This window comes from Juglans regia, chromosome 5 (assembly GCF_001411555.2).
Source record: "Juglans regia cultivar Chandler chromosome 5, Walnut 2.0, whole genome shotgun sequence".
NCBI lineage: Eukaryota > Viridiplantae > Streptophyta > Magnoliopsida > Fagales > Juglandaceae > Juglans > Juglans regia.
In genome coordinates this window covers 19684231-19745798 of record NC_049905.1, presented here as the reverse complement: position 1 = coordinate 19745798, position 61568 = coordinate 19684231, and the positions used below count along the sequence as shown (strand labels likewise).

The 61568-nt window shown below is 36.5% G+C and overlaps 2 protein-coding genes across 8 annotated transcripts; both read right to left on the bottom strand.

Annotated features, from left to right (window-relative positions):
• Positions 1-6849: 6849 nt before the first annotated feature.
• On the bottom strand, positions 6850-8871 carry LOC109007346. Its single transcript, XM_018986987.2, has 3 exons — positions 8651-8871; positions 7439-8139; positions 6850-7279 (listed from the first exon to the last, which is right to left on the bottom strand). Exons 2-3 carry the CDS (start codon positions 8031-8033, stop codon positions 7149-7151), a joined length of 726 nt encoding a protein of 241 aa, XP_018842532.1. The 5' UTR covers positions 8034-8139; positions 8651-8871; the 3' UTR covers positions 6850-7148.
• Positions 8872-13893: 5022 nt separating this feature from the next.
• LOC109007342 (rho GTPase-activating protein 7-like) lies at positions 13894-61024 on the bottom strand. 7 transcript variants are annotated; one of them, XM_018986977.2, is made up of 23 exons: positions 60887-61024; positions 60605-60810; positions 53302-53338; positions 51605-51681; positions 47952-48022; positions 47795-47873; positions 47506-47650; positions 47171-47290; positions 45007-45084; positions 44782-44837; positions 44630-44699; positions 43071-43158; positions 38539-38782; positions 37903-38124; positions 25919-26287; positions 25285-25334; positions 19377-19437; positions 19210-19293; positions 18204-18317; positions 17947-18116; positions 16088-16166; positions 14700-14906; positions 13894-14437 (listed from the first exon to the last, which is right to left on the bottom strand). In XM_018986977.2, exons 2-23 carry the CDS (start codon positions 60710-60712, stop codon positions 14255-14257), a joined length of 2712 nt encoding a protein of 903 aa, XP_018842522.1. In that variant the 5' UTR covers positions 60713-60810; positions 60887-61024; the 3' UTR covers positions 13894-14254. The 7 variants fall into 7 exon arrangements, with proteins under 7 accessions (XP_018842522.1, XP_035546101.1, XP_018842523.1 ...); XM_035690208.1 differs by having other exon boundaries at positions 16097-16166; XM_018986978.2 differs by having other exon boundaries at positions 60911-61024.
• Positions 61025-61568: the final 544 nt, after the last annotated feature.

The following is a 61568-nucleotide window of genomic DNA, read 5'->3' as shown; positions in this document are numbered from 1 at the left end:
TTAAATTTCTACACAAAATATAATAAACAATTCAACTTTTTTAAATCTCAAAACAATAATAATATTAAAAAAAATATTTTAATAATATCTAAACAAGCCTAAATCTCCTGCCACCAACGCCCTCTTTCCTTATATTTCTCATATTTTTCACTTTATGTGTGATTATATGAACCTAATGACTGCTTAAAATCTATCAGTTGTGAGTTAACTTCGACAAAAAAAAAAAAGAAGAGAGATATGAAAAACACAACAAATGTTCTTTGGGAGTATGAATATTCAACCAAATGTTACCAAATTCAAACCAACCTCGTACTCATTCATCCCCAACTTTCCCTATGAACTCAAACCAACCCTTTCTAATTTTTTTTTTTTTCCTTTTCTATGATTGATTTAGATTGAATCCAATGATTTTGCAAATTGATCTATTAGCAAGCTCGTGTGAATAGTCTCAAAATGGGTATCCTGCATCAATTGACAGTAGTCATCAACAAATCACCACATTCTTTATAGAAACATCAATTTCTTCCAATAAAAAGTCTAATAAAAAGAGTGAGGTAACTCTTTATAAATATCAGAATGAGTTTACTTCTAAGTCATGTGAGACTTCTTAATATGCCCCCTCACGTGTCGGCCGGTATTTCCAGTACTATCATCATGGATAGGTCGCAAGAGCTCATAATCTGTCATAGGTTAGCCTACTCTAATATCATATAGAAATATTAATTTCTCCCCATTAAAGACATAATATGAGGAGTGAGATAATTCTTTATAAAAATTAAGATAAGTTTATTCTTAAACTATGTAAAACTTTTCAATATTCTTGAAATAAGTAATTAAAGGGGACCATAAAAAGTTAAAAACTAGACTTGTGAGATAGAGATTATAAAATGATGAACCTGACTTTCGAGTAATTCGCGCCTTCCATGCCAGAAATCTGGTCCCTTAACTGAAAGAAACACCGTTGAGAGTAATAATATTATTTATGATAGTCTGCATCCAAAGGCCGACAATTAATATGCACTTTCTATCCGAGGGAAGGCGCTCTCTCTTTTATAATATGAGAATTATTTTCTAAAGCACATGAAAGTATAGCAAAAAAGTGAACTCCGTCAGTTGACCAAGAAAGAAATTGATTTGCACGCGCTTGAATTAAAATTAATAGGTCGCAAAGGGGGAAAATAGGGCATTCTTTTCATTTTGTATTTTTGTGATATATTTTTCTTATGAGCATTCTTTTGATTTATATGTTATGTCTTGTTTTGTTTATATCTTTTTGTATTTTTATTTTATTTTATACATATGTTATGTCATATTCGAAACTAAATTGGTTTCTAAATAGGAAAAAAATAATAATAATGTGGATATTGCACGCTCCATACAAGGAGAGTGTGTGTACTTGGCTGTGAAAATATGTTTGGGTTGGCTCCCGGAGCTACCGCTGGTTTTAATATGTGTTTTTTTATGTATTTTTTTTACAATTATTCTTTATAAATTTTTTTTTAATACTTTTAAATATTTTAAAAAAATAAAATAAATTTATAATATTATTAAAAAACACTTCCTTAATCATAAAGTAAAAAAAATTATTAAAAAATACTTCCTTAATCATGAAGTAAAAAAAAAATTACTTCATGATGAAAGAAGTATTTTTTAATAATATTATAATTTTTTTATTTTTTTTAAATATTTAAAATTTTAAAAAAATCTATATAGAAATAATTGTAAAAAAAACACATTAAAAAACACATGATATAGCCAGCGGTGACTCCCAGCGGGAGCCACCAGAGGTGGCTCTATCATTTTCCTTGATTCAGACGTGCAAACCGGCACTTTCTCCATTGGCGACTGTTCATAATCCATGGGATGCGATCACACCGTCCAAACAAATTATTTCATTTTAGATTGAAAAAATAATAATTCGATCGGACCAGATTGAACTATTTAGACTGGTACTCGATTTCGTCTGGTCCGATCTGGTATCGATTCTATTTTTTTTATAATCGATCAAAATTGATATGATTTCAAATTTTTTTTAAACACCAAACCAGTTTATATATATATATATATATATTAATTTTTTTTACTATAAAAAATATTTTTATATTATATATAATTTTTATATATAATATATATAATTATATATAAAATAATTTTGTCTTATATGATAAATTATTAATTAATATAATTTTAAATTTTAAAATCTTATATAAATAACTATATATTATCACTATAGTCTATTGTATTAGTAGTTATACTAATACAATATCACTATAATCTATAATATACTATAATATATTATATATTATAAGATATCACTATAATCTATAATACAATTATAATATATATTATAATATACTATAATATCGAAAAAAATCAAACTGAATCGGATCAAAACCTATAAAGTCAGATCGAATTGGACTGATTATACTCCTAGTTTTGGACAGTTAAGACTTTCTAGTTAAGAGGTTGTTGTAATCTTTGCAATCAACAGCATTTTCTAGGTCCTTAATTAAACAACCTCTTGACTTCTATCAAGTGGTATAGCCAAAATGTTATTTATTATCTTCTTAATCATCATCCTATCAATATCCTTTGAAATGATATCAAATAATTGATCTTATCTCAACATCATCAATACGAGCTGCTTGAGTTATTAAATTTTGATTTCACAATATGAACCAAACAAAATAAATAATAATATGTTTCCAATAGGTGCCATTTGCAAAGATCACCTATATCAGTCTGTGGCAAGAGAAACTATCAATAAGTCTAGCCCACCTTATTGACAAAACCTAAGAAGCAACGCACAAATACCCTCCAAGGACATGATAACCACCTACTTTGGTATGTAGACATTGTATGGGTGCAAGAGAGTGAGTTTCTTCCCCTACCTACTTTTCTTCAACTTGTAATAAAAGAGAGAAAAAGAGAGCTTAAGAGTGTTGTTTTTTTTATTAGTACTGGGTGTCTAAAAATAGCGTTCTAAGTAAATTCCAGAGGTATATAGGCCTTCGACAATGAGTTTTTCACAAGTGCACATCAGATAATTCAAAGAAAAATCTCTAGTCCGATGGATCTTAGAGATTGTTTGCCACCAAGAAGATTCAAACCTTAAACTTTGTAATAGTACATTTTCATAGTAGATTATCTTTTCCAAACTTTTGCGAACTTAAATTTTGGTGTCGAATTATACAAATGCTTATGTTATTTATTTAACTTTGATGCCTTACATTTTTAGTCGTCGTCAAGTATCGTTTGTTGCATGCATATATTATTCAACTACCATTGGCGACCATTGTTGAAAAATGACATCTACGATCAAGTCTTCCACTCTACATATGACTGTCGTTAGTCAATATGTCCAAAATAGATAACATTTAAGTAGTCACAACAAATGTTCTTTGGGAGTGAAACAATATGAGTATTCAACCTAATGTTACCAAATTCAGACCAACCTCGTACTCATTCATCCCCAACTTTTCCTTTTCTATGATTGATTTAGATTGAATCCAATGATTTTGCAAATTGATTGAGTAGCAAGCTCTTGTGAATAGTCTCAAAATAGGTATCTTATATCAATTGATAGTATCCATCAGCAAATCAGCACATTCTTTATAAAAACACTCATTTCTCTCCATAAAAGACCTAATAGAAGAGTGAGGTAACTTCTTATAAAGATCAAGATGAATTTACTCCTAAGCTATGTGAGACTTCTCAATACGCCCCTTCACGTGTGGGCCAGTATTTCCGGTACCATCATCGTGGATAGGTCGCAAGAGTCAATCATCGATCATAGATTAGCATGCTCGATACCATATAGAAACACTCATTTCTCTCTATAAAAGACTTAATAAGAAGAGTGAAGTAACTCCTTATAAAAATTGAGATGAATTTATTTCTAAATCATATGAGACTTCTCAATATTTTTGAAATAAGTAATTAAAGGGGACCTAAAAACTATACTTATGAGATAGAGATTATAAAATGATTAACCTCACTTTCGAGTAACTCGCGCCTTCCATGCATGAAATCCGATCCCTCGTCTGAAAAAATAACTATTGTGAATAATAATATTATTTATGATAGTCAACATCCTAAGGCCGACAATTAATACGCAGTTTCTATCTAAGGGAAGGCGCTCTCTTTCTTTTATAATATGGTAATTATTTTCTAAAGCACATGAAAGTATAGCAAAAAAGTGAACTCCGCTAGCTTTTAAAAAACTAAGAAATTCAAAATCATTGCAATGACTAAGAAACATCTCTTCCCTAAACCATTGCTAGCTGAAATTTTTGGAGCTCTTAAAACAATACAGTTTGGACTGGAGCTTGGTCTAACATAGGTAATTATTGAAGGGAATTCTTTACAAGTCATCAACAATCTGAGAAGGGATAAAGAAGACTGTAATAATATAAGTACGTTTATATGTGAAGCAAAATAATTCCTAAAAAATTTTGTTAAGAAATGACAACTCTATAGCTCACTTGTTAGTAAAAGATGCTCTTTCTAATTATGATTAAATTATAACGTTAGAAGACCTCTCTCCTTGTATTCCTTTGGTTTGATGGAATGGAAATGAGTTATTAAAAAATAAAAAAAAGAAAAGAAAGAAAGAAATTGATTAACGTGGAAATTGCACGCTCCATACAAGGGAAGTGTGTGTGTACTTGTCTTTGAGAATATGTTTGGGTCCACGCAATTGATTCAGACATGCAGTGTTGAAACCGTAATCTGTGGCGCTTACTGCATTGGCGACTGGTCGTAATCTGTGGGCTGCGATCACACCCGTCCAAATAAACTATTTAGTTTTGGACGGTTAAAAGGGATATTTTGGATAGTAGAATATTTTCACTAAGAAAATATTTTAATCACAAATAGATTGCATAAAAATAAACTTACAAACTGATATGATTTGATATGGTACGTCAAATTATAAAGTTACTTTTATTATAAAATAAATCTAATAGATTTCATGAAGTCATATTAATACGTGGGTTAACTTTATATAATATCTTTATATCTGTAACGGTTCTCTTCTTAAAATACTTTACTACTATTTACTATTATTTAATATTCTATCATTATTTTTTTATTATTTTTTTATTACTATTCACATAATATTTGATATCACCTCACTACCCAAACACAACCTAAGACTTTCTAGTTAAGAGGTTGTTGTAATCTTTGCAATCAACAATATTTTCAAGGTCCTTAATTTATGAGGTCTGCTACTCACCATCCTCACACATCACACACTATTTTTTTTTATTTTTTTATTTTCTTAAACTAATTGAATTCTTTTATTCATCATCTATATACCACATATTTGATAAGAGAAAAAAAAAATATGGTTTGTAATGTATAAGATGATTAATATAATTTTTTTAATTTATTGCCTGACTAAAAAAAAGTCAATATTATTATTATTTTTATATAATGATAATAGTTTTCTTAATTTTGGTAAGAGGCAGTTATGAGAGTTTCCTAACCCATGAAGAGGGCAAGGCCCTAGTTAGAATTAATTTTCAAACTGGCCATCGGAAAAAATTGTGATTTTTTTTTTTTTATAATTATAAAAATTGTCTCCGGCTCTTAAAAATAAATTAATTTTCCTTTATAATTTTATCATATTCAATCACACTGTACGACACTTTATAAATGATTTCATGTATCAATCACTTAAATAAATAAAGTAATAATAATAATTAAAATATGAATTTCTACAATATTTTCCTGTTGAGTTTAATTATGGCATGCTTCTTGGTTGGAGTTTCTTATAGTTCTCATTTCTTTTTTTCTAATCAGTTCATTTCAGGATACATAATTCCAGTAGTAGATCAAAATCTTCGAACGATTGGCTCAAGTGATAAAGCCATTGGTCTTATTGGTATACTCCCTATTGATTTAAAGTTCAAATTATCTTGAATGCAAATAATTTTTAAGGACTATTGGATTGGAGAAACTTTTCCTTAAATTTTTCGATATGCACTTATAGGAAACTCCTTGGTTCTCGACATCCTTGAGATTAGTGGAGAATTTATTCTCGAATTAAAAAATCTATTCATCATCCTAACTCTCATCATCCTCTTATCATCCTATAATGTGACATTAAATGATAGGTTTATAAGTAAAATGTAATAAATAAGTTTCGATCATTTAATGCTACATCATAAAATGATAGAATGATGATGAACGTTGAGATGATGAATACCATTACTCTTCTCGAATACTCAATAAAAAAAAATCCAAATCAAAATCCAAATCCCAGACCAAAATGTCTACGGGACATGGGAAAGTCCCATTAGACCAAAAAGGCCCATAGGTAGTCGATTGAAAGGGTTTTTCTATTAAGTAATGTTACATACAGTCGTGAAATGTATAAATACCATGCAGTTGTTTTGAAACATAATGAAATTTACTATTAAAAAATTAATTTCTTTTCATGTGGATCCTATATTTATTCATTTTTTTTAAAACGACTATACGACACTTGCACACTCATGATTACAAATATCATTTCTCTATATATAATAGAAAAGGACACTGCTACGTCCACTTACAGAAACCACCGAAATGTTATACCGTCAGTGTTAAACTGTTTTGTCTTTTTTTATTTTTATTTTACAATATTTTTGTGTATTCTTTTTTAAAAATACAAAAGAACAGAATACACAATACCCAAAAATAAACAAACACAAATGCTTAAAAAAAAAAACACATTTCGGTAAGGAAAATCGGTAGACTCTCTCGGTGAGGCTATCATTTTCTTATATATAAAGAGCCATCACACCAGAGATCTATTGCAGCAGTAATTCAGGATGGTAAACAGATCATATCAAAGCGCACAAAAAATGCACAAGCACCAAGTAAAGTTCATATCTGTACATTTCAACATAGATTACGTATATTACAATTATACTATACTGCCTTAAGGGCTAAAGGGGGTTCAAATTTACAAACTTTAGATGCACAATTATCTTAAGTTGCTCCAGAGCTCTCAAGGAGAGAAACTTCAAAGCAAGTAAATGGCTAGATAATGAGAATAATTATCCTCTTTTTTTTTTTTTTTTTTTATTGACCATTTCTTTAGATTCAATATCAGATGCACTGTGAAATTGTATAGCTCACTATGTCTCAGAACACAAGATTTATCTTGAACTCTTCTGAAAACTCCAACTTCTCCATTTTACGTTGCTTATCCATCCAAAATCAATCAAAGGTTGCCCAGACTGCAGCTTAACAAGGTGGCTTCTGTAAGGTAGTAGTATATTCTTGAGACCTGCCATTCATGGAGAGACAACTATTAGAATAATAGCAATAAGTGATCAAAACCCAAAAAGAGAAAGAACATAATGCAAAGTCATGTATTTTTTGAACAATAATGCAAGGGAAAGGATTTACTAAAGAGCAGGATTGTGATGCAATGAATACAGAATACCTGTAATGCACATCGTCTTATAAAGAACTGCAATCTGAGGATCTCCTTTTGTACTCATATTTGGTCTCTCCAAACACTCGAGAAACGCCAAGTCGGCCTTAAGTAGCTTGGCCTGATCATGAGTGTCATAACCAATATCATGGCAGTAGCAGCAGAAGTCCAACCAATCAATTGGCCGCTTGTCCCAAATTGGAGATCCATGATCTTTTCCACTGGACCAATTAGGTCCACAATAATGCCCATATCGCGGAAATAATTGAGAAAGAAATGCTCTTACACCTGTATGCCATGGAACCTTTGAAACATATGGTTTAAAGCGCAAACCCACAACCTTGCCACCATTTTCAACAGCCCCAGGAGGTCGCGCTCGCCTCTTTAATCCTCTATTAACAGTGGCCGGTGTTTGAATTCTATCTCTAGCATTGATTGCCCAGGGAAACAATGAAAGCAAGGACCATCCCCACAACTTGATACCAAAGCAATCTTTCTGTTTATATTGTTGGACAAGGCCACTCGTGGAATTCAGAGTGATCACCAAATCATTGCGAGGTTGGCCCCTAAACCATGGGAAAGCACCAAGGAACCATAAATTCATGGTTGAGAAGTTCAAGAAGTCATCAAATTGAACAATCAAGCCAACAGGAATCACAGATACGCCGGTCTTCCACCAAAATCACAAAGCCATATCAAGCAAATACCACCTACACGTAAAAGGGTCAACCAATCAGCATAAACCCGCAATTTCTAGGCATTATCAGGCTTAGAAATACGAATTGGTTGTAAAATAGAATCATTTCACCATTTAACTCGCAAACTAATGAAACAAAGATCAAGTCTCTGTCATTCTAACGGAAACACAAGTTTCTTGAACAGAATATTCCTCAAAACCGTGTTTCTTTGCTGAGAAAACGGAGGTAAAATGGGTCAAAAAAAGAAATAAGAATTCAAAAAGACTTCAACTATCCACTTTTCACTTTTCAGAACGGGAAATTAAATTTTATTAAAAGAAAACATAATTCGAAATTCGTTTAGTTTTAGCTTCCAGCGTTTTCTCAGCGATCGAAAAACAGAGCCAAACGCAATATAGGAGTATCATGTATACGGAAATAGTGCACGAAAACACACAAACTTTGAGCTATATTTTTAACTACGGAATTTCGGAGAAAAAAATAGCAAGAATCACAAACCCAAAATCGTTAGGGGAAAACTTACTTGCTGTAATCTATGGACTAATGACTGTGCCACAAGCTCACAAACTATGGGTTGAAAGAAGAGATGGAAAATGCAGAGAGAAAGGAAGAAGAAGTCTCTCGTAAATTTTTTTTTTTTTGTTTTTCAATTCCCTGGGGCTGGGGATGAAGTGGATTACGCGGACCCACTTACCTCCGCCCAAAGAAAAGCAAAAATAGAAATATGTGGTTCAAGCCAAAGATGCCATAAAATTAAGGAAAATGCTCTAGTCACCGATATAATGGCCCGATAATTTCTACCGATTTCCTTTTTGTTTTTTGTTTCGTTTTTTTTTTTTTAATTTAATAATTAAGTAAGTTTTTATTTTTATGTTTCTTAAATGTTTGAAGGGTCTAAAAATATGTTTAAAAAACAAAATTTCTTTAAGCATCCTCGATGCGATGTTGGTAGTTGTAGCATGACTCTAAAATTAAACTTGACATGGTTTTAATAACCTATTAGATCTGACTTTTTTTTAAAAAAAAAAAAAAAAAACTATTTACAAGTCTAATTTTTAAGTCATCCAATATATTATTGATGTGGAAGTCTTTTGCGTTAATAACATCTAAAAATTATTGGTATGATTTATTATATTGCCAAGTCCGTCTGTAAAGCATAATATCTAAAATTGTAAGATTTGTTTTATGATATTCAAATTTTAAAATTTATCTTTCAAATAAAATTATGTCAGGTAAGCCCTTTATTAAGTGTACTCTATATACTTCCTTGTGAATACAATTTTTCAAAAGTAAAAAATATATAATTTAATGGATTCACATCAATTTGTAACTTTTATTTTTGTGAAATCTTTTACAAGAACCTAACACTTCTCTAATAAAAATTTAATTATAATCCAAGTTTAATAATAAGTTAGTTTTAAGCTTAATTACTTGGTTCCTAGATTTTTTTTTGGTAGATAAGTCTTCAAGTTTTAAGTTTTAACAATACTTAAATTTACTCTATTTTCTTAAAAATAAATGTTTAATCTACATAAAAATCTTACACAAAAAAGTCAATGTGATTTAAAAGATTATAAAACTTTTCTTTATTATTATAAATTAGATTTGATGTATTACATTAACAATTTAACTGTGTTGGTGTATAAATTTTTTTTTAACAAAATTTATGTAAATTTCTCTTTAATTATGAATGGAAATGGTCACTTCTTTACGTGACCTTAGATATTCGTCAACTAACCACCAATCATCTTTTGACACATGGAATTAATGAGCTTACGCAAGCATGGAAGATTTTTGTCTCTGTGTTATGATGCAATTCCGGAGGCTGATACCAATGCAGAAACTGCTCCTTGAATCGTGGGTGATGTAGGCTTATCTAATTGTTAAAATTCTTATCTATTTATTTTGAAATATTGTTGCTTAGTTGGTAATTCTTTCCTCAGTTTATTTCCTAAGTTGTAGCATTCTATGTATTCCTTTAAAAGACGATCAAATGGAAGTAAGAGATGAATTCGAATTTTGGAGAGATTCCATTTACAGAGACATTATGTTTTTTTACTCTTTCTTTCCCTTCTAGATGTCAACGTGACATTGGCCTTGGAAGGTTTACACCAATTTTGGCATTAGAGAAAAGTTTCCTTCCTCAAGGAATTTGATGTCTCATGCCTGCAATCTGTAGTGGTAATTCTTATAATATGCCGAATAACCAAAACCCAAACACTTACTTACCCCATCTGCAAGAACAAATCACCCAACTCGCATCTGTCCTGGAGCAGATTACTCATAGGTTGGATGCAATGAACGAACGTCAAACTCATGATGAGTTGCGACCTCACAATAGGAGGGTGCATGGGCCTTTTCAGGAGGATGTATTGAGCGATAGTGAAGGGGAATGAGAGGATGAAGAATATAGGGAGATGGACAAGGGATTTGGTGATCATGGAGTTCGTTTTGGGCGTAACGAACGAGAATTTCCTAGAGGACGAGGAGGGCGTGACGTTGATTATCATCCTCTTGATGAACTAACTAAGAGGATTTAGATGATAGAAAAGTTTGTTATGTCTGAAGGAAGTTAAAAGGGCATGCATGAGCTTGGTGGGGATATTGTGGAAGAACAATTACGGCGTACTCGACATGCGCCAACTTCTAATTGGAAAGAGATGAAGGAATAGTTGAAGGAAAAATATTTGTTTATTAATTACAAGTAAATGATGTTCGAAGAGATGCTACAGTTGAGCCAAGGATCATTGACTGTTGATCAGTATACAGACTGTTTCCATGAGCTGACTGCCCGTAATAAGATTGTGAAAAATGAGCAACAAACTCTCGCTCGATACCGCACACGTTTGCATAGTGAATTGTGCCAATAGATGTTGATTGCGCTGCACGACTCATCAACATTAAAGAAGCTTATCAACTGGTCTTGCATGTCGAGAAGCAAATAGTACTTTTGAGTGGGAGGCGAGTAGTATCAATGGATCCTAAGCAGGAGCACTTACCAACCTACTCGTTCCAAAAACCACCCTTGCCAAATGACCAAGCTAGAAATGTCGTGATGGGAGATCAAAAGGGGAAGGCCAAAGTTATGGGTGAAGGGCCACATTGTTATAAATGTAAGGGATTTGGATACTTTGTTGTTGTGTGTCCTATGAGGGATAAAAAACTAGTCTTTGTTTGTGAAAGAGAACTAAGAGTGTTCCATGCAGTTGAAGAGATTGAGGAAGAGGAAGCCAATGAAGGTGGTGATGATGAAGTAGAACATTTGGGTGCAACTAACCTGCTCAGTTGCGTGATCCACCAAGTTCTAACTAGCACTAAGAAGGAGATCCAAGCTGACTCCGATTGGCGGCACACCAATATTTTTCACACCCATATGGAACATGGAGGTTGTGCTCTGAATGTCATCATTGACAACGGCAGCAACATGAATGTAATTTCTGGAGATACAGCGGAGTGTCTGGGCTTGAGAGTTGAAAAACACCCTACTCCTTATCGAGTCAGTTGGGTTAATGAAGAAAATCTCATCCTAGTGAAGCATCGTTGCCTAGTGACGTTCTCATTAGGAAGAAATTATGTGGATGAGGCATGGTGTGATGTGGTTCCTATGATCGTTTGTCACTTGCTGCTGGGATGACCATGGCTCCACAACAGGAAGGTGTTATATGACGAGTACACCAATTCTTACTCCTTTAAATTTAAAGGTAAGAAGTTTGTTTTAGACCCTTTGCAGATCTCTTAATTTGAAGCACAACCAAAACAAAAAGAAGTTTTCCCAATACTGACTAACCTGTTAGATCCTATTTACAAGTCTAATTTTTAAGTCATCCAATATATTATTGATGTGGATGTCTTTTGCGTTAATAACATTTAAAAATTATTGGTATGGTCTATTATACTATCAAGCTAGTCTGTAAAACACATCATCCAAAATGGTAAGATTTGTTTTGTAATATTCAAATTTTAAAATTTATCTTCTAAATGAAATTATGTCAAATAAATATTTTACTTAGTATACTCTATACACTTCCTTGTGAATACAATTTTTTCAATATATATATATATATATATAATTTAATAGATCAAGTCACGTCAATTTGTGACTTTTAGATTTAATGTATTACATTAACTGTGTCGGTGTATAAAAATTTTTGTAAAAAATTTATGTAAATTTCTTTTTATTATTTATGGAAATGGTCACTTCTTTGCATGACCTTAGCTATTCGCCGGCTAGCCACCATTCATGTTTTGACACATCGAATTAGGGTTGGTTTACTTATATAAAGTCAAACTATCTCATCTCATATAATTATTATAATTTTTTTAAAATTTCACACAAAATATAATAAACAATTCAACATCTTCAAATCCTAAAATAAAAATAATATTAAAAAATAATATTCTAATAGTATTTTATTTAACTTTTAATTTTTCATCTCATCTCATCTGTGTAACCAAAAGAGATCAATGAGCTCACGCAAGTATACAAGATTTTCGTCTTTGTGTGTCATTAAAAAAGTTGTTGACATGTTAATTCAATTCATGCCTTGTACAATTGTCTTATGTTTGGAAATAATTTTCATTTCATTTCATCTTATTATATCTCATTTTCTTTCTAAGCATCACTCAAATATAAATACTTTTAAACTAATCATTACAATTTTTTCAAACTAATTATTACCACTTATCCAAACTTTCAAACAAAAAATAAAAAATAATTCAACTTTTTCAAATCTTAAAATAAAATAATATTTTAACAATATTTTAACTTTATAATATTTTCTTATTCAATTTTTTTTTCCTCTCATTTCTCAAAATCTCAAACTATCTCACTACTATTCACAAACCATCTTACTATTATTCACAAAATTCTCATATCATCTTATTCTCCAAACATTCCTATTAGGGTCTGTTTGGATACAGAGGTTCATCTCATCTCATATCATTTCATCTTACTATCCAAACAAGTCATAGTGAAGGAAAATGTTACAACTTTAACACAATAGATATTATTATTTTTTCACTTTAATTCAGACATACAATCCAACGGTCATGTGAAATTAAAACGGACGAAGTTATGTAAAATTTAAAATTTAATCAATAAAACCTTAATATATTTTTATAAAATGATACTATCAGATTGTGAAGTAGTCTTAGAAATAACATTATTTTGGTATGACTTGGGTCTTTGTATCGTATCCAAAGTGATCAGTGAAGGTGAAATGTTTCCCACAAGGAAGAGATTCAACGAATTGGAATGGCCGCTTACGACATCAAAACTTGAAGTTACTGTACGGGGAGATGCGTTAAAATGGTAAATTTTCTTCTGGGTCATGTCATGGCGTACCTACAAAGGTAGAGTTATGTGAGGTTTTGGTGTTCGATTTGGCATGCAAGTACAGCAATAGACTAACCTACTAACAGGAATGCCGTGGTTGATGATGCTGATGCTCTAAAAATTGTTGGCTACATTCATGTTATAGCTTATCTCGACCCGGCAATGGTGAAACCATCTCAAACCATCCCTCCACGTCAATGATGATTTGGTTAGCTTGAGGCACCAGAGTTGCAGGGTCGTTGCTAAAGGAGGCGAGAGAGTGAGGACCACGACACGACGGAGAGATGGTTATCTGTGTTCGGATGCAACAACAAAGGCATGCATACATGTAGGTTTGGTGCAAGATGCTAATGCCAGATGATCCATTGGCAGGTTAAAGAGAAGGGTTTCATGTCAATTCAAGACTGCATGCTTTTAAAAACTGCCTTGTACAGGAAAGTTTTTATCATACACGGGAAAATTAGTTCCCTATAATGGCGTTTGTTCAATAACATACCTCCACTTGCTATTCCAAAAAAACAGAATGTTACATCGTTTATGACCCAAAAAAATAATAATAATAAAGAAAGAAAGAAGTAGAAGAACAGAAGGAGAATAGTCTTCCAAAAATCCCAATCACATTCTCTCTGAGAAGTGAAGAAAAGAAGCTTTAAATATGAAACAGTGGACATTAAACAATACAACATCCAACTACAGATCAAAGTTATACACGTTATAGTGTAGAAGAATATACAACAAGATGTCAGGCAATCTTCTTCCCAGCGCAGTTAATGAAGCATCATCTTCAGTCAGTCAATTCCATGATGGGGATAATGTTCTAAAGACGAAGTCTTGCGAAGACGTTGTGCTGTAGTTCAAATCAAGGTTGTGGAGCTGTTCCATGAGCTGAGAACGTCTTTCTTTGAAGAAATCAAGACGTGTTGTCAATTCAACCAATGTAGAAGATGCTGCAGATGGATGTCTTGGATACTCCATCTGAAACCAGGTTACAGAGTCAATATCAAGGTATAATTTGGAAGGTAGATATCAATCAAGGAAATACTTGATGGAAATCTGAAAACAGTGCAGATGGAAAAATTGGAAATAATTTCCAACGCAGAGTTGTAAAAATTGATGGCTTTCTTCGTAGTTAGTGTTGGATTTCACAAGATAACTTCTCAAATCAAATCAAGTCAATGAAAATAATTAAACGGCTTTATTAAGAAGTGTCAAAGATTTATCACGAAGGAATGCTTGCCTCCACTGCTCTGGAAATGGAAGGCATGGTGGCAGAATCAACAGCACAAAGTTCATCCATCGGCATTCCGATGGATGTCTCAGTACTTTTAGAATCACCCAGGCTTGTTGAATCAATAATTTGCTTTCGAGAAGGCTGCTTGATATTGCTGCCAGATGCTAACACCTGTCCTTTAATACCCCTCCAGTCTGTTCCTAACAAGCTCTCCTAAACCAACATGGTTGAATCATTCAATTTCTTTGAAACAAGAGTTTTGTAGGGAGAAGGAGAGAGAGATCTTGGAGACAATGAATGATGTAAAAGAACAAGCAGGATCTTAGAAAGGAGATAGGTTAAATGACAAGCGTTGATTAGAAATTCAAAAAGCAAATGAGATAGATAGGAAAGGACTGATGGCTTTTGGCATGGTATTAGAGCCTTGTTTGTCTAGAAGTTCTAGTCAAATCCTCAGAACTAATCCCCGCTGTTAAAGCAACCAAGTTTTCAAATGCATGTATGTCATTCTCAATGAATCATTTCTTTTATAAGTCATTCTCGATGAATCATAAACCCAAGATACACCAATATGGGAAGGCAAAAACTTGTGGATTGTTGAGAACCATCAGAGAAGCAAGGAGCAAACCAATTCTAAACTACTATAGCCCATTTCAGGGAGAATAATCTAGATAAATTTTAATCACGTGGCTTTTGAGGGTGCATTTCTAATATTACTGAGGAATATGCTATGAGAAGGATGGATGCTATGCTGCATGTGATAGCTTTAATCAATGTGTCAAAGCTGTACAGGGTACAGGATCTTCCTGGTTCTAGGACGTGGCTTAGTTAACCTAAATGACAAGAAAAATTCAAACAGATCATGTAAATTTACAAAAGAAAGAAAAAACCTCCAGGATACATATTTTAAGTTAAAAAATAATTGTTTATAAGTGATGAGGTCATTTTCTGGATGGGTCTCAAACCGCCCTTTAGATTAATGAGAAATTTTATTTTATTGGCACCGGGTGTCCAGGAACTGCGTCCCAACTAATCCCAGGGCACAGATCCTAGGCAAGGAGTTTCCCGCAAGTGCACCTCAAGTAATTCAAGGGAAAAATCCCCCAATCCAATGGACCCTAGAGATTGTTTGCACCCAAGGAATTTGAACCTTAGACCTGGGGGAAGCATACCCCCAAGCCCAAGGCTTTCACCACTTAAGCCACCCGTAGGGGTTCTAGATTAATGAGAAATAAAGAGAGTAAAGAAAGAAAATAGTCAAACAAATCCGAGAGAGACAGAAGCAAAAGAAACTAAAAATAAGATGATGAACTATGAAATTGTTAGCATCTCTTCTCATGAAATCCAATCTAAAAAAACTATGATCATATCAATTGTGATAAATGAAAACTTACAAAACATACCTCGGTCCTCTGTTTCCGGTCATGATTATAATATGCAAGGGTTGTATCAAAATCTTGCTGAAGAAATCTCCTGCAGTTATCAAACATGCATATAGAGTAAGAACGCAAGTTGAAAAAGTTTTGAGACACTACATTGCAGCATCTTCTATGGTCACCTGAAAGAATTTTTACATCCCTATTTTTTTTATTTATACACTGGAATTTAACAAAATGGAAACAGAGACATATATATCAATGTAGATAAAAGGACACAATACAATTGATACGTCTCCCATTGATGATCAACATGTAGACTTCACTATAATACTTTTAAGTCAAACTCAAAAACGTGCACACCTTCATAATTTGAAAAATGTTATGTTCAAGGAATCCTTGATTTGAAAAAGAGACATTAAGGCCTCGTTTGTTTTTTGAAATGAGATGAGTTGAGATAAAAGTTGAAAGTTGAATAAAATATTGTTAGAATATATTCTTTTAATATTATTTTTGTTTTGAGATTTGAAAAAGTTGAATTGTTTATTTTATTTTGTATGAAAATTTGAGCAAGTTATAATGATCAGATGAGATTAGGGGTGAAAGCCGATCAGTTTGGAGCAAAGAAACCGACCGGACCAAAGCTTGGACCGGTCAATCTCGGTCCAAGGATTTCTCAACTTTTGGTCTTTGGTCCGGTCCCGGGGTGGGGTTTCCTCAGACCAGACCGACCGAATTGGGAAAATATATTTTTAATTTTTAAATATATTTTATATATATTATTTTATATAATAATTGTATAATTAATTATGTAATTTTCATCTAATTTATTATCATTGAACATATAAAATATTTTTTTTAATAAGTTAGTTATATAATCCACATTAATAATTCACTTAATTTTAATTTAGTAATCTAAATAAAAAAAATTTATTAATTTATTTGAAAAAAAAAGGAGAAAAAAAATTGGACCGGACAAATAACTACCATTCTGGTCCCTATAGATGTTTGGTCTGGTCCGGTCCGGGAAAAATGATGGACATTTACACCCCTAGATGAGATGAGATGAACTATGAAAACAAACGAGGCCTAAAGTTAGGTGCAGGCTATATACCCGACCTGGGTTGGGTCAGTCAGTTGTCCAGTTTAGGGTGTCAAATTACTGACAGCCCCAGCCAGAGTATTCCCTCTTTACATACTCCTGTTTCTCAGAGTTTCGTGACTTCCACTGCAGCCTTAACCACATCTCATTCAAACTTACATCTCTCGCAATCTCTTCTTGTCTTCTACCTCCATCACTGTCATTGAATACTGACTCACGCAATGCAAGCACAAACATTCCATAACTCTCCATTCCAGATTTATTCAATTCTTGAAACACCCTTTATTGACTGAGAATATAACTACTGCAACTTATAAATCTGAAAATTCCCAAAAAATGCTTCTTCCTTGTTCTTGTTGCTCCCACATCACCATAAGATGAGCAAGTTCAGAACACACGTGAAAAGACTATAGTTTATGTAAACCACATAATTAAATGCACATTGCCATGATATCTCTAGAATAAGGAGTTAAAACTGGAAATAATAGCTTTGACGGGTAGCAATCAACCTTCATGATGCATAAAAAGTTCTTCTTGTTCAGCACGCCAACTAGTAGTATACAATCTCTCTCTCACTCTTTATGAACTTTAACATAGGGATAATATCAAAATATTTGGCAAAATGAAATGTTAAACCGATGTCACAATGTGGTGAGATATCATACTTGGAAGCTTGAGAACAGACGCATTGGCATCAAGGAATTAAGAATGCTACTAATACATGAATATCATAAGCTGATTATTAAAAATAGAATGCATGATTTCACAAACTCACTGTTGGGAATTATGATTTTGGACATGTCCATAACGGTCGCACGCATCAGAGAGTGAACCATAGTGATGCTGCCTTTGCTGATTAAGTTGATGGTGGAGTTCTGCAACTTTCTGCTTCAGCCTGGCCACATCTGCTTCAGCAAGAGCAATCTCCTCTAGCTCAGCCCTCGTCTTCACATCAGTTTAAAGTCATAAGAATATCTATTAAAGCATTTGAGAAGAACATGAAGAGCAAAGACCTCAAAGATCTACACAAACCTTAGAATCCATGTCACGCGAACTGGAAAACTGTCCAGAAGACATGCTCAAACCGACTTCCAGTGCGGCTCTAAGGTCTCTTTCAGCTTGCAACTGCTCTTGCAATCTTGAAACCTATACAGTCAATAACGAGTTAGAAGACACATGAAAACAGTGCTATAAACCTGAGGTTTTAGGTATTTCCCACATAAAAATAGGCAAGGTTGGTAAGGCAGTGTATATTAGCAAGTGTGATAAAAACATGCGAAAAGTAAAAATAAGTTTCTTAGATATTTCACCCTCGCAAAAGACGTCAGTTATTGTTGTCAAATTGAACAGTGAACCTAAGAATACCATGTTTGGCTACAAAAAATGTTGGAAATATTTGAGAACTTGTTTGAGATTAGATTTTGGGAAAGGAGAGAAAATTTTGAATAAAAATATTTTTAAAATAAGTATTGTATTGGAATTTGTGAAAGTGGATAGATAAAGTTGAAAAGTTGTTTGAATAAATTTTTTTAAGATTATTTTTTGTTTTGAAGTTTGTAAAAGTTGTATTGAATTTTGTGCTTGTGTAATAATTAGATAATAATTAGATGAAAATTTGAAAATTTGAAATAGAAAAGTTTTTTGATATTAAAGATGTTTGGTTTGATTTGGAAAAAAATTTGAAAAATTTTGGAAATTTCTAATAAACCAAATATGGCTGTTAGTCCCCTGTTCAAGCCCTGCTCTGATTTGGTCTTTCTTTTTATCTTTCTCTATAAACTGTTGAACCTAAGTGCAGGTGCACAGATAACAACTTTCTGTAGAAAGGTTGAGAATGATTAGATGGGTACACAGAAACTAACAAGAACAAATAATGTAATATACTTTTAGTCTCTATGGCAATAAGAAACAATAATATATTTAGCATCTAAATCGGTGATGTCAACGCGATATGTGGAACATCTGACTCTAACAAACTTAGAACATGCAACGCCATGTAAATTTTAGGCCATAAATTGAATGGGTAGGAAGAGAATACATCTTGTTCAAGTGCCAGGCGCCGCTCATGCAAAGCTTGCTTCCTTCTCTCCAAGCTTGCTTGTAAAATTGCATTTCCTTTAGCCTATTAATAAACAATGCTCAATCTTGTTAGTAACAAAAAAATCACATTTTAGCATATAGTGGCTTCAGCAAAAGTAATATTACCTCCTTTGCAATCCTGTGTTGTAAGTCATTTTTGGCAATCTCAAGCCTCTGAATGGCAAGCCTAAAAGCAATAAACCAAATCATTTTGTATACATATGAGGTTACTTGGGCAGTAATGACACTAAAAAGAGCTTGTTTATTTCAGATAGTGGCTAGAGCTTAAAAAAAATTAATCAAAATTTTATTGATCATAAAATAGACAGAGACTGTACGAGACATATACAAGAGCATTGCCTACACATGCTAGTTTAGTGATGAAAGGAACTCATGAAAAGTCATGCCATTAAAATCAATTACAATAGACCAATGGGCTATAGCACTGAAAAATATGTTTCTAAGCTCATCCATTGACCGCTCTCGATCTTCAAAGGTTCTTTCATTCCTCTCCCTCCAAATACACCACCATAGACAAATTGGAACCATCTTCCATACTGTTACAACCAATGGAGGTCGTACCAATCTCACAATGAAGTAATAGATGATCAACGCACTATCCACTCTTTTTGCACATACAACACCAATCCATGACTATGATGTGGTGTTTCTGTAGGTTGTCTATTGTGAGGATCTTCCCCAAGGAAGCCATCCAAACAAAAAACAATTGCTTTCAAGGTGCCTTTGTCTTCCAAATACTCCTCGATGGGATTGGATTTGTATTATGCGTGTCCATGGCTTGATAGTAGAGGAGCAGACTGTGAACTGCCCTTTCTTAGAGGGTGCTAACAAATCTTGTCTTCAACTCCCCTCATCATACGGGTAAAGTACACTAGATCATAGAACTTCGAAAAAGCATCCACTTCCCAATCTCATGCATCTCTAAAAGATGTAACATTCCATTGGGGAGTACCATTGGATAGGATTAAGAGGTCTGCAATTGAGTCTTCTTTCATTCTTGCTATGCCAAAGAATTTTGGATAAGCTTCCTTGAGTGTGGTAACGCCACACCACACATTGTGCCAAAATTGATTTTGGACCCATCATCCACTTCAAAATGGATATTTCTTGAATATCTGTCCCATCTTCTTCTTATATATTTCCATTGCTCCAACCCATATGGCCCACTTAAATCATTTGAACACCATCCTCCCCATGGTTCACCATACTTCGATTCCATGACTATCCACAATGCTCCCTATTCATTGTGGTATCTCCATAGCCATTTGCCAAGCAAAGCTTTGTTTAAAGTTTGCAAATTTTGATTACCCAATCCTCCTTCCGGGATGGGGGCACACACCGTGGCCCCTTTTACTAGGTGGAATTTAAACTTCATTCCCCCCCAAACAAAAAAAAGAAAAGAAAAAAATAGAAATCCCGTTGGAGTTTCTCCATGCAATAAGCTACCTTGGTGGGAATCGGAAATAGTGATGGGAATTAGGTTGGCAAGTTGGAAAGGGTACTTTGATTAAAGTGCCCCTACCGCCTCTGGATAACTAGCCAATTTCCGGTCCATTTTTTCCAGTACATAATTTCAAGATAGGAGTAAATGGAATCTAAACCAGTACCAGACTTCTCCATTTGTCTGACATCTCCTTCAGCGAATAATATAATTAACAGAGAATTTACCACATCTACAGTTAGTTACTAAGAACAACGTTTCCTTCCATTAAAGCAACAACTTGGAAAAGGCCACCGCTAGTTGACCATTAAGCCAACCCACAAATGCCATTTAGCAATTAATGCGACTATTATAAGGAAATCTTCACAGTTTTGTCCTTCAACTGTTTGTGATATGAAACAAATACTTCAATAAGGAAACGAAGACAGAGAAAGGATGTGGACAGCTTCTCCAAAAAGAGAAACAAGTGACTAACTGAAGGGAAGGCAATTATGCTTAACACGGAAAAACTATGGATGTAAAAGTACCTATTTTCCATGCAGCAAATGACTCAATAACTATGGACCTCTAGCCTTGAGTTAAAATCCAAGCAGATGTCCAACACCAACTAACTTTTTATTATAAGTAAAAGAATAATATACAATTTAACAAAAATTATACATATAAAAAGAACAAAACAATCCCAACTAACTTGCTTGTAAAGATGCCATAACTGAAATTTTTTTTGAATAACGCAAAAGCTTAGCCCAAGTACACCAGATGTATCATGTATACAAGAGAAACACCTAATTATAAACACAAAAAATTTTTTTTTTTTGATAAGTAATAAGATATTTTATTTATCAAAGAGTAGGCATAGCCCAGGTACACTGGAAGTATACATGTGAATACACCTATTTAGGAACTAAAAACAGTTACAAGGAAGTCATGGAAGCTAAGACCATGCATATCTAAAGCATTGGCCCACATAAATAAAGTCTTCCACATAAAATTCCTAAACTCTTCTAAGGAACGTTCATGATCCTCAAAAAGCCTATCATTTCTTTCACTCCAAATGCACCAAAGAATACACAAAGGAGCCATCTTCCACATTGCTGCTATCTCTAGTGTCCCAGTAATCCCTCTCCAACTTGCTAGTAGTTTCACCACTCTTCCCAGCATTACCCATGCAATTCCCATTTTACTAAAGAAATAATTCCAAATTTCTCTTGCAAACTCACAATGTAAGAGTAGATGGTCCACCGATTCGCCACTATTTCTACACATACAACACCAATCTGTGATAATTAAACCACGTCTTCTAAGATTATCAATAGTCAGAATCTTCCCTAAGGCTGCTGTCCAAACAAAGACAGCCACCTTTGTAGGTGCCTTACTCCTCCAAATGTTCTTCCAAGGAAAATTCTGCCTCTGTTGAATGGTAGTTGATTCATAGTAGGAGCGTACAGAAAAAATCCCTTTCCTAGAAGGTCTCCATACCATCTCATCTTCATTTGTGACAGCCATATCAGCAGTATACAGCAAGTTAAGAAACTCCACCAGCTCCGCCACTTCCCAATCATGAGTATCACGAGTAAGGCTAATGTTCCATTCTTGTATGCCATTAGTAATAACCCTCAAGTCAGCCACCATAGCTTCTTTGTCCCTTGTAATTCTGAAAATAGGGGGATAAGCCTCCTTCAATGCCGTGTCTCCCATCCACACATCATGCCAAAAGCTAATCCGATTGCCATTCCCCAAACATAGCCGAGTATGACGAACAAAGGAGCACCAACCTTTCCGTATGAACTTCCATAGCCCCACACCATATGCCCCCCTCCCCTCTCTAGAGCACCCCCCCCCCCGAGTACTTCCATACTTCATGTCTATCACCCCTTTCCACAAAGCTTCCCTCTCCTTATTATAACGCCACAACCATTTGCCCATTAGAGCCTTATTAAAAGCCCTCATATTCCGAACGCCCAATCCTCCATCTCTCAAAGGGGTACAAACCTTATCCCATCCTACTAAATGAAATTTAAACTCGTCTCCTATTCCACCCCATAAGAAGTCCCGATGAAGTTTCTCTATTCTATTTGCAATGCTGATGGGGAGGGGAAAAAGAGACAAAAAGTATGTGGGGAGATTAGATAGAGTACTCTTGATAAGAGTGATACGCCCACCTTTGGTTAAATACAATCTTTTCCACCCAGCCAACCTACGCTCTATTTTCTCCACCACCTCCTCCCAAATTGTTTTAGCCTTAAAAGGAGCCCCCAACGGAAGACCGAGATACCTCAATGGCAACGAAGAAACCACACATCCCAGAATGTTCGCCAACCCCCTAATGTTGCTTACCTCCCCCACCGCAACCATCTCCGTCTTCGCAAGGTTAATCTTCAACCCGGATACCGCTTCGAAACAAAGTAAGATAGCCTTCAAAGCTTGAACATGTCCTACATTTGCCTCACAAAACAGCAATGTGTCATCCGCAAACAAAAGGTGGGAAATACTGATGGACCCATGATCATTATCTCCCACTGAAAATCCTGAAAAAAATCCTCCATCTACCACAGCCGACACCATTCTACTTAGAGCCTCCATGATGAGAACAAATAAAAGGGGTGATAATGGATTCCCTTGTCTTAGGCCCCTCGAACTATTGAAGAAACCCACAGGGTCACCATTTACCAATACCGAAAAACGGGCCGTTGACACACAATGCTTCATCCACATCCTCCATCTTTCCCCAAACCCACATCTATTCAACATATAGAGCAAGAAATCCCAGTTAACATGATCATAGGCCTTCTCCATATCTAATTTGCATAAGATGCCTGGTTCTCCCGACTTGATTCTGCTATCCAAACACAAAAATATACAAGGAAATCATGAAGACTCAGCCTCTTAAAATCTATAGCAGATCTCCAAAGAAACAGAGTATTGAAGAAGGTTTTGAGCTTTTCCATCATCACCTCATGGTCGACAAAATTTCTATCTTTTATTTCCCACCAAATTCACCACACAAAGCAGATAGGAGACATCTTCCACACTGCTGCAATTTGGTAGCTGCCATATAACCCTCTCCAGTTTGCAAAGAGGTCTACTATCCTTCTAGGCATAAACCAAGACAACTCAATTCTATCAAAGAAGTTGTTCCATAAGGCTCTGGAAACCTAACAAGGGAGTAAAAAATGGTCTACAGATTCCCCTCTTTCTGCAGATACAGCACCAATCAACCACAATGATATGACGTTTCCCTAGGTTATCCCTGATGAGAATCTTCATTAAAGAAGCTGTCCATGTGAAAAAACTGCTCTTAGAGGTGCTTTGGTTCATCAAATACTCCTTTTTTATATATATACATAAATAAAAGTTTATTGATATCAGTAGGTGTAGCCAATGGTTAATCAAATACCCTTCCAAGGAAAAGAGCTACTGTACTGAGGTGCCAAAACTGAAGCTACAAGCCAATGATTGTCTATGTTTCAGTTATACCAACCCAGTCACCCAGTTATAAAGGTTCCAGCCAAAGAAAAATTCAGTCAGAAGTATGTAGTGTCAAGAACAATGTATTTGTATCAAAAGAACTATTCAAATGAAATATATGTGGTGCTTGGCAAATTCACTAATTAAATGACCTGGATTATTTAGTCACATTCCCCTATGCATACGCAATTTATTTGATTAAGAATCCATACAGTTCATGCATCTTCTAACCAACACAAACTCGTAAAATACTTCTTAAAACAACCTGCACAACCATTGTCTGGATATCAGATGGTTGGTGCATTGGCACAAAAAAAGTCAAAGCTTTACCAGAATCTTTTCAATGTCTACCATTCAGATGCAAAATGCCAAGTATTTCTATTCGAGCCTTCTTCATTCTACATTTTTTCATATCATCTGAAAAATCAAACTTTGCCTAGACCTGAATCTGGAAATTATTTTAACCCATCATTTCAACTGCCGGCCCCAGAGTACAGCCGTTTTTTCCAGTTTGGATTTGGCATAAAGTAAGCAGTATACCTCTAAACAAAAACATACCTAGTTTTTTATGGAACTTATGCATGACACGCTTACACACTTATGTACAGAAATACACACTTACATGCTTATGTCCAAAAAATATCCTTGCCGAGGGCTAGTGCACCCCTAGGATTAGTTGGGACGCTGTTCTGGACACTCGGTGCCAATCAAAAAAAGCCATTCAATGGCTCAGTGGTACAGAACACTTGACTTGTACTGGTATTTATAAAAAAAAATATAATAGAGACAGGCCAGACCAAAACCAAGGAAGAGACCAGTTCATACATGTATCTGCTTTGATAAGTTGAACATCAAAGAAATTTATTGCCAATATCACATGGATATTTTTTTTCCTTGCATGACAGTAGGATCCGAACAAAACAAGGATATCTACTCTTTTTTTTTTTTTTTTGAGGGAGGGGGGATATGTTAAGAAGATACATTAGAAAGCATCAATATTGACCAACACGAATTATGAGATTTTCAAAGCCAAATCAGAGATACTGAAGACTGTCAAGAAAACACACTAAAGCAATGGGCTAATGAATATTACAAGTATCTTACTCTTCTTCTTGGGAAGAATCAACTGATTCAGTTGAGGGTGTGTTTCTGGCCTGTATAAAAACCAATGAGTATATTCAGATGCCTGACAATGCACTTCAAGATGAGAAACTCTTAAAATTAGAGGACATCGCCTGTTTGTTTCATGCCTCAGTCAAAACAAAGCATCTGCCTGTCTACCCAAACACTCAGTGCTAAATTTAATTTCTCACATGCAGCTATGATTTTAAATGCGTACTAATATGTCAGACTGCTATGGACAAACAATCCACAAAATCTTGAACAAAACTTATAATCTTAAAAACAATTCTCATTAAACATAGGGGAAGAAATGGTAGCAGCAGCAGCAGCAGCAGTAGAGGTGCCAATGATGAAAGCAAAAAGGACCATTAGTAGTTGTAGCAATAGTAGTAACAACTAGAAAGACAACTTATGAGGCTTTGGATACCACCAGAAGGACTCTTTGGACCATTGTTTTCTTCTTTCATAAAATTAAGTTGACTAGACATTTTAAAGAACCTAAAAATGCCTTTCTCAAAAAGATGTATCATATCATCCGCTGCTTTTAAATTGAGAGCTCCTGATAGTACATTTAAAATTAAAGAAATTAAAGAAGCGTCAACAAATGACAACTCACATTGTCCCTTCCCCAGAATGTTGATCGCTTTGCATCATTTGATCCTGTAACTTTATTGAAGACATTCAACTGAGACATTGTCTTTCCAGGACCCTGTTCAATTCCAGGCATAGGCAATGGATACACTGGATCTATTGAAGACAGAATCTCCCCCACTGATTGGTAGGGCTCGCCAGCAGGTGACACACTTGGAGGGTCCACCTCATTAATTGATTTGTCATTTACCTTCTTCTGCTTGCCTCGTTCCTCAGACAGTTCACCATTTGGATCCCTCATTTGTTGATGATCAACACATAAATTAGAACTTTCAGTCGAGGCTTGATTTTTTTTACTAGGTGATCCAACATCTGAATTATCACCCCCAAATGCCTGTTAAAAAGCGTACAAAATGATATTAAATGTAAAGAAATTACAATACCTGCACACATAACCCGAAACAATCACAAATAATGACATCACTTTCTATAAAAAGTTACTTAATATAGAACTAAATTGGATGTCAGGAAAATTGTATTTCTATTTCTTTTCCAAACACGTGTTAGCAATTATGGCTTACACCAGACACCATGGTTGGACCACCCCCATGGTTGTGTAGGTGGCCAAACACAATCAATTTTTTCTTTTGCAAGCAAGAAGTTTTTTTTTAATAAGCACAATGGTGCAACCCGAGTACACATGAGAGACACTTAACTAGTAGAAGAAAAAGATTCTAGAAAATCATGTAGACCAAGACCATTAGAGTTTTTAAATACAGTCCAAGAGAGAAGAGTCTGAATAAAAAAATCTTGAGCTCCTTCGTCGTCCTCCTCAAAGGTTCTATCATTTCGTTCAGTCCATACATGCCAAATGAGGCATATAGGGACCATCTTCCACACTGCTGCAATTTGTGGGCTACCATCTAGCCTTCTCCAAGCATAAAAAAGATCCACAACTCTTCTAGTCATTACCCATGTCATTCCAACCTGACTTAAGAAGTCACTCAACAATGCACTCGTGATCTCACAACGAAGTATAAAATGATTGTGACTCCCCACTCCTCTCCCGAGTGTGGCTGTCCAATCAAAGAATGCAACTCTCATGGGTTCCTTTGTCTGCCATTTGCTCTTCCATGGGAAAGGTTAACATCACGAGAGCGTCGAATGTTACAAAAAGAGTGTAAACATCCCATTCTTTGACGGAATCCAATGAATCTTATCCTCATTTCCCCTTCTCATTCTAGTGGAATATGACAGGTTAAAAAACTCACTAAAATCATCCATCTCCCAATCTTGTGCCTCTCTAATGACGCTAATATTTCATTGAGTAGCATTACTCAAAATCACCTAAGTCCTGAAGGGCCCTATCCCCACACCACCAATCAAGCCAAAATCTCATTTTAGATCCATCTCCCACCCCAAATATTACTAGTCATAGAACTTCCCCAAACCTCTCCTACTATTCTTCCATAGACCTCCTCCATATAGCCCTTGTGCCTCATTTGTACTCCATCCACCCCACATGCATCTATACTTGGAATCCACTATCTTCGTCCATAAAGCATCCCTCTCTTTTTGATATCGCCACAACTATTTCCCCAATAGAGAATGGTTGAACAACAACAAATTACAAACCCCCAAACCTCCCTCCTCAATTATCCCAATTAACCAAATGGACTTTTTTCTTCTTCCCCTAATCTGCCCCACAGGAAGTCTCACCGTAATTTCTCGATGCAATTAGCAACACTAGAACTCTAGAAAGAAGTGAAAAAAAAAAAAAGACATGAAGCGTGTAGGTAGATTGGAAAGAGTGCTCTTGATCATGGTGACCCTACTGCTTTTGAATGCATTCTCTTTCAACCAGCTAGGCAACGTTCAATCTTCTGAATATCTCATTCCATACATTTTTTGCCTTAAATGCAGCCCTCCAATCAAAGGCCTAGATATTTCATTAGTAAGGAAGCCACCTTACAATTCAAACTACCCGCCAAGATTTCCACATTATAGCCACCTGACCCACTGGAATCAATTCCAACTTGGCTAAGTTTATATTTAACCTGATACCACTTCAAAAGATAGGATTAGAGCTCTCAAACATCTGAGTTGATTTAGATCAGCCTCACGAAACAACAATGGGTCGTATGCATACAAAAGATCAGTTAAATTTATTGTCAAAGTGTTTTGTGCCCCCACAGAGAAGCCTGAGATGAAACTCCCTTCAGCCAATGCCAATATCATTTTAATAACAGCTTCCATGGCCAAAAAAAAAAGAACAATGAAAAAAAGAAAAAGAGCAAAGGTGACAAGGGGTCCCCGGTCTCAAGCCTCGAGAACTGCCAAAGAACCTAGGAGTGTCATTTATTAAAGCAGAGAAACATCTGGTAGATATTCAATATTGCATCCAGAGTCAACATTTTTCCCTAAAACCACATCTCTCCAACAAATATAAAAGGATTTCCCAATTGATAAGATCATATGCCTTCACGATATCTGCTTTGCATTATACTCCAGGAACTCCAGCTTTAAGTCTACAATCCAGTGATTCATTAGCTATAAAAACAGAATCTAAAATTTGTCTGCTTCGAATAAAGGCATTATATAGTTTCGAAATAATCTTTTCAACCACCAAGCTCAACATGTTAGAAGTACTTTTGAGATGATCTGATACATTCCTCCCACTAAGCTTATAGATCATCTTTTATCTACACCGCCCCAATTGTTTTTGGTATAAGAGTCATGAATGTATTGACTTATCTCACATCAGAAATTAAAATGATTTTTTTTTGGTTTACTCCTGGAAATTTTTTCTCTCCTCTCTCTCTTTTTTTTTTCCTTCTCTCCGTACACTTGTTTCGTTTCCGTCCTAAGTTGGTTTGCAATGTCATCCATGGGCGTTTGAGTGTGTTTTTTCTGTGTGTATGGGAAGGCAAATGGGTTTTGCTAATGCTGTTAGCATCGAATTTAAGATTTTTGAAGTAGTTAGGGGTGGACGTTTGGTGCATATTACGGAAAGAGGATGGAAATTTGTGAAAAAGGCTTCGTTTAGAGTTAGCTGCAACACGTGGTTCATCAAAGCGCTGGAGGACTGCCTGAAGTTGGGAAGAAGGGAGTTTTACACAGCCCATAGGGAAGGAGACGGGTTTTATCGCACAAAGGTGTTCTAACTCTCAAGGAGTGTTTATGACGTTGGTGGAATACAAGCAAGGTGGTCACCGGAACTATATTTTCATCCCGAAAGACAGAGATGGTAGGGGTTGGAGGAAACTAGTGGAGGCTCTGAGGAAGGCTGGCAGAGATGGTCGTGGTGTTGGTTTGGAACCGCCAACGACGACGGCAACTATGTATCAACACCTTGCCCAGTTGTACATGGAGGCCCTGCAGAAACTGAGGATATTGGACTATGCTCGAGGAAGTGGTAGCCTGGGTGCTAGTTCTGACATGCGTAGTGGTGGTGCTGTTACAGTAAGGGATTAGAGCAGTGGGGAGGGTGGCAGGAGTCATGTTGGCCTTAAAAAGGAAATGGTGCTTCGGGCTCTGGCAGAAATGCAATCTCATATAAAAGAGTTGCAGAAAAATATATTTGGCTTGATATGATACGTTGAGAATAATGAGGGGGAGAGGATGATATGGTGCGTTGAGAGCAATGAGGGAAAGGGGACGAAACGGTGCATTGAGGATGGAGTGGGGAGGCCTTTTAGCGGAACAATGGGCAAGGAACAATTGAACAATGGGCCACTTACTTACTTACAAAAAGGGAAAAGTACGTGGGCTTTGGGCTCGTTCAACACTCAGGCCTTTCCCAAACAACAGGCCCAACCTATGTCGGGGTCTGTCTGGAGAAGATGCCCCTCGAGCACAGATGGGCCTTCATCATCGAGTGGAGCTCAGCCACCACTGCGGCCGATGAGTCAGGGGGCTCCGTAGAAGGCTACGGAACCACCAACGAGGGTTGGGCAATCGGAGTATGCCCTTGCAGAGCCTCGAGGAAAAGTCACAACCCTGGGTTGTGATTCCAATGGGTTTGAGAAGCCGGCACACATAGAGAATAGGTCGTGCGCGGTGGCCGGAGCGTCAACTACCACAACCCCGTCGTCTGAACCGCCGGCGGTCACAATCCTGACAGTAAGGCTTCCGAAACGCATTCCGCCTATGGAAGAGGTGTCGATGACGAGTGGTAGTGCGATGAACATACGGGAGGAGTCCATCCCAACAGTAAACACTAAGGTATCTAACAGAGTTGGCCCCCAATACTCTAGCGACAATTATAAGATTGATTTTATAGATTCAGACTCAGCTTGAATTCACATTGACAATGAGTACTCTGATTTGGGGGGGAGGGGGGTGTGCTGAACCAACCCCTTTATGCACACTCCCACCCAGTCTTAACCCAGTGAGGTGTACTACGGAGTGGGTGTTTAAGAAGGTGGAGGAATTACAAGCTTGTGCTGGGGTTTCTTGTGTAGGCTTTGAAGAATAGTTTAGGGCTCTTCTAGTAGCAATTGAATATGGTTGACTGAAGTTAGCTACAAAGCAAGATAGGGAACTTAAAAGACTCACTTGTCTATTAATTACGACGCGAAGGAAGGGAGTGGCGGCAAGGATAGACCGAAAGGGAGGGGAACTCTTTGTTTCCATGAAGCCTAAGATCCTCTCTTGGAACGTACGAGGGCTTAATGACTGCAATAAACGCCTCCGTATAAAATCGTTATTGTGGATGTGGAAGGTTGATGTGGTGTGTTTTCAGGAAACAAAGATAGAGGTTATTGATAGAAGAATTGTTCGTAGTTTATGGGAGTGTCAGTATGTGGGCTGGTCTTACTTGGCCTCTTTGGGAGCCTCAGGTGGTGTGTTGTTAATGTAGGATAAAAGAGTAATGGAGAGACAGTAGAGGAGTGTGTTGAGGACTACTCGGTCGCTAGTTTTTTTTAAAATGTTGTTGACGGTAGGAGTGGGCTTTTGCAGGTATTTATGGGCCAAATGGGGTAAATGATAGGAGAAGGCTATGGGAGGAGTTGGCAAACTTATATTCTTTATGGGAAGTGTCGTAGTGTATAGGTGGAGATTTTAATTGTACTCAATATTCTAGTGAAAGATCGGGGAACTATTGTAATCCTGTGGCTATGGAGGATTTCTCGGAGTTCACTTTTGACTCGGACCTCATGGATCTCCCCCTTGTTGGGGATGAGTTCACTTGGTCAAATAGTCGGGTTTGGTCAAGATTGGATAGATCTCTTGTCTCTCCTTCGTGGGAACCACATTATCCGGAGTTATGTCAGAAGAGGCTGCCCCGAGTTAGCTCAGATTACTCCCCTATTTTACTAGATTGTGGAGGTATTCATGGGGGTCGCCAGTACTTCAAATTTGAAAATATGTGGCTAGCAGCTGATGGTTTTGAAGAGCGGGTGCACGCTTGGTGGTCTTTGTATCAGTTTGAAGGTACTTCTAATTTTATTCTTGTAGGTAAGCTTAAAGCTTTGAAGCAGGACCTAAAGAAGTGGAACTTGAAAATTTTTGGTAACATCGAAAACCAAAAGACTACCCTTTTGGAGGAGTTGCAAAAGTTAGAGGGACAGGTATTGATGGGAGACACCTCAGATGAGGTATTATTGAGGAAGAGTTCGGTTGAGACTAACTTGGAAAGGGTATTGTTGGTGGAGAAGACTTCATGGCGACCTTTTGACGAAGATGAAATTTATAAGGTCATTACAGGTATGGCCAAGGACAAGGCGCTGGGTCCAGATGGTTTTACAATGGGCTTCTTTCAAAAATGTTGGGACATTGTGAAGGGGTATATGTTATAGGTCTTTCATGAATTTCACTCTTTTAAAAAGTTTGAAAAATGTCTTAATGCGACGTTTATTGCTCTCATTCCAAAGAAACACGGGGCTACGACAATTGAGGAGTTTCGTCCTATAAGTCTAGTTAGTGGGGTATACAAGATCATCTCGAAGGTTCTTGCTAGTCGATTAAGTCAAGTGTTGGAACAAATTATTTCCAAACCTCAAAAAGCATTTATTCGTGGGAGACATTCTTGAATCGGTTCTTATTGCAAATGAGTGTTTGGACCACAGGATGCGGGAGGGAGTTCCAGACATCCTTTGCAAGCTTGACATGGAAAATGCATATGATCATGTGAATTAGGAGTTTCTCTTATACTTGCTCGGGAGATGTGGTTTTGGCGATAGGTAGATCTCATGGATTAGACATTGTATTTCCACTGCCTGCTTCTTGGTTCTAGTTAACGGCACTCCTGTGGGGTTTTTTAACAGTTCTCGTGGTTTGAGGCAAGGAGACCCTTTTACCCCTCTTCTGTTTGTTATCTCTTATGTTTGTTATAGTTATGGAGGCTCTCAACCGGATGTTGAAGGTTGCGGTTGGAGGAAGGTTCCTATCAAGGTTCCAGGTGGGTAATGGCACTAATGACTCTATCATCATCTCACATCTCGTATTTGCAAATGACACCTTACTTTTTTGTGAAGTGAACCATAGTCAAATTCAATCGCTTCAAGCTTTGTTATTATGTTTTGAAGCAGTGTCAGGGCTTAAGATGAATCTTGGTAAGTCCGAGATGGTTGCGGTGGGCGTGGTGCCTAACATCAATAGCTTCGCAAGGCTTTTGGATTGTAAGGTATCTTCGTTGCCTATGAAATATTTGGGCTTTCCATTGGGAGCAACGTTTAAGGCTAGAGCTATTTGGGATGAGATAGTGGAGAAGGTAGAGAAAAGGCTGGCGGGTTGGAAAAGGGTGTATTAATCGAAAGTGGATTGTCTCTCTTTAATAAAGAGCACCCTAACTAATCACTCCACCTATTTTTTTATCTTTGTTTCCTTTGCTGGTAGGGGTGGTGAATAGGATTGAGAAACTCTTTCGGGCGTTCTTATTTTTTTTTTTTGGGGGGGGGGGGGGGCATGGGGGAGGAAAAGAAATTCCATCTTGTTAATTGGCCTACCGTATGTTCCTCAATGTCGAATGGGGGCTTGGGAGTGTGCAATTTGAGAACCTTCAATAAAGCTTTATTGGGGAAATAGTTATGGAGATACCACTTGAAGGGGGAGTCATTGTGGAAGGAGATTATTGACGCTAGATATGGAAGTGCTTTTGGGGTGTTTGGTGCTCCAATGGAGTGAGGGGGGGATATGGTGTGGGCTTATGGAAATTTATAAAGAAAGGGATGGCCATGCTTTGAAAAACATATCCGTCTTGTGGCCGGAGAGGGTACTAGAATCAGGTTTTGACGGGATGTATGGTGTGAAGATTGCGCTCTTGAGAGAGTTTTTCCAGCTCTCTATCGTATTGCTACTACTAGGGATGCTTCAGTGGCAGATGTGCAGGTGTTCTCCCACGGCTCTTACCAATGGAATATCCTTTTTAATAGGGACCTTCATGCTTGGGAATTGTCCACCATCTCAGATTTTTTCAGATTGCTATACTCCATGAGACACCTCACGGCATAGAGAGATAGAATGCAGTGGAGGTTTAATGACCGCAAGAAATGTATAGTCAGGGTGTATTACAAATTATTGACATCACAAGCTAACGCTCCCTTCCCTTTGAAGAATATTTGGCGGTCTCGTATGCCTTCTAAAATAGCTTTCTTTGTATGGATTGCTGCCCTTGGGAAGATTTTAACCACGGACAATTTGAGGAAGAGGGGATGTGTTGTGTTGGATTGGTAGTATATGTGTAAAAAAAATGGAGAATCAGTGGTCCTCTCTTATTGCACTGTGAGGTGGCAAGGGTGTTGTGGGATGAGATCTTTAGAAGGGTTGATATTACTTAGGTAATGCCATCGAGGGTGGTGGATTTATTAGGCTGTTGGAAAATGATTCAATGTTATCCCCAAGTGGCGGCAGTGTGGAAGATGATCTCATTGTGCATCATGTGGTGCATTTGGTCGAAAAGGAATGAGCGTTGTTTTGAAGACAAGGAGCACACAATGGCGGAGCTGCAGAATTTCTTTGTACACACTTTAATACTTTGGTTTTCAACTATTGTACTAGATGGGAACAATGTGCATGACTTTTTGTCTTTAATTTATCATTCATAGAATGTATTTAGGTGTTTCTTTTGTATACCTCTTGTGTACACAGGTTATGCCTCACAAGCCACTAGGCCTCTCAAAGGAAATTCCATCTAATCAAGGTCTCCAAGAAAGTCTGAATTAGGCTTGAGAATTAACCTATTCAAATATATTTCCACAAATTCCATCTACTTCTTAGTTTTGAAGTTGCATCAGGCTTGAGAATTAACCTTTCAAAATATGAATTAGTGCCAGTGGGGGCTGTCCATGAAGCAGAGAATTTAGCTTCACTCTTGGGTTGCAAGGTATAGCTTTTTTTTTTATAAGTAAACGGTAGTATTAATAAGAATAGGCATAGCCCAAGTACACAAGAATGTATACAAGAGATAAACCCTATCCAGTTTGCTATAAAAGAAATAAGAAAATCATGTACATTTAGGCCATTAAAATCTACAACAATAGCCCAAAGAAATAAGGTGCGGAAAAATAGAATTTTAATATCCTCTATTGTCTGCTCCTTATCTTCAAAAGTCCGCACGTTACGCTCCCGCCATATGCACCACAAAATGCAAATAGGAACCATCTTCCACACAGTTTTGATTTGTGGAGCACCGCCCGGCATTACCCAGCTAGCCAATAACTCTACCACTATAGCAGGCATCACCCAATTTAACCTTATTCGAATGAACACGTCGCTCCACAAGGCTCTAGCAGTCTCACAATGTAGCAAAAGATGATCCACTATCTCGCCAGCTTTCTTGCACATACAACACCATTTTGGAATAATTACTCGGTGCTTCTGCAGATTATCAGTAGTAAAAATCTTACCCAGAGCCGCTATCCAAGTAAAAACTAGTGCTTTGTGAGGCGCCTTATTCCTCCACAATCCTCTCCAAGGGAAATGAGTGTTTGGAAGCGAGGTATCTTAACTTACCATTGGGTGTTTCCTTTAAATCTGAAAGGATTTGGAATGGTGAGGTCGAAAAGGTGGAGCACAGATTGGCTGCTTGAAAGAGGTTATATTTGTCGAAATGTGGTAGGTTGACTTTGAGTAGAAGCACTCTTTCAAACTTACCCACCTACTTTTTGTCCTTGTTCCCGCTTCCCACAAAGGTAGCTAACCGTATTGAGAAGTTACAAAGGGATTTATTGTGGAGTGGATTGGGGGAAGAGTTCAAATTTCATCTGGTTAATTGGTTAATGGTTCGTACTCCAATTTTTGGGGGAGGATTGGGGATTCGCCACTTGACGAAATTCAATCAAAGCCCTATTGGGTAAATGGTTGTGGAGGTACCAACACGAAAGGGGGCCCTATGGAAGTTTGTTATAGATTCACAATTTGGAGAGGTTTGAGGAGGATGGTGCTCGAATGAGGTACAAGGCACACATGGGGTGGGGTTGAGGAAATATATTAGGAGACATTGGGAGACCTTTTGAGGACATGAACATATTGTGGTGGGCGATGGTTCTTGTGTCAGATTTTGGTATGCCAAATGGTGTGGTAACCATAGCTCCAAGATACCTTCCCTGCTATCTTTGAGCTCGTAAGAGAAAAGGATGCATCGATTGCCAATCTTTTGGCCTTTTCCAATGGATCCCCTCAATAGAATATTGATTTCATCTAGGCAGTCCAAGATTGGGAGTTGGAGACTATTATAAAGTTCATTGCGGCATTGTATTTTAGGGTGCTACCGATGGTGCGGGGCACCCCTCCCCCCTCCCCGACCATGGGTGATGTTTTTTTCCCCGCCTGGCATGGGCGGCTGGGGCGGGGAAAACCCCATCCCGCCATTATATTAAAAAAAAAAATTTTGGTCTAAAAATATTTTTTTACCAAAATTAAAATAATTTAAATAATAAATTAAAATTTATAAATATAAAAAAATTTAAACTCATTAGAGTTAGATTTTGGATTGATTTGGCCTCCTAGGCCAATCTTTATATAGGAGGCCAAGGCAATACAATAGTCATCTTTAAGCAATGTGGGACTTACTACTAAGTCCCACATTGCTTAAAGATGACTATTGTATTGCCTTGGCCTCCTATATAAAGATTGGCCTAGGAGGCCAAATCAATCCAATGACTTGAATATAATTTTAAGTCTTTTATAAATTGTGTATATCTATATACAATATATTTATTTAATATATATAAATAAAAAAAAATTTTAATGTGGGGCGGGGGCGGGGGCGGGGGCGGGGCAGGTCCCCGCTGGGGTCATCCCGCCCCCCGCCCCCGCTATGCCCTCTCTATGCGGGGCGGGGCGGAAGTCGGGCGGGGCAGCGGGGGCGGGGCCCCGCTGCCCACCCCTATTGTATTTAGTAAGTATGCCAGGGGGCACCAGCAATAAGATGCACTGGAGTTATTCCAAGAAAGGTAATTTCACTGTTAGATCATTTTACCAAATTCTAATGAGTCCTAGAATCACCATGTTCCCGTGGAAGAGTCTATGGCAGACAAAAGCTTGTTCAAAAGTGTTTTTTTCGTTTGGACAACATCACTGGACAAGATCCTAACTACAAATAATCTAAGGAAGCACCGGGTAAATGTGCTGGATTGGTGTTGTATGTGTAAGAAGCATAAAGAATCAGTAGATCATTTGCTTTTACATTGTGAGGTGGCCAGGATCATGTGGGATGCTTTTTTCACAAGAATCAGATTGTCATAGGTCATGCCTCTTAGATTTGGATTTCCTCGCAAGTTAGAGAGGCCTTCACGGTAACTCACAAGTGGCGGCCATTTGGTGAATGGTTCCTATTTGTATGTGTTGGTGTATTTGGAGGGACATAATTGTTAGAAGCTTTGAAGATTGCGAGAGAACAATGGATGAGCTAAAAATTTTTCTTCTTTAAAAATTGTTCTTATGGGCGGGGGCCATAGTTTGTAACGGACTAGGGCAAGTTTGGAGAGTGAGATGAGATAAGAGTTTTGTAAATAGTAATAAGATAGTTTATAAATAGTAGTGAGATAGTTTGAGTTGAGTATTTTTTGGATTTTGGGAAAGGAGAGAAAAAGTTGAATAAAAAATATTATAAGGTTAAAATATTATAAGAATATAGTTTTATAATATTATTTTTGTTTGGGATTTAAAAAAGTTGGAATTGTTTTTTATTTTTTGTTTTTTATTTGAAAATTTAAAAAAGTTGTAATGATTAGTTTGACAATTTTGTATTTGAATTATATTTGGGAATAAAATGGATGAGATAAAATGAGATTAGATGAGAATTTTATGTCTCACCCATACCCCAAACCTGCCCTAGTGTCCATGACCTACTTTCGATTGTAAACTCTAGCTAGGTGCTTCTCAAGTATACTACTTGTGTACATGGGCTTTGCCTATTTCTATGAATAAAATTTCTTGATTACCCATCAAAAAAAAAAAAAAAGAAGGTTGTTGACATCTAAGGTTTGGCTAGATTCAATGAAAGCTGACTTAGTTGTGAACAAAGTAGCTAATTTAGATAAAGACCATGAATATTAAAAGCAGGATCAACATCCGGTGGTTATAGATGACATTTCTGACACATCGAACAGCATGAAATAAACATAATCCTTCATATGTAATGTATCCATGTTATACTTGAAGCAGCAAAGGTAAGAATACTGAAGATGCAATTTTACAAAAGATTGAAAATCAAAATATATTTTGGTTCAATAGGCATCTCTTTGTGAATCTACAAAAACATATCCACATGCATATATGCAGACACACATCTCTCTGTGTAAATGAATTTTTCAACGAGTAATTCTATATATAACCATGAAGTGCGTAAAAGTCACGTAATTGCTTTGAAAAAGAGTAGGGTCCACTATTAAAAAATTAATTTTTTTATGTGGGTCTCATGTTTTATTTACTTTTTTCAAAGCGATTACGTGGTGGTTGCATAATTCACGGTTGCAAATATCTTTTCTCTTTTTCAATAATTGTGCTTCTTCACGAGTTTGTGTACATATGTACATTCTGTGTTTAGAGAGAGAGAGAGAGAACCTTATAATCGTAAAGCTCACAGCCAGCACAACCACTACTTTCACTCAATTTTCCACTGTGAACACGTTCAGGATCATCATCTTTTTCTGGATCAGCTTCATTTTCAGCATCATGATAACCATTATCTTTCATATCTAGATTTTCATCATCAGTTGAATCATCTGTCCCACTGTTTTCAATCTGCGAATCAGCTGAGATGGAGCATCTATTAAGGTTTTCATCCTGAAACAACGGATCAGGATAGCTAAGCACTACAATTTGATTATGGAAAAATAGACACGAGCTTGAGAATCAAATAAAGATAAAGTCTGGCACAAGTTCGAAAGCTAAAATCAGAATTGTCCACATCCTAGCCTGTGTTATATGGACACAGCAATCTAGCTCATGGTACCCGAGTTGAGATAACATTAACACCAGTGTGAGCATTGAGATAACATTAACAGCAATCTGCACTACTCACACTGCTGGAATTCCATGTAACATATGACTATGTCTGATATCATAAATCCAAGGCTTACCTTTAAAATAAGTGAAGTTAGAATGACAGAAAGAAGTTAAGCCATGCCTATTTTTCTTTTCTTTTTCTTTTTTTTTTAAAGAAAAAAGAATGAGTCTGCTGGATGAAGGGTATCTTACATCAAAGAAATTATCATACTCCTCTAAGAGAGTTGTAATAATTGCTTGGGCATTATTAGCAGCAGTTGCCGCAGCAAGAAGCTGGGCTGAATTATCACCATTCATTTCAAAGATGTCCTCCAACTCACACTCCCCAGCTAATAGAGGGCGTAGGAGCAAAGGTGCCATGCAAGCAGCAACAGCAGATGGAGTCATCCGGTTCTCATGAGCATGAGAAGAGATGGTATGCATCATCTTCAGAATTCTGTGGATAACATCATGAAGATAATTACTAGAAAAAAAAAAAACAGACTTTAAATACTAGATCTTAAGTAAGAAAATACAGTCCACAACAAACTATACCAAAGAATCCTACAATATTTTCATAGAATGGGCATTGCTTGGGTAATGCCCAAGAGGGTGGTTGATTTATTTACTTGTTGGTAACGATGCAAGGCCAATTCATATATTGAGGATGTATGAAGGACGATTCCTCTATGTATCATGTTGTGCTTATGGATTTAAAGGAATGGAAGAAGTTTTGAAAACAAGAAACGTTCTTCGGATGAGCTAAGAAGTTTCTTCTTCCATTCTTTATTTCTTTGGGCATCTTCTTGTGTTCTTAATGGAGCTTGCTTCAATGACTTTCTTGTATCTCTTTCTAGCTCCTTTTTATGTAACTAGGTGCATATCTCCTGTGTACTTGGGCTATGCCTATTTACTTCTATTAATAAAATGTTATCTTGTGAGTTTGCAGAAATAGTGGTGAAACAGTGGATCATTTACTCCTACATTGTGAGTTTGCTCGGGCCATATGGAATTACCTTTTCAGCAGAGTGGGATTAGCATGGGTAATGCCGGGGAGGGTGGTTGAACTACTAGCAAGTTGGAGAGGGATCACAGAGACACCACAGATTGCAGCTGTGTAGAGAAGATGGCTCCCATTTGTATTTTTTGGTGCATTTGGTGAAAGTGTACCCTTAATAAAGAGTACACTTTCAAACCTACCTACTTATTTTTTATTTCTTTTCCCAATACCAACTAGTGTGGCGAACCGTACTGAGAAACTCCAGCGTGATTTCCTATGGGGGGGTATGGGGGAGGAGTTCAAGTTTCACCTGGTAAAGTGGGAGCAGGTCTGTCATCCTATCTCTGGTGGAGGTTTGGGGGTTAGAAATCTAAGGGTATTCAATCGAGCATTATTAGGCAAGTGACTGTGGAGATTTGCCAGGGAACCAGACAATCTATGGAAATTGGTGATTGAGAAGAAATGTGGTGGTTTATGGGGGGATTGGTCTACTAGAGAAGTCAGGGGGGCTTATGGAGTTGGTTTGTGGAAATACATAATAAGAGGATGGGGGGTGTTTAGCCATTATGTTAAGCTTCAGTTGAGTGTGGGCTCGAGGATCAAATTCTGGAGAGACGATTGGTGTGGCAATAGGGCTCTAAAAGATTTGTATCCTTCTCTTTTCCAGATTGCAAGTGCTAAGGATGCTTCAGTGGCAGAAGTTATGGAGATATCAGGGGGACAGATCCTTTGGAACATTAATTTTAGTAGGGCTATACAGGATTGGGAAATAAGCACCCTTGAAGATTTCTATGGCCTCATATATCCTATGGACAAAACAGGTGGCAAGAGGATGTTATGTGGTGGACTCTAGCAGACAAAGGTATTTTTTCCGTTCGTTCTTTCTATAAGGCCCTTTATCAAGAGTCTAATACTCAATTCCCTTGGAGAAAGATATGGAGACACAAGGCACCTCCTAAAGCTTCTTTCTTTGTATAGACTACTTCTTAGGGGAAAATACTCACCACTGATAACTTGAGGAAAAGGAGGATTATTATTGCAGACTGGTGTTGCATGTGTAGAGGAGGGGGAGAGTCGGTAGAGCATCTCCTCTTGCATTGTGATACAACAAGGATTCTCTAGAATGAGGTATTCGCTCGACTGGATAAGGCCTGGGTTATGCCAAAGACCGTGGAGGCAGCTATGGCTAGTTGGTCTAACATAAGAGGCAGGCAACCAATTAAAGCAATTTGGAAGATGATCCCTCTTTGCATTATGTGGTGCTTATGGCAAGAGCGCAATGAGCGAACTTTCGAAGACTAGGAAAGATCATCGGAGGAGGAGCTTAAAGTTTTATTTTTTAGAACTCTATGTAGTTGGGCTATTGCTGTGGATTTTAATGGCATTGCCCTACATGATTTTCTTGCCTCTAATGTGCCTACCTAGTTAGGGCATCAGAGTTGTATACTGGCTTTGCCTTTCTTTGATCAATATGATTTATTTATTTATCAAGAAAAAAGAAATGATAGACATTTTGAGGATCATGAACGCTCCTTGGAAGAGTTTAAGAGTTTTTTCTGGAAGACTTTATTTATGTGGGCCATTCCTATAGATTTAAATGGTCTCAGCTTCCATGATTTCCTTGTAACAGTTTCTAGTTCCTAAATTGGTGTAATCACATGTATACTTCCTGTATACTTAGGTTATACCTATCTTTAGATCAATAAAATATCTTCTTACTTATCAAAAAATAAATAAAATGTTATCTTACTTATAAAAAAAAAAATCCTACAATCTGCAATTACAAAATATGCATATCTCAAGCTTATTCACACTGTAAAACTGATAAGTAATAGAGCAATTATTAGATAGTCCCGGAGTACGAAAACGTGATATCCACAACCTATCATAGGATGCCATATCTTAAAAAGTAATGCTTGTCAAGGCATGTTGTGATGGGTTGGGAGAACCACATCATCTGTACTCTGAAAGTACCTAATAGTTTTCTCCAAATAATAATACCACCAAAGCATATATGGAAGCTGGCAGCAGGTCTTGCTTAACTGGATACACGGAATTCAAATCTCTCTTGTCTGTCATTTTAAATCTGCCTTTAGAGAGCATGTGTAGACTAGCCCAAAGTCCACGATTTTAACAAAGCCCACCATTCCACATTCAGCCAACGAAATGTATGCATTAGAACTATATGCTAATGATATTGGGCCTTGGTAAGTGAAATACAGATTGCCTTAAGAAGTTATTGTTTGATCACCACCCAGATACTAGGTCTATGATAAATTAACTAGAAGGTAAAGCACAAAACCAGCCAAAAGGTAATCCTTACTGAATATCTTAAAAATATAACCAGACACTTGCAATTAATAAGCTCTCGTTCAATAAGCCTCAGGTGAAAGAAGCTCAGAATTTTGTTGCTCGAATGAAAGGTCGTTTATTCATTTACTTACATCAAATGCATTTGTGATTGCATGTCCTTGCATGCTCTTTACATATCCAATCATTGAATTCAATTCTTCCCCTATTTCCACCAAATCCAATTTTTTTTCTTTAGAGCATTGTCCATAAACAAGCGTTTAATGGAGACATTCTTTAATATATGAAAATCAATTATGTTTCCTTACATATTTGTTTCATGAGCAAAAGATGGGAAATTCATACATAATTTCTTCCTCCATTGTTAGCCTAAAAAGTATAATCATCTTCCCACATCAGTTGTTTCCTCCAATTATGACATCTAAATTGGAAACTGTTACATGCTGGTACTGAAATCTGTTCGTAATTATCCCTGGGCGAGTTGGGCTTGACAGCCTCTCTTGACCAACATGTGCAGTTTAATGGGACCTTTTGGGGCATTCCCTGGCAGGTAGATATATATTTTTTAACGAGTGATAAAAATTTCATTATAAGCAAAACAGTTAGATATTTGTAATTTCCACAACAATAATTTCCATTTTCTTCTTTCACTTCAAGTGTTATAGGACAGAACAATATTGTTTTTTTTTATAGGTTAGGACAGAACAATATTGTGGACATAGGCAGAAAGTTTTCAGTGAGAAAGAACTTTAAATAAGAGAGAAAATCTCCAATATATTAGGGAAACTTTTTTTTTTATATATATAAGTAAGAAAAAAAAGGCCTGGGAAAATTATTTAAGAGAAGTTCTACTCTATTTGTCATAAGCTAAAATGGAGATGGCCTAGGAAACAACTGGAACTTCCATATCTTCAGAACATATATAGAGAATAATATACAGTCCTTTATGTTATAACTAAAGAAGTAAAGTGGGTGCATATTCTCTTCAATAATGAACAGTGTATGATAAAGGGTACCATGTTACCCATAACCTTCACTTCCCTTCCAAAGTCATGATGATATAAGGCTATAGAAAACCTATGGAAAGCATGCCAATCCAACAGCTGGACACATAACTAAACCCAACCCCAATAACCAAGTCCATCTAAAAGAGTTTAGGAGAGGCAATTTTCAGAACTAGCTTTCACAGCCCAGATCACAACTAAACAGCTGTTGCTAAAAACACAAATTCGTCCAATATAATTTTATTGGACCAAAAGTACTGATACATACAATTTAGATCCTGAGAAACTTAACTGTTGCGGATACATATGCTTTAAAAATGAGAAAATCCCAAAATAAAACATGATAAAAACAAAGGAAAGCTTGGCAATGCAAAGGACGCAGACAAGGATGTGAGGGAAGAATGCATCATGTAAGAGAGTTAATAGACTACCTCTGCAATAAACGTCGGTTTGGTTCAGGAAATGTCTCCATTATTGCTGAACGCATTGCATTTACTCTAGCCTCTTTCCGATCGATTTCTTTTTGATAAGCAGAAATTTTTAATATCAGTAGGTTATACAATAAAAAATAGAGAAACAGAATAACTAAGCATAGGTATCGAACTTAACCACCAAAAAAATATAAACTGATTCTTCTAGGCACCCAACTTTTGTTGGAAAATAATAAAATAAGAAATATATATTTGTTAAGATATAAAAATAAATAATAAAATCTATCTTTTCTCATCAGCTTAAGGTTTTGGGACAAGTGGTGATTTCACAATATTCTTTTTATAAGTAAAAATTTACTAATATCAATAGGCATAGCCAAGTATACTGGACGTATACATATTAGCTTAATCTAATACATATTCTCTTTAAGACACTAAGTGTACCAGTTCCACTAACCAGTAGACAGAATCACAGAACACCAAGGGCTTTTACTATTCCATAAATATGCCCATATGATTACAAAGATGCATAATAAACAGTAATACTTATGACTTGTTTCCAAGACATAAGCATCACATTCAGCCAGATAGAGAGGCTATTATATGTTATAATAAGTTTATCGGCATAGAACCTGATCAAATGCCCATGTGGTAATTAAAGTCAATGAAAAAGAGCAACTTGTCATTGACTTTAAATGAACTGTGATGTGTAGAAGCCCAAGGAATGGTTCCAAATGCTTAATTGTGACATAAAAAGGGCGGAACTTAAGTTCTTGTTTTTAACTCTGAATATTATGCCAGCAACCAACACAAATCTTACTTTTTGTCCATTGCAGTTGATAGTGGGAACAGTCATAGTCAGACCTTCAAATCTTACGAATGATCAGTCTTTAGCTTCTATCAGGTTGTGTAGTAAGCTAACTTCCCCTATCCCACCCCTTTTTTTCCCATGCAAGACAATTTTGTTAAGGTGTAAAAGGGCACAACCCAATATACACAGGAGCTATACAGGAGAAATCACCCAATTAGGGAGATGAAGTTAAAAAAAAAAAGACATAAATTCCATGTAATCGGAAAAGCTAGAACTATTATGAGCTGATAATCTTCAAAGCATAATGGCACTTAGCTCTACTACTGTACTCTCTCAATCTTCAAAGCTTCAAGTATTGTGTTCCTTCAAAATACACCACATTAAACACAAAGGAGCCACTCGCCAAACTTCAGTGCTGCACCAACCAACATTCCAACCTCTTCAACAAGCCAACTCTACCACCTGTTGTGGCATGACCCATGCTACAGAAAAAGAGAAAAAAAAAAAGGAAAACCAAGGCCCACAAAGCTCTAGCCGCAGCAGAATATCTTCCCATTTAATGATTGATTCTATTTTTATCATTTCTATGTAGTGACCACTATGATTTTACCACAATGATCTCTCAAATAAATGCTAAAGAGAATAATGAAGGAAAAAACATAAAATATCATTGAACATGAACCATCCATAGTAAAAATTATATGTACAAATGAAACGACAAAATGTAACAATAAATAATTCAACTTACTGCAAGCCTCTAGCAATGCAGTACAGCAGGATGCTGGAACTGGAGACGAGGGTAGTTCCCTAAGAACAAGCTGCAGATCCAACACTTGTGATGAATTTTAACCGAACGTATTAAATTTATTTGCAAGGAAGATTAGATAGGACAACAATTACCTTAATGCAGTCCCCAACAACATGAGCATTCTCATCAGGAACAAATTCAGTCTTGCCTTAAAAGCATAAGGAAATTAAAGGGATGGCCTCAGTTTGAAAGGAATGTGCACAACCAAGTAGAATAGGCTCAACAAAAATGACACTCCAGTTAAGCCAGAAAGACATCTATAATGTTTCATACCCCAGTACGAACAATAAAACCATTTGGAGAAGTAGAACAGATACCTTGTTCATACTCTTGAACTCTACGGTCTACCTCCTCAACATCTGCAGATTGTCGTAAAATCCCTTCAACGTTGATTCCTGTCGTGGAAAAAAAAAAAACAAGGTCAATAACAAGAAGGCAAAGAATGGACTCCCAATTAAATGAATTTTATCAGAAGGCAGAGTTTATCAGAATAAATGAATTTTATCACGATAGTATAGGGGTGTAACCTGAATACACAGGAAGTATAGAGGAAAAACACCTGACTTAGGGGAAAAAAGAAGCAATAATGCATGAAATTTACAGTAGGAAAGTGTAGATTGTGATGGGCTGTTAGTTATCTAGCATCATCCAGTTGACACTAACCTCAATCACCAAGGTTTCAGTTTCTACGTACTTTTTTTTAACAGGTCGAGGCAGTTTTAGGAAAACTAAATTGAGTCATGGTTCACAGCATCAAGCATTTTACTTTGCCCTTTCTTTTTAACCCCAAATCATGAACATGCAATCAGATCTGCACACCGACAATGCAACCAAAAACAACATAAATTCGGACAAGTTTTTATCTTAGAGAAAAGAAGTAAATGGAAAAAGGAATGTTACTTTTCACACTGAATAAGTCATCAGTCACAGGCTGATGTGGTGCATTTTAATTGGTTTCTTATGTCAATTACTTAAATAGAAACCCACTTAAATTGTACCGTATTTGTAACAACCCAGGGAAATCGCTAGCTACATCTTTTCTATAACCTGAAAAGGCTAGTCAATTTGTAACTTCCCTAGAATCACTTATAAAGCTTAGTTTCACAAAGTAGTCAATGTGGAAAGTTAACACCCATTACATGTACAACCTATCATCCATTCTATGTGGGTGATCCACACACCCAATGTGGGAATTGGATCTTATAACATGAGCCAAGTGTGACTGTAACTTATTCAGCGTGAAGAGTAGCATTTCTCAAATGGAAAAGTAATGATAAACCATCAGACCTAGCTACAACTAATATAGGAAGAAACAACAACTGAAATCTAAGCAAATAAAGATCAAGTAAACTAGGAAGATATTCTCCAATAATTGCAAGAAATTATAGAAAATAGATTAACCTAAACATCACCACAAAAGAAAAGTCCATAACATGGCAAAGCCCAATTTATTATACTACAACCTGGAAGCTAGATTGTCAAAATACCCCAACACTGAACAAGAACCAAGAGAACTAGAAAGATGTTTCAACTCCTCTAAAAAGTTTCCTACTTATGCTACAAAATGAATCTATAACATGTGTGCTTGAGGTTTATTTTAGTAGAGTCAAGCCATTCTTGAAATAACTAATTTCCCAGATTTTGACATCTTCTGCAATGCTCCTTAGAGGGCCTACCAGATCTGCTCCGCACATTGAACAGAAGAAAACAACTATAGGAGTACAAAGTTTCTATTATATTTTCTTTCATAATAACTTATCAAAAACATTAATTAATTTTATATGTATTCAATATAATGGCTCAGAGCCTAAATCAAATTCAAAACTCATATTAAGTTCCCAAGTCAACAAAGTAGATATGACAGGAAAAATATCAAGCCAATCAATCCCATTGCCAGTCCTAAAGGAGGTGTTAGCTAGTAAAGCATGAACTGTAAGAGGAAACTGCAATCTAAAATCAACTCCACTAGAAGAGAAAATGGGTGAACAATCCTATTAGAAAAACTCAATCTCTATATCAATTGGCAATAAAATTGGGATGTAAAGGACTCCTTTTTTCAATTCTTAGAAAGAAATTTAAAGATCCAAAAGTTATAGGAGCTATGAAATATGAGTAATGCTACGTACAAGCTCCAAATAGGCAAGCTCTGCACAGGCTCTTTGTAAAAAAGTGGGTCCCACCAAAAAAGAAAAGGACTTTTTACACTTTTCCATGGTGGGGTCCACTTTTTTACAAAGGGACTGCACAGGGCTCGTTTATTTGGGGCTTGTACAAATCATTACTCATTAAACATACCCATTATGGTGTCATGTGCAAGGAATGTTTCTCGGCTATACAACTTGAGAAAGGAGGAGAGAGCAAAGGAATGGTTATGTAAATATAAATAAATGAGACCACAGTGCGAAGGGGGAAAAAACACAACAGATTAAGAGAAGTTGGAAAAAAAAAAAAAACCAACCAGAATTTGATATCGGCACTTACCATACTTCTCAAGAAAACAAAGAGCTTTCTCAAGAAAGGATGGTCCACCATCAATATCTTCTAGTGCAAGCAGAATTGGTCTTCCAACAACCAAGGATTTAACAGGACGCTTATCCCTCCCTAGATGATAAACATGAAATCTTGTGATACTAGAGTATATGTATAACCAAGTGAAGATAAATATATATTAGGCATATATGTGTCAGATGCATATAAACATACTTTTTAAAAATATGTGTGTAAGAAGGCTGCATTAAAACACAAGCTAGCAGATGAACTGATATTTCAATGAAAATTGTTAACCAAAATGTTAGAAGAACAAATAAATTACATACATTGCTGTAAAGATCCATCAACTGAATCATTTGTGTCATTCCGAAAAATCCGATTGTATTCCATAACAGGGTTAGCACATGGGGCTTGTGCAAGGGCATGTTCTAGGGCTGTCTTCCACTGGCACAAATCCTCAGATGTCTCAGCCTGGAAATAGGAGAAAACACACATTTGAGAGAAAAAAAAAAGTGCATAAAAACAAACCATTTACAGGAAAATGAGAAGCAGTGATGCAGATTTCTGTCACTCTGGAAGAAACTAATAGTGATAATACACTTGTAAATGAAGCACCTTTAGGGTGAACGCTCGGCCATCACATCCATCTGGAAACAATATGGTCAATAGTTTTTTATCTTCTCTAACTACAACACTGCAAGATAAACAGTTACAGCTATAAGCCAGATGGTTAAAAACATTACTCCAAGGAAATTGAAGTGACGATGCATACCTCCCAGTATTGTTTAAGTCAATGCCACCCAAAGTCAGGTTTACTTCACCACCTCTTTGTGAAAGTGCACTCTACATGACAATAATTTTTTTTTAAAACACAAATGCATTTGTTTTATGTACATTATAACCCAAAAATTCTTAACATGGTCAAGCTAATCAAGGTACTACTGATTTGCTAAGATTTTACTAAGGAAGTTGGAAATACCATATAACTAAACACAACTGTAACACCAAACAAATCGTCTCATTCCACATTACATGTCCCAAGATAGAAAGATAGAACAAATTTTTAATAACGTTCACAATTACGGTTTGATGAGAATTACAAGTACAGGGAACTACAGAAGGATGAAACTTTTTTTTTTATAAGTCAATTTTATTAAGATCGCAGGGGGCACAACCCAAGGAAAGGGCCGGGGGATTAAATTCAAAGGAAATCAGAGACATGAATATAATAACATTAATATAGATCGCGTTAATATAGAATAGAAGTTAAAAAGGGCACGTATAACAAATGGGCATGGAGCTTTTAGCTTTTCGTTTCTTCATGACCACATGAGAAAAAAGCAGAGGAAGATCTCCTCGCTGTTCATCTTTCTCTTTTGTCCTCGCCTTCTTTCCATGTGAAATTGTTAAGATACATAAAGCAGTAAGACTAGCCCATACTGTATGATTCTTATAATCAATAGGTTAAAGCATGTTTCCAAGTTTCTGCTCAGACCAAGTAGAAAAATTAGCTTACTAATGATTTGCAGGGTGCCTCCCAATAATCACTATTTTAAAACCTAGTTATCATGTGAGAAATCCATACTTGAAAAGAAAACGAGGGCATCTAAATACAAATTGTATCTCCAATGTGACACATAGGACAAGGATTGAAGGGATTCCCCATATCATAAAGGAAAACCAAATACGATTGCTTGGGGAAAAAAAATTTTGAAACACTAAACGGAAGTATAGATTCAACTCAACAGACAGAATATCGGTGATTGTTGGGATGTAGTTTGATATCATGATTTAAAAGCTGCAGAGGGATCCCTTTTTGCAGGAAATTGAAAATGAGTTTCAGCATCATTTGACAATTAAGAGGATTTGTAACCTTAGATGAGAAAATCTAGGTTTGAGCCTCCTAATCGAAGAAATAAGCCTGAAACGGTGATTCGCAGCAAAGACGGGAACAACAAGAGAAAACATAAGGAAAGTAAAAATGTTGACCAGTGTTTCTTTCTAGTAGCTGCATTGTAGAACCCAGTGGAGAGGCAACATTATATTATATCTCCTTTCTGAAAGGGGTTTCTGCAAGCAGCTGGCATAGAGCATGAGAGCTGAAATAAAGTACTGCTACAAGGGGAAAGTGATGGAGAAAGACCACTCAATCTTTTATCACCACAACTAATTTGTAAGAGACAATCTCCATCAATACTTTTTTTTTATAGGTAAAATAAGATTTTATTAATAGAAGTAAATAGGCTGTCGATGGAGGTCTTCTTGCTGGTTTTTCCGTGGGAGGTGTTAATATTTCTCATCTTCTCTTTGCCGATGATACTTTACTTTCTTGTGAGCCAGACCATGGTCATATTCAATATTTGAGGGCTCTTTTGCTTTGTTTTGGAGCTGTTTCGGGCTTGAAGGTGAATCTTTCGAACTCTGAAATGGTTCCTGCGGGTACAGTGTTTAATGTTCAGGGATTGGCAAACATCCTGGGCTGTGTAAGGTATTATCGCGACCCATGAAATATCTTGGTCTTCCATTGGGGGCTGCTTTCAAGACGAACCCTATCTAGGAAGGTGTGTTGAAAAAGATTGATAGAAGGTTGTCAGGATGGAAAAGAATTTATTTGTCAAAGGGCGGTTGATTAACTCTTATCAAAAGCACTTTATCTAACCTCCCTACATACTTGCTGTCGTTATTTCCACTACCTGCAGGTGTGACATCTCGTATTGAGAAAAGATTTTGTAGTTTTCTTTGGGGAGATATTGGGGAGGAAGCCAAGTTTCATTTTGTTGGTTGGGATAAAGTATGTTCTCCGGTAATTTGTGGTGGTTTGGGAGTGCACAACTTGAGGACCTTCAATAAAGCATTTTTGGCGAAATGGTTGTGGAGATATCATCAGGAAGGGGAAGGCCTGTGGAGAGTTGTTATAAATTCAAAATACAGGGAGCTTGAAGGGGGATTGGTGTTTTAATGAAGTTAGGGGGGCATATAGTGTGGGTTTGTGGAAAAACATTCGTTCCGGATGGGAGAGGTTCTCCAACTTTTTTAGGTTGGCGGTTGGAAATGGTCAGAGTGTTTACTTTTGGCATGATGTTTGGTGTGGTACAAGGGCTCGTATTTTTCTGTCTCTTTACCAGATTTCTAGCGATAAAGAGGCTGTGGTGGCTGATTTGTTGGTGTGTTCCAATGGTTCTTTCCATTGGAATGTCAATTTTTTTTAGAGCAGCTCATGATTGGGAACTTGGAATGTTTGTTGACTTTTTCGATTCCTTGTATGCTATGTCATTCGGTAATGTGATGGAGAATACGATGATTTGGATTCCGGTTGGGAGTAATAGGTTTTCAGTGCACTCCCATTACAAGGCTCTCTCGGGAGACTCTAATGATTATTATTTTCCTTGGAAGGCTATTTGGAAGTGTAAGGTCCCTCCTAAGATTGCTTTTTTTGTATGGAATGCTTCTATTGGGAGATTGCTCACCACTGATAATTTGGGGAAACGTGATCTCATCATTATGGATTGGTGTTTCTTGTGTAAGAAAAATGGGGAATCCATGGATCATCATTTGTTACATTGTGAGGTGGCTCGGTTCTTGTGGAATGAGATCTTTAACCGGACTGTTGTGGCATGGGTTATGCCTGGAAGAGTTATGGATATTCTTAGGTGCTGGAAAGGATTAGGGGAAATGCTCACATTGTCATTGTGTGGAAAATGATTCCCCTTTGCATTATGAGGTGTTTGTGGATGGAGAGAAATAAGAGGTGTTTTGAAGACCAGGAGTGTTCCTTGGACGAGCTGAAGAGAGTCTTTTATAATACTTTATTTCCATGGGCTTCAGGCATTAGTTGTAATGAGGACAGTTTTCATGATTTGTTTGAATTCCTGACTAGTGCTTAGGGGAACTTAGGCATTTTCTGTGTATACTTCCTATGTACTTGGGCTATGCCTATTCCTATCAATAAAGTTTTACTTTTACTTATCAAAAAAAATTCCTCTGTGGAAAAGTGAAGATTCCTAAGCAGGATTTGAGTCCAGGTAGCCTCTCAAGCACATCTTCTTCTGTCTAGTTGGCAGCATTATATAAGGTTGTTTTTAGTTTCTTTTTTGTTTTGAAGTATAGGATATATGATGCTTATTAAAAAAGGCGGGCATGCACTCAACCAAATGGCTTTGGGCACAAGCTGCATTTGAAACTCGATGTGTTCCCAGTATTCTGCAATTCGGCAAGTGTGGCATTTTGCTACATAGCATTCTCCAATAGTTTTTTCTTATGAGCAAGCATTCTATAATGCATCCCCAGTAATAAAAAAGAACACACAATCCACCAAACACCAACATCGTAGAACAGTGAAAAACAAATAAAACTAAAAATGGGCAAAGTAAATAACCATACTAACTTCCCCCAAAACAAAAGAAAGAAGAAATTATTTGTACTAACAGGATCATTTTTGAAGAAAACTAAAGAGATACGTGTGAGTATAAACCACCGCTTCTTCCAAGACTTCCAGCCTATTCCTGCAGAAGTCCAACAGAAAGTAACATAAGCAATATTTAAAGAATTCCTACTTATCAAAAAAATAAAAAATAAAAACTTATCAAAAAAAATATTTAAAGAATTCCTCCACCAAAGGAATCAACAAGCGGAATCCAATATTGTAAAAATTATTCCACACAAAGGGGAATCATTACATCAACTATTTTATAAGAAGAAGGATCCATAGGACATATGTGATTTTTTAAGGATAATTCATAGTCCAAAAGAAACCCAACACTAGTTGAAGGATTAAACACTGTTGGTAAACCAATTACCCCAAAAAGATTGTGCTATTAGTAAACTGGCCAATGAATTTCCCTAACCCGAGGCAATGACAAGTGAAAAGCTAATTCATAAAGACAGACAACAGCATAAAAACTGACAGAAGAGAAATTCTTCAGAAGGGATTCAACCCCAGACCACTGGCCTATGCAGGTTGTTACAACAATTCTTTTGGCAGATTTCAGTAAGTAGATAAAAATAAAAAGAAAAAAGAGAGTTTGCATACAAATGTGAGCCCAAAAGAGACCTGTACACTTCTCACCCAAATCCATTTTACAAAATATGAGATACATTTTCCTTCACAAATTCAGGAAAGTGTCTCTTTCGGTCTGGAGGGAATCATTTTTTCAATCAGTAACAGAATTTTCATTAAGAAGTGCCGAAAGGCAATCCAAGTTCACTTGAATCAGTTTTTTCTCAATCAATAATGCATCAACTGAAAAAAAAAAAAATCACTTAATTTTAAATCTATATTTTCTTTCCTTGTTGTTTTGAACAATTTCTCATCATTCTATTTCATTATTCTTTAATAATGACTTTATTTCTCATAAAAGACAAACTATACAAAAGCTCCTAAAATATCCTTGTTTCACATTTATGCATGCCATCTGCTAAACATCTAAGCAGCAATCATCAGCAAGTTAAAATTTAAGTATGACGTCTATCTAATATTTGTGTTGACAATTGCCCAATAAATTTTTTTTTTTATATAAGTAAACGATTGTATTAATAATAATAGGCTTAGCCCAAGTACACAAGAAGGTATACACGAGTTAGCACCTATCTAGGAAGAAGAAAAAGAAACAAGAAAGTCATGAATGCCAAGGCCATTAAAACCTACAGCTATGCCCATAAAAATAATGTTCTAACAAAATGTGATCTAAGTTCCTCTATAGAGCATTCTTTGTCTTCAAACGTCCGGTCATTTCGCTCCTTCCATATACACCACAAGATGCAAATAGGCACCATTTCCGCAAATAAGCACAATTTCCCAATAAATGACTAAATCTTTCACAACATTGAACAAATTTAAGCTTTTGATAAGGACATTATAAGTTTTTGCACTAAATGATGTAAGTAAAGACTAGCGGAAGCTCTAAGAAATGGTTTAGTCTGGATTTTGTTCCGAAATTCTGATGGATAAATTATTTCTTTATAAACAATTCCATCCCTGGGCAATTGGAGTTCATTACAACGACATAGTCACACAAAAGCGATGCAACAAAACATATATATGATAATTATATAACTAAATAAAACTGTAGGACCTGAGCAACAAAAATAAAGAAAGAAAAGGCAAAACAAACTTTGTGACCAACCTTTTGAAGATATGAAAAGCGGACCACTCTTGAAAACCTGTCCAATCATCTCGTGTTAGAAACTGGAGCAATCACCACCTGCCTAGTGCTGAATAAAACTAAGTTTAACATTAAGAAATGATGAAAAAGCATATGCATGATTAGAGAGCATTAGATTTTCAGCACTGATGATTTTTTTTTATAAGTAATATAAAATTCTATTGAAACTAAACTGGTCAATAGGCAGCCAAAGTACACAGGAAGTATACAACCGAGAACACCTTATTACAAGTTAGGAGCAAGAAAGTGATACAAGAAAGTCATGTAAACTGGCTCCATTAAAAACACTGGTGAATAATTTCAGGAGGAGAATTATAGTGAAACAATTGACATTTTATATGCAAGAAGAGTGGGGAAATAATAGATTATCTTATATTACACTGTGATGTAGCTAGGGCAGTTGGGGCTTCAGCCTTCTATCTTTTTGGTGTGGACTGGATCATGCCTCAAAGGGTGGTAGAGTTATTGGGTTGCTTAGATGTTAGGATCTTGGTCATTGTTGTGTGGAACTGTAGAGGATGGTCCATTTGCGAGTAATGTGGTGTGTGGAAGAAGCACAATGTGTGGAATTTTAAATCTTCTGGGAAGACGCCATAATTTCTCGGATCCACTGTGCTAAAAACACTTTATGTGTTAAGGTTCCTCATGATTGTTCTAGCTTTACTTCTTAGTTAGATTATGTCTTTTTGTTTCCCTTCGCTTTTTAAATTAGGCACCCCTCCTTTATAAATCACAAATACATTGGGTAGTGCCCCTTTGTGCTTTTAATAAAATTAACTTACATATTAAAGAAAAAAAGTATTTCATAGTCAAAGAAAATAGAACAACCATTGCCAAACCTATCAAAAAAATCCATAAGATATAATCTTAAGTATAATGATCTACGAAAGCTACCAAATTAAACAACATAAAATTAAAAGGCAAATATATTGGTGTTTTTCAACTACTTTCTACTGCCTATACCAAACAATTTGGGGCTGGAAGGACAAGAATGAAACCAACATTGTAATCCAGTGGGGCCACACATTTTGGAGCTAGAATAAGCAATCAGGCTGAAGGATTTTTGTAGCACTTGAAGTAAATTTCAAAAATAAAAAACAAAATAAGGGAATAACGACAAAAATTAAAATAAAGCTTAAAGAAAGAAGAAATTTTCAAAGCTCATATAAGTATTTAATTAACAATTGTATAAAACTCAAGTAGATGTAAAAATAAATAAATGAATAAATAATAAATAATATAAAAAGTGGTGTACAAGGTTTTATTTTTTATAGGTGGTGTACAAGGTTTTATAGAAGATGAATTCCTATAAAATAAAATTTGGTATGTGGTCAGGGCCTCCCTGCCCCCCATGCATTCGTCCCTATGTATGGGTTTTGTTAATGATAGCGTGCATTCATCTATGTTTCTTATTTTTTTTGTATCTTACATTTTGGGTATTTTTGGTTCTAGTTATTTCTCTTGTGATGGGCTCGAATCAGAAGCTCTTAATCGACTCAAAGATTTTTTATTTTCAACGCATAAATGGTTAGTGGTGGTGGATTACATAGAGAAGTCGCAAGGTCACCAAGTTCATCACTGGTGATGTATCTATTGTGGACTGGTTGGCAAAAGTGGTGGGTGTTTGCGGTCCGCCGACTGGTTCTTCAGAGTTTTACAAGATTCAGAGACAAGGGCATCAGGCTTTGTTGGCCTAGCAATGCCATAACACGTATGGCCCTTTTTTGACGTTGTCTGAGTATGGGAAAAGGTGAGGCGTGGTTTCAACAGTCCCGGAAGGACAAAGGGTGAGGGATGGAGGCGGTTTGCAGCAATGCTTAGGGACGTTGCTACCCCTTCCTCTGTTTCGGGTTTGGATAACAGAGCAAATTAGAGGGCTTTTCCTCTTGGCTACACTTTTCAAGAAAGAAGGGCTCTTTTATGGAGAGTCTCGAAGAATCCGCCACTGAATTTGGTGGCTCATGGTAGTTCAAAGGGTCATCGGGATGTTCATGGCTTGACCGGCAGGGACGTTGTGAAGCTAGACTTACAATCCTTTCATCTCCCCAAGGACGATGGTTGGTTTTTCAAGGGAGGCTTGACAGGGGATAAAGACGGGTTTTCGTTATTGGCCATGCAGAGAGATTTATTGGACATGAAGGAGAAGGTTGATCCATGATACAATGGGTGGAATTGGGCCAGGCCTCATCCATGGGCTCAGTGGGTTTAGAGGCTGGCTTATTGCCTCATCCATGGGCTTGGTCATCGATTGGGCTGGCACAGACTCCATTGTCGGTGTCTGGCAAATGTCGCCAGAAAGTGAAGGGGAGTTTTTGTTGCAGGATGACTTATGGATGGCGGTGGTTGGGTAGGAAGGTAACTCGGTTTTGTCTATAGTCCCGTTTGTCAAGGGTTTTAGTTCTGTGGAATCACTTCTGATGGTTGATCCGTCCTTGTTTCCTGTTGAAGTCCCTCAGTAACTGGGGATGGATAAAGGGGCTTTCCCACAGGAGTTGTTAAACTCTAGAGTTGTGCATAAGGCCGTCCTCCCTTGGGCTCTCGAATGCTTCAAATTTGCAAATGGTCCTACATGATGGGGACTGTTCTAATGGGAATGAGGTTGACCTTTATGCACATTTCCTCCTAGTCCAACTTCATCCAACATTTCGGGTTGGGTTCTAAAAAAGGTTGATGAGATTCAAGCCCGTGTTGGGATCTCTTGTGATGGTTTTGAAGAGAAATTCAAGGCTCTTCTAATTACTATCAAGTATGGACGTTCCTTTGCCTTGAAATCAGCTTCAAAGAAAGAAATGGAATTAAAAAGATTAAAGTGCCCCATTAAATATGACAATAAGGAGGGGAGTGGAGGGGGAGACAGATTGAAAGGGAGGGGGTCTCGTTTTTCTTATAAAGCCCATCCTCTCCTGGAATGTTAAGGGGCTTAATGATCCAAACAAGCGTCTTCGTATCAAGTCATTATTGCGTAGTTGGAAGGTTGATATAAGTGTGTTTACAAGAAACAAAGTTACGTGTCCTCTTGATGTGGGACACGAGTGGTGGAGTCCATGAAGGGGTGTATTGGGAATTTTTCTGTAGCTTGTTCTTTTAAAAATGTTGAGAATGGATGGGTGTGAGCCTATGTGGGCAGTTATGGGCCAAATTCGGATAGGGAAAAGAGACTTTTGTGGGAGGAATTGACAGGATTGTATTATCGTTGGGATGTGATGTGGTATATGAGCGAGGATTTCAACATTACTCGCTCCCCAAGTGAGATATTAGGAGAAGTTAGTCTTCTTTCGGCAATGGAGGATTTTTCAGAGTTTATTTTTTAGACAAGGGGACCCTTTGTCCCCTTTTCTTTTTGTTAGAGCCAGCCGTTTGGGGGGGGGTTTATGGCTTTTCTGTGGGAAATGTTAATAATGGGTCCATCACACTTTCTCATATTTTTATTGCAAATGATACTCTTATTTTCTACAATGCGGATCATGGCCAAATTCAGGCTTTAACGGCAGCACAGCACGCTTTATGTTCTTGAGTCGTTTCAGGCCTTAAGGTGAATCTTGGAAAGTCTGAGATGGTTCCAGTGGGGGTGGTGCGCAACATTATTAGTTTGACGAGTTTTTTAGGTTGTAAAGTTGCTTCTTTGCCAATGAAATATTAGGTCTTCCATTGGGGGCGCCTTTTAAAGCTAATGCTATTTGGGAAGGGGTTGTTAAGAAAATTGAGAAAATGTTGGTTGGTTGGTAACGGTAGTATTTATTAAAAGGGGGCAGAATTACTTTAATCAAGAGTACCCTTTCCAATCTTCTCACTTATTTTCTATATTTATTTCCATTGCCTACAAGGGTGGCCAACCGGATTGAGAAGTTATTTCGTGCTTTCCTGAGAAGTTTCATCTGGTTAGTTGGAATAAAGTTTGTTCTCTTATTTTTAATAGAGATTTAGGGGTTTGTAATTTGAGGATCCTTAATAAAGTTTTGCTGGGGAAATGGTTATGGAGATATCAAGTGGAAGGTGAGTCGCTTTGGAGGAAGGTTATTGGTCGTAAATATGGAAGTGTTTGAGGGGATGGTGTTCTAATGAGGTAAGGGGCATATGGTGTGGATCTATGGAAGTTCATTAGAAAGAGATGGGAGAGTTTTGTAAGCCATGTTAATTATGCAGTTGGAGAGGGACCTAGGATCCATTTTTGGTTTAATATTTGGTATGGTGATCAAGCCCACAAAAGGGTGTTTCTTGTCATCTTTCATCTGGTTTTTTATAGCTATGCTTCTATTTCAGATATGTTAGCTCATTATAATGGCTCTTTTCATTGGGATGTTTGTTTTACTAGAGCTGTACAGGATTGGGAAATTGATGAAGTTTTAGCTTTTTTCAGTTTTTTATACTCTTTGAGGCTTGGTGGTGATGATGGGGATAGGATGTTGTGGAGGTCCAAGGGAAGCAAAAAGTTCAAAGTTCGATCGTGTTATAAGTTGTTGACATTTCAGAATAGTCCCCATTTTCCTTGGAAGTGTATTTGGAGGTCTCATATGCCTTCCAAAGTTGCTTTTTTCATATGGACAGCCTCTCTTGGGAAATTTTGACAATGGCCAATTTGAGGAAGCACGGTCTTATTGTTTTGGCTAGTGTTTCATGTGTAAGAAGCATGGAGAATCGGTGGATCATTTACTTTTGCATTGTGAGGTAGCAAGGTCATTGTGGTACGGAATTTTTTGTAGAACCGGCTTGACTTGGGGCCTTTTTTTTTTTTTAAGTAAGAAAAACATATTTAATGAAACTAGGCGAAGCCCATGTACACAGGAAGTATACAAAAGAATCACCTAATTACATTCTAGAAACTTGAAAATAAAACAAAAACTCATGAGCATTTCCTCCCTTAAGGACAATAGCCGAGAACCACTGCAGCAAAGAAGACAAACAATTTCCAGATATCCTCAACAGTTCGCTCCATGTCGTTGAAGCACTGCTCATTCCTTTCTATCCATAAACACCACATAATACACAAGAGAATCATCCTCCACACCACTGCCAATTTTGAGCTTATGTGCCTCCTATTCCAACAAATGAGTAGATCCACCACTCTCATTGGCATAACCCAACTCAACCCAACTCCACTAAGAACCCCAACCCATAACTCCCTAACCACCTCACAATGTAAGAGTAAATGATTAGTCGATTCACCATTTTTCTTACACATGAAGCACCACTCCGTAACAACCATGCCACATTTCCTTAAATTGTCAATCGTCAAAATTTTCCCAAGTGTAGCTGTCCAAGTGAAAAAAGCAACTTTAGACGGCATGAACGCCCTCCAAATACTCTTCCACAGAAAAGAGAATTGTTGATGACCAAACAAAACCTTATAATAAGATTTAACAGAAAATTTTTTGCTCCCCTTATGTTTCCACAACATTCGGTCCCTCTCATTTCCTCCTATATTCATAGAATACAAGAAACTGAAAAATCTGCAATCTCATTAAGTTCCCAACCCTGTACATTTCTGATGAAAGTAACATTCCAATGCACAGTCCCATTAGCACGACTCAACATCTCTAAAATAGCAACCTGCAGATTTCCAGCCAAGCTGAAAACAACCAGGAAAATAGAATGAAGGGCTCTCTCACCACACCATTCATCAAACCATAAACGAATTCCTGCACCCTCTCCAACCTCAAACTTAGTATGTTTTACAAAACTTAGCACAACTTGGGTGATGCCTTTGAGCGTGGTAAATCTTCTTGTGTGTTGGAACGGGCTTCATGGTTGCTCTTAAGTGGATGCGGTTTGAAAGATGGTTCCTTTGTGTCTTATGTGGTGTATCTAGATGGAAAGCAATGAGCAGTGTTTCAATGATAAGGAGCGCACTTTGGAGGAACTTCGAACTTTTTTGTGCACACATTATTGCTCTGGTTTTCTGCTTTAGTGATTAATGGAGCTTCTACTCATATTTTTTGTTGTGGTTATTTTCTTCTTAGAACGTATTTAGGTGTTTCTTTTGTATACTTTTTGAAATATGGGCATCGCCTATTTCATTCGTATTAATAAAACTGTCTTTCTTACTTATAAAAAAAATATATGTATGTTGTTGTGGGAAGAATACAAGATGTAATCAAGCCCTACAGATTTTGCCAATATTGAGAGGAAAAAAAATATTAAAATTGGGATCCTAATAGGTTGATTAGCATGTGGGTAAAAAATTCTCAATATCAAAGCTTCTCCTAATGGGATATCAGGGTACGTTTGGGTACTGAGAAGTGTTGAGAAGTGTTGAGAATGTTTGTGAATAGTAGTGAAAAAGTAATGAAAAAGTAATAATAAAATATTGAATAGTAGTAAAAAGTAGGTGAAAAGTAATGAATAGTAGAAAATTAGGTAAAAATAATAATAAAGTAAAGAATAGTAGTGGCCAAACATACCCTAATGAGTAATGGTAAATACACTCATAGAATAAGCAAGCCCCACGCACTCTTTTTGAAAAAAAAAAAAAGGGGTCCACCATTAATAAAATAATGTTTTCATGTGGGTGTCAAATTTAACCAATTTTTTCAAAAGGGAGTGCGCAAACTTGCATACTTTATGACTGCAAAAATCATTTCTCTATCTTAATTTGCATGCATGTGAATCAATTTATTTAACTCAATTCTTTGCTTATAATAAAATATGACTTTCTCAATGACCAAGTACTTTTAAAATTCAACTTGACTATCTCTATATATAAGAAACAAAAGATTCTCATAAAAACTCTCCATGTCAACCTAGTTATAAGAACCTATAGCAATGCTTGTACACAAAAATGCCAAGTAAACAATCATGTAAGAAAATCAAACAAAGTGAGGCCTAGTTTGGATAGTGAGTTGAGATGACATGAGAAATGAAAGTTGAATAAAATATTATTAGAATATTATTTTTTAATATTATTTTTGTTTTGAAATTTGAAAAAGTTTGATAGTTTATTGTATTATGTTTGAAAGTTTGGAAAAATCAAATTAATTAGATGAGATGAGTTGAAATGGTTACATATCCAAACCTAAAAGTAATTGAATTCTGTTCGGCTGCCCACAATAAATGACCAAAATGAAATTCATCTAATACTAATCAGAAGATCCGGACCTTTTTTCCTTTCTTAGCACAACATTCGTACTCGGATTACTTTATTTTCTTCTTTTCTCACAGTCACAGAAGAAGATCGATTCAAGTAAATGCACTATGAGGAAAGTGGACCGACTACTATAAATTTCTGATTACCATAAACTTCAGACCGGTACACCAAGGGGATCCGTACCTTGTTTGAAGCCGTAGAAGGAGCCGACATTTGCACCAATTCGTTCCGCTCATACGACATCGAAATGGTGCTCAACCCAATCAAACTCACGGCCGAAATCGTCACCATTTCCACAAAAAGAACCGTTGACAGCCCCCCATTGCGTCTAGCATGAATGTAACACCCAGATCGGGGCGTCGAGTGGTGCGGAAACTAATCGGCGGGATCTGACAAGGAAAGCGAGTTAAAAGAGCTTCCAAGACTGGAACTTTGATCGGAGAAGCGTAAAGTAAATGCACCAACCGAATCACACACACACACTCTTACAGTAAAAGTAACAATCTTCCGGGCAATTTTTTCTATAATTTTTCTGTCATTTATCTTGCGATAATTTAGCGAGAGTGGGGTTATTAGGTGGAGAAGGGAGCGAGCAGTTATATATCTCTCTCTCCGCTGCTACTTTTCAACTACTTTTACTCCCGAATGCTGAATGCATACAGTGGTTGACAGGGAAAGACTGCCACAGGAGATCGGGTTGTCTGTAGTCAAGCTACAGTCCAAATCAAAACCCAATTAACAGACAAGAAAATATTATGTTCAATTCAATTCAATAGAAAATAGGTTTATCTTTATAGGATTGATTTAAATTAGAAATTTTAAATCTAAATATACTCTATACACTAATTTAATAGTAAAATAACTCTTATATTATTAAAATAATTCTATTATAAAGTTTTTACACTACATATCATTCACATAATATAATTTAAGTTTCTAATATTTAAATTTTATAAATAAAATTATATCATATAAATAATGTGTATTATAAAAATTTTAGAATAGTGTGTCTCTTATTATTAATAATACACATTTTATGTTGCTGATGTGATAAAATTTGACTTATAAAAATAATTTATAAATTTAAATTTTATAAATCAAATTATACCAAACATTGTTATATTCTCAAATGAATAAAAACTTTTAA

Coding starts and splice junctions, on each gene's coding strand:
- LOC109007346 (XM_018986987.2), bottom strand. CDS start 8,033: ATGAATTTATGGTTCCTTGGTGCTTTCCCATGGTTTAGGGGCCAACCT. Junction 7,280..7,438: donor TAAGACGATGTGCATTACAG/GTATTCTGTATT, acceptor CATGAATGGCAG/GTCTCAAGAATATACTACTA.
- LOC109007342 (XM_018986977.2), bottom strand. CDS start 60,712: ATGGTGACGATTTCGGCCGTGAGTTTGATTGGGTTGAGCACCATTTCG. Junction 51,682..53,301: donor GCTTTTCATATCTTCAAAAG/GTTGGTCACAAA, acceptor GGACTTCTGCAG/GAATAGGCTGGAAGTCTTGG. Junction 16,167..17,946: donor CAAAATCATAATTCCCAACA/GTGAGTTTGTGA, acceptor TGATAACTGCAG/GAGATTTCTTCAGCAAGATT.